We start from the raw sequence: 72,089 nt of genomic DNA, 5'->3' as shown, positions 1-72,089 counted from the left end.
CGCCTCCCTCGGGCTCTGCACCTCACTCAGTGCTCTGCTCCTACTCGCCCGATTTCTAATTCACCGCACCTGCACTCATTTCACTCGCTCATCACTTCCTGCACTTATATAGTGCCTTTTTAACCTTAATGGTATTCAAAGAGCTTTATGCTGTGACTCATTCACACACACATTCATACACCTTATGCTAGCCTGCCATTGGGAGCAACTTGGGGTTCAGTGTCTTGCCCAAGGACACTTCGGCATGTGGAGTCGTGTGGGCCAGGATTCAAACCACCAACCCTGCCAACCCACTCTACCAACTGAGCAACTTCTTCAGTTTGTGAAGCTTCTCTTTTGTGTGATATCACCTGTGCTATTGATCTCACTGTGTAAACCCTGTAAATCCTGTGAATCCCATTAAACGCTCTCGCACTATGCCGTTTTGCTAAGCACCCTCAAATGAAACTTAGAGCGCCCTCAATTGCAGACCAGGGCAAACTACTGCCCGCAGGTCAATTGATCATGAACGTTTTTTATTAGATCTTTAATTTATCTGGCTTTTGGACCTGTTGTGCATCCCACAAGCTTTTAATATGCTCAGGGTTGCTAGATACTATATGTAACACCCCAATCAGAGATTTATACTGGCACAAATTGGAAATATTTCACCTTATGTCATACTTAATTTATGCAATCTGGCAACCATACATGCAATTGCACACGTTTTCTCTTCGCAAAAACAAACAAACAACAACTTAGCACTCAATAGTGCATGGAGGGGACACGCGAATAAAACCAAGTGATTGAGGAATATATTTATTCTTTGTGTTATTTGTAAAATGCTGAATTCTAATGTTGATCTTGTTATGGTTGAGAAATAATTACACAGAAACACATCGATCATGCATGTATTAACATCATCAACATTCCATTACAACATTTTTCGAAAACATTATAATTCACAAATTAAGATATCGTCATGGATGACTGCCCTTGAAAAGTGAAGCTGAAGATGAGTCTGTACTTTACTTTTCTTTGAGGGTTTGTAAAAACTCATAGTACAATATCTACTCTAATGTTGCTCTAGAATCAATGTGGAGTGTGTTTTAATACAAGGTGTAAACCGGGTCAGAAGAATATCTTACCAGAAGAGCCCATCTCACGCAGGCTACTGTAGAGACAGACAACAAAAGAAAATTAAACAGAAAATTAAATATGAAAGGGAGTGGGACAGAGTGAGTAGAGAGAGCTAGGGGGCAGAGGGTGGTAGATTGTAGGTCTATATAATGTATATCGAGTTCATAAAACTACTTATTGATGGTCAGATTAATGTTGTAACTAGTACCTAAGTTTTGGTCAGACAGAACATCAATCTGACAGTCAATAAGTACTTTTATTAACTCTTGATATGAAATATATATCTGCTAGTGCTCGAGGTCTGCAGTCTCCCCCTACTCACAAGATGACCCATCAAATGTAACAGTGATTATTTTAAACAAGCTTTTAAGTTTAGTGCAACAGAATGATCAAATTCCAGCCCACTATACATTTTGTTAAAATTAAAACAGCAGACTTTAACGCTGACTGGTGCCAGAAAAAACACAGTCAGTCAGTTGTTGGAATCCTATTAACTAGACACTACTGGCATGTAACACAAACGCATTGTCATCAGGAATTGCACTCTAAAATGGGATTTTTTTCACCTTTTAAAATATGATATAACACTTGGTTATAGATGAGTGAAATTGAGACAAACCTCTGACCCTTTCTGCTGATGTAGTGTTGGGGAGTTGACTCCATAAGTTTCATAAAAAAGCAATTTCACGTACCATAATGTACGTTCCATTTAAAAACAATGGTCCAAATGAATATATATATTTTACATTACGTCTCCATAATATGCCTATTAATAGTTATTGAAGTGAATCGAGCAAGAAAATATGTGTGATTTGTTTTTCCATCAGCATGGAAGCCATCTAGACTAAAGTAAGCTTCTCACATCCAACTAACTTTAGTGTTTGGATTTGGGTAGGAGAAACTGACCAGCAGTTATAGAAAAACTTCAGCTTCATCACGGAACAACACAATAAGCAGTGGATTGAGTAAGCTACAGAATATACTAGTGAAACTGAAACTATAATTTTATAATTCCATTGATTTTCCACTTATGCCTGACAAGCAATTTTGGGGGTGAAAATATGTCGCTTGGGAAGGTACTGCCAACTAATGGCATGGCCCTGAATTTTGAAACTATCCTGATGGAAAGTAAATGGAGTAGATAGAGTCGGGAAAGAGAGTCGACACCGAAGACCTTGAAATCAAACTCTCATAATGTCAGCCTCTGTTTGCTTAAAGTATTGAGCACTTGCTCATTGACCTTGTGAATAAACCATTCCCCGCCTGATGGAACATTTGTAAATGAGACTGCAATCAGGTGGTAGCTGCTTTGCTCAAACAAAGTTACATGTGGATCGTGTAAGGCAAAAGCAGTGGAAAGGAAGTCTCAAAATTCAAATGAATTAAAGGGAATCGACACAAATTGATGAATGTAAATAAATTCATTTTTTTGTATCTCTTGTACCACAAATGCACACTCAATGCTTCACAAGACCAATTTGTGTTTGATTTTGAACATCTCTCTTTGGTTGCACACACAAAGTTATGTATTAGTACAAAAAGGAACACTTGTATTCACAGATCTGTCTCTATTTGTACAAATTCCAACACATTTATTTAATGATAAATTTCACAGCTACAAGTTGAGATGTATTTTTTATTTTTTTGGACTTGAAATACACGTTTGTTAAGTTAGTTAGATAGTTGTTTGTTTGTGAGTCGGCCAAGGTAAAAACAGCTAAACAAAGTCTCAAAATGTAAATGAATCCAACAGAATCAACACAAATAGACAACAATGAATGTATGCAATGAATGAACATCTTCCTTTGGTTGCATACACAAACTGTGATAGATTTATACATATGGGGAAATGTGTGTTCACAGAAATGTCTCTATTTGTACAAATCCCAGCACATTAATTTAATTTTGAATTTCACAGACAAGTTGAAAGGCATTTGTCTGTGGATTGTAAGATACATGTGCAACAATTATCAAATTGATGGATAAGTATGAACACATTTGTTAATCATTTTGAGTCTAATTTTTGAGTCTAGTTGAGTCCAGGAGTGGTGGTGGTGTGGTGGTCTAAGCACCATAACTGGTAATCTGGTAACCATGCTGGTTCGAGCCCCACAGCCACCACCATTTTGTCCTTGAGCAAGGCACTTAACTCCAGGTTGCTCCGGGGGGATTGTCCCTGTAATACACTGTAAGGGCTCTGTAAGTCGCTTTGGATAAATGCGTCTGCCAAATGCATAAATATAAAATATATAAAATATAATATAAATATATAATATAATTTCATCCCATAGCTGACAACATTTCTGTAACAACTGCAGTGATAATTTTTTACAACTGTAGATTTGACAGCACTTCACAAAACTAAGCAATTTATATAAATACATTTGACTGAAAAAGACGCAATCAAATGCTTACCTAAATGGTGCGATCCATGTTTTCCAAAGCAGTATTTCAACGTATTTCTGATCAAGTTGATTGGCAGGCCGGATTTGGCACGTGGGCAGCCGGTTTACTAGCCCTACTGTACACTATATAAAGTTCCTAGATCACATACAATTTTCCATGTTTTCTGGAGTTTTTTGTCAACTGAAATGTCTTGGAAAGATGTTTTTTTTTTCCTATGTTTCGTCAGTGGAACTTTAACCCTTAAATTCATGGGTGTTTGGCCAAACATTTTTGCATGCTCGGGTCTTTAGATACCCGGCACTATTTCTATCACAACTGGATCTACAAAATGCTAAATGTTTAAAGCATTTTCAAGACAATTAGAAAGTAGTGGATTAGAATGTTTTCTGTTTTATTTTTCATATTTCAAAGAGATGATGCAACAAATATAGAACAGGATTCATTACTTCCACATTGAAACTGGCTGTCAAACACATATTGAGCTACACATAACACATATTTCACACATCTGTTTTTTTCTTAGGCACTTTTTGAGAAATAGACGCAAAAATTACATAATTTCAGTAGTACACCCAAATGACAAAAGACAAATCATACTGTTCAGGTGTTACACTTACTATAGTCTACTTCCACATTGCTTCTTCGTCAAATAGCAAAGTCAACTGTAAATCAAGTCAATCATGGACACATCAGTGCCAACCTTAGTAAGAAATATAATATGTATGTGAAATTAATGAGGTACAGGGGGTGGAATGAGGTTCCAGTTCACTAAAGACCCGAGGTATACATTAAAGGATTAAACAACAGTAAAACTGGTTGTAGAGACAGTACAATACCTCAAAGTGTTGATTTAATTCCTGTAAAAAATTTTATATGGTGCTACTTGAATAAGGTCCATTCAACAAATAAATTTGTTAAAACAAACTAAAATAATTTCTTATTCATGCACCTTTTTTGGATGTCTTCGATTAAACTGTAGCAATGAAATACTTTATGGTTGAGTGTTACTGTTATTAGTGATAACTATGGCCATGGTAACAAGCATAATAAACATACAATATGTCATCATTTAAATTAATCTTGATTAAAGTTGTTCATGCATTTCATGTGTAGATCATCTCTTTTTCATCTACTCAAAATTAAAAAGAGTAGGAGATGAGAATACTAACTTTCAATATTATTGCTTTACTCATACACTGTGAATGATTGAATGATTGTGATTGATTTTGTTAACTGTCACTGTGAACATTAGCCCTTATGATCCAAACACATACAACTCACTTCTTAAAGGTGCACTCTGTAATTTTTCTCTAATTCCCGTAAAGAAAATCAATAGTACTCTTGAAAATTGTGTTATATTATGTGCACACACATAATATGAAGTCTGCAAACACATCAGTAGTAGGCTACATGTTAAAATTATATGAGCAGTCAAACACTATTTCTCTACCCCTCCTTATTGGACACTATCATTCGCAGAATAAATTAATTATGGCTGATTGCGAATAGTGTATTTCTACAATGGCACTGATAACAAAATTTTTACAGAGCTTACCTTTAATGGGGTCATATCATGTCAAATCAAATTTTGATTATATGATAAATAAAAAATGTACAAGCGGAAAAAATCCTTGCAATGAAGCACTGTTCAATGAAGCAGTGTTATTGTCCTTCTATTTCTTATGTTATGTTCTCTTTATTCATTTCCCCTTAGCGTCTTATTGTATTGAGAGAGTTCCATCCTCCCAGCTGTTCTGGTTCATTTGCAGGTCTTCCTCCTGTTTTATGCTGTTTAGCAGGTATTTAATCCCTGCCTTTACACCAGTTTTTAGGCCTGCTCCTAAAGCATAACCAGCCACCCCTGCGGTTCCCCCAGTTACAGCCATGAGGGCATCAGTGCCCAGATCCACAGTGCTGAGGATTGCTCTTTCTTTTGCAGTCTCATAGCAGTTGACTGAAGCATAATAAACAGCTGTGCCCAGATTATAGAGCGTAGAGACTGCAGGAATCCACTCCACCACAGTATACACTCGCTCCTCCTTTTCATTTGCACACTGAGGTACTGCATTTCTGCGCCAACGTACAGGCCCATTCCTGCAACTCTGTATCCAGCTCTCTGAGGAAGATGAAGGCACTACTCTGCTACCAGGCCTTATGATAACACTATAAGATCCAGAGCTGGAGCTGCCATCTTGGGTCACACCTGCGCAATGGAGACCCAAACTTCGACAAGCCTGCTGTGCCTCCTCAAGATGCAAAGTCCCAATCTGGTCTGCGGTCTGCCCTAGTAACTCGGTGCCCTTCACCCTTATCCAGCCCTTGCATTGCCCCCTAGGCCCACCTTTGCCATTATAACCATCAGCTCTCTCTCCCACCTCAGCTAGTTGGTGGATATTAAACATTACAGCCAGAAGGTGGCGCTGTGTCTCAGAGCTAAGCATGGAAGGAGGGAATGGGGTTTGGGTTGCATTTCTAAAGGTGTGATTGCCAATATGATTTTCTTCTTTCTCTTTGCCTCTCTTGATCAGCACCAGTATGTCCTGCAAAAGTTCACGTGTATCATCCTGGCCCAGCACTGTGTAGAGCTTCATTACCAATGCTTGTGCTTCAAATAAACATCCTGCTGACACCAACACAGGCACCATTGCCAACCCCAGTAGCTCCTGAGAAAATTCATTTCCTTTCCAACCCCCAGCAGCAAGCTCCGGACAGCTTGTATTGCTTTTAAGATGCAGCTGACCTTGTAGCAAGGCAGAGAGGTCTAAGACCAGCTGATGGGCTTGCTGGAGACCAGGTTCTTCATCTGAAACCACTGGTGATTCTACCTGCTCAGCCTCCTTGCTGATGAACATTATTCCAGGTTCATTTTGAGATTCTGACAAAAATGATTGGGATGAGAATGTTTTCTCAGTGACTGGCCGCAGACTTCTCTGAAGTCCAAAAAGGTGGTATTTTCCAAGTGGAGCTCTGGCAAATACCACATCTGTCAGCAAGAGGTGAACCAGAAGTAGCCATTTAAGATTTGAGTTCCATTTAGCCATACTGAAAAGCAGTGTTTCTGAACAAAAAAGAAGTGGAATGCATAAAGTTAGTAAAGTCTGCGTATGTAGTATCCAGATAATACATATATGCAGCTGTGAAATTTCTTAATTGGGATAGAAATGCCAATGGTGAATTAAATGAAATAAAATGTATAAATAATATTAGAAAAGAACAATAAATGTAATATTGGCTCAATAAAATATAACAGTAATTAGAAAAATGCAATTTCAAAGACAAAATAATTATATATCAAAAGTATTACATTACTTAAAATATCTGGGGTTGCTTCAATTAAAAATTTAGGTCTAGGGGGTTCAGCTTACAAAAATTAGTACATGAGATTCCTAAATAGCCTATAAATGTTATTGTGTGACTGTGTATATGTCCAACAAAGTCTCAGTAATTTGTACAAGTTAGCAAAATCATAAAATATCATACCACTTGGCTCATACATAAAAGTACTACTCTTAGACCAACCAGTTAATAAACAGAATTTTAAATGCTTCCTATCCAGCATTTTATTTTAAGTAAGGAAATGTCTGTGAACGGATTCAGTTACTGTACTCATTCCAAATGTATTTATGCAATACAAATGACTGATGAATGTCAACAGCCTGTAATAAGCAAACCACAATGAGTCACACAAAAAAAAGGTATTTTCATGGTTAGGTTTAGGGTTTGGGTAAGGTAAGGGGTTAGACTTTATGATTAGGTTCAGGTTTGAGTTGGATGTTAAACTGAGGGAAACTTTTAATGACATAGTTGGTTATTTAACTTTTCTGTATGGGAGTAAAAGTGGTACTTTTTATACAAGCCAAATCGTATTATTTCTTATGATTTCACCAACTCATACTATTGTTATTACTTCTCATTTGACCGGGTTAGTATGTGTTCTTTTTCAAAGTGTAACTGGACAAAAAGGAAGAAAGTGTGCAAAAAGAAAACATTACGAGCACATGAGCATTACAGTAATAACACTTAAGAGACATTTGCATAATTGTCCAGCCTTGGGAAGATAATTCATTGCCAATATACTCTTATATATTCTCATGCATTACTTCTGTAAAAATACATAATTTCACAAACATGCATTTTCTTTTTGATTTTGTTTAAATTTATCTAAAAGTTACAGAGGAAACAATGTCTTAAATTGAAATAAGGTTCTTACCTTCTAACAATCCAGATTGTACCTCTGTGTTAGGATCCAACCTTCACAAAAACATATACACCCCCCTCGTTTTTTGTAGCCCTCGATTTCTTTCTGTCACTCTCACTGGCCCCATTGCCCAGTGATGAATGTGGCATCACGTGGAGAGGGTTGATGTGTTCTATGGACGTTTTGTTTATTTACCCTCATGTCCCCTCTCTTCTTATTATTATCTCTCTTTTTTCTCTCAGAAACCACAGAGAGGGGAGAATGCTTTGTGTTTGACCCAGATAAATTGCAGTGTGTGTGTGTGTGTGTGTGTGTGTGTGTGTGTGTGTGAGAGAGAGAGAGAGAGAGAGAGAGAGAGAGAGAGAGAGAGAGAGAGAGAGAGAGAGAGAGAAAATAAAATTGTGCACCTGTTCATGTGTATTTAGCAAAGTGCTGATACAAAATCAAAAGGACTTTATCATTTGCTTACAGGTCATTACCCTAGCACAAAGATCCAATCGGTTGAGTAGTGTTAAATATTACACTACTGCACAGACCCCACATTTAAATACATACTATTTTCATTATATCTGTTCAGAAAAAAATTACAAAAGAAACCCCCTGATGGCTGTTTAACATACTATATTTAAAGTAGGGACCAAATGTCTGAGACAACTAATGAAAATACTTCTCTAGTAATTTATAATAGCATCATAACAATTTGAGTAAATAGTTTAACTGAAAAAGTAAACCTAATATTTGGTTTGTCCCCATTTTGTTTTAATGACTGCATGCACTTGAGCTGGCATGGACTCCACAAATCCCAATGTGATCTGAGAATGATCCAAAGAACATCTTGTGTCTTTCAATGAAGTAAGAAAATGGTCGGTGTCACAAATTTGCTTACATTTGATTAGTTACGTAGATAGTGCTGAATTTGACATTTTCTACTTTCTACATTTTACATCATAAGTTTTCTTTGTTTTACATTCAACTAATAAAAATAAAGAAAAAAGACAGAGAGAAATAATACCACAACATTAAAAAAGTAAAATTTATATTTCTTATTTTACTGGTAATATGTTCAGTGTGCAAAATTTGCCATCAGAGGGCATTGCAGCATTTCGTGCGAGCCAGAATATCTCCAGGTTCAATGGGCCAATGGTGGATTTTGATTCTGTTTGTATTAGCATAAAAATAAAACATATTTTGTATAAAAGTATAACATTTTGTCTATAAAAGTAAGGAATAATCTTAAAGATTTTAACTTTTTTTTTTTTTTTTTGTGACTCAATGTTTGCAGCACTAGTCACAGTCAGTCTCGACGCATTAATCATTGTCAATTCCAAAAATCTGACTTAGAATACGCAAATGTCACAGCATGTGACCAGATAAAACACTGACAATAGATGACGTTGACCGGTGGATGTCAGTACAAGTGGTAATCATTTGTGAAATCCTGCCACGCATTAAATTATAAAAGTCTCAAAAAGGCTTCTATAGTGGAATGACCTTCAGCTCTCTTGAGAAACTGGAATCTCCCACAAGAAAAAAAGCTTCTATGCACATTCATCACTCGCTCATAACCTTAAAACACTGTATGATGAATTACATTTTGACGAATTAACTGGATGTAACTCAAAATATTCACACACACACACACACGTTTACTTATGAATATGAGGACATACTGTACAATAAACTCTTGTTTTTATATAAAGCTAATAATTATTATTATAGACTAGCCCTTAGCCTAACCTAAATATTTAATATCACAGTTGGAACTGGATGAAGCTCAGCATAGATGCCATTTAAGAAAAGCTTCATCTGGCATAGATGATGCAGGAAAACAAGGAGCAGGAATGTGATCCAAGACCAGAACTCTAAAATGTGTGTGTGTGTGTGTGTGTGTGTGTGTGTGTGTGTGTGTGTGTGTGTGTGTGTGTCAATTCTACTTTATCCAATTAATTATTATATTATGATATTTTCTTATCAGATGCTTAAAGGTGTGTTCTCACCCAAAACTGATTGGATCACTTCAAAAGATTTGGATTAAATGACTGGAGTTTTATGGTTTAATTTTATGCTACTTTCTGCAGCTTTAAAATTTTGGTCACCATTCACTTGCATTGTATGGACATACAAAACTGTATAGAATTCTAGATTGTAGATTCTTCTAAAAATCTTTGTTTGTGTTCTGCAGAAGAAAGAAAACACTGGGATGGCATGAGGGTGAGTAAATGATGTGAGAATTTTATTCTATCCCTTTAAAGTTTCATCTGGACACTAGTGAACTGGTTTCCAAATTATGTATGAATTACAAAATGTACTGCACACACATGGACTAACACAGTATGCTGTGTTTTCTGATTAAATGGTGCTTATTAAATATTGTGAAAGGCTCTGGTGTCAAAGTCATCAGTGCTCACTGAGAAAGGGAGGAAAGGGTGGGAGGAGTGAGATACAAGCAGAAATATGTAGAGGTGTGATTCTCATTTTCACATGCAGACTTATTGGCCCAAAACACAAAGGGTCTCTTACACATTTCAGTCACATGTGACACACTTGCCATGACCACACACAGAGCCATATAAAGTATTAATAAATACATAGGGGAACAAACATATCACCAATTAGGTGGAGCTTTGGGTGATTTTTGTATGTATGTGTGGATAAATGAAATTATGCTGCTGAATATCTCATCAATATACATTTGTGATTATGAATGCCCATGAGTAGTAAAAGTTGTTAGATGGCTGTGGAGGTAATCTGATTTAGTCATAATTGGTTTATAATGATTGGATCACAAAAATTATAAGGAGTAGCCTTGGGATGGTGCATTCACAGGGCAAGGATCATAATTACTAAATCAACATGATGAGCAAATATCTCTCATAAACACAAAAGAAAAAAAAATGTTTTTGTAAGTGTAAAACGTCTAGGTTACAGATGTAACCTCCGTTCTCTGATGGAGGGAACGAGACGTTGTGTCGAAGAAGTGACACTAGAGGTCTCTCTTGAGCACCGAATATACCTCTGGTCTATGAAAAAAGGCAGACAGAATTTGCATGTCCCGCCCCCGGACATACAGGTATAAAGGCGGAGAAATACGTCTGTTTCATTCAGGATTTTTCTGAGGAGCCGGAAATGGTCCGGCCACAACAGTGGCTTGGCTCAGCGACGTGGCCGGGAGGACACAACATCTCGTTCCCTCCATCAGGGAATGGAGGTTACATCCGTAACCTAGATGTTCCCCGTCTGCTGCTCACTTTGACGTTGTGTCGAAGAAGCGACACTAGGGGTCAAATTTAAATCACGCCATGCGCTGAACCATGTACGTGTACTGCTGACACAGGAGCGGGCAGGTACTTGACGTGCCAAAACGACCAGCTGTATCAGACTGCACGTACCCTTCCCCAATGCCCCATGAAGTTGTCAGAATCCTTATAGTTACCCTAGAGGGGAACAAGGCGACGCTTGTCAACCAGGGAACGGGCCGAGCCTAGCCTAAGAGTACTCAAGTAGTGAGTAACTTGTTACTTTCACAAATGACATAATGGACGTTAACTCCCTACATTCTATGGTTGGGCACAAGTCCTTGGGCACTCGGACATGACAGCAATGATCGATCATGAAAACGACGATTGTTTGTGATCATGCATAATGTGACTTTTCAGGGACAATTACCTGACAACTAAACACAAACGTGTCAAAGAGAGAGCTTATTTTTAATTTTGAGATTGATTACGTTGTGGTTTTTAGGGGTGCATTAATTGTCAGAGACGTCTCATAGCAACCAAAAAAAGACGTTTTATTATCCTTTAAATGTTATAACTTTGACTCATTAATGGACATTATTTAATAAAAGTGAATGTTTGTCACTGACTGTAAACCTCTCTACCCTGTATGCCGAAATGTTTGCGTGACATAACACACACCTGCATCTCAACGAAATAGGAGTTGAAGATTTCCAAGTTTCCAAGTTAGACGTCTGACATAAAGTGTCATTCTGTTAACACATTCCACAGTTGAAAGATGGTTATTCAGACTCTCCGAGTTGAATGGAATGCTTCATGAATCATTACAGCAACAACAATATGGAGCATCGTGGATTTCCCCACAGGAGCGAACACATGGGGAAGCACGTGCTTGCACACACAGCATGTAGGTGAGTGTTTCAAACAGCTAGACAGATTGCAGCTAAATGGAACAGAATGACGTGACCGAACTTCAACTTAACCCACATATTAAAAATGCGAAGGTTAAGGCGTCTCCTGTTAAACCAACCTTGAATTGAAAATAGACAGTTCAGACAATCACTAAAAAACTGGTGCATGCTTACTAAGATTACTACGGTATCCTGAAGGAAGAACAGACAGACGTGCGTAGCACATAATTACAAAATATGATGCATTATATTTTGATTACAGAATGTTTTGTACATTTTATAACAGGTTATTTTATAACAGCTTATAATAATGTATAGACAACACACTGGAACAACAAGACGCAATGTAGCAGCCATAGACGTTTGTCAGACATATTATATATACAATTATGCACATGTCATTGCCCCTCGAGTACTCAATGCGTAATTAGTGTACTCGAGTAGACAAAATGACCAAAATGCCCATCCCTAATACATTCCATTACATAATACACATTTAACATGTATTACAGAATTATTATTCTTATTATTAATGGAAATTCTGTCATTGCAAACACAAAGAGGTTACCCCATGTGACTCTACCCTCCATAGCAACCGGGCCAATTTGGTTGCATAGAAGACCTGGCTGGAGTCACTCAGCACACCCTGGATTCTAACTCGCGACTCCATGGGTGGAAGTCAGCATCTAACTAGCTGAGCTACCCAGGCCCCACACATAAAGGAATCATAAAAGTAATCCATACTCCAGTAGTTAAATCCATATCTTCAGAAGTACCCGGATGACCTACTATTTCCAGTGAGATTCTGAAGTGCAGATCGGCTGCAATTTACTATCCCATAATCCCTCAGGAGCTGAGGCGACATCAAGTTCAAACCGCTGGATTTAAATGAATGCTGGTAAATCACAAATCGGATGGCTCTTCTCAACTGCAAGTGCTATATACACCAAGATAATTGTTCCCTGTGCTTAAATGGTGCTTGTTTAACAAACCTGAGTGGACAGTTTCGTGGTTGTTGTTCTTAGGTCATTTATTCAGGTCACGAGACAATGCCCATGTACCCGGATGAAGTGTGTCTAAACATGCATACCTAAAAGAACATACTATTTTGCTGGCAGATAAGTGCATCCATCATCAAATACAGTACATAATGTGACAGTATGCGGTTTTGGACGCAGAGATTGATTTAACCACTGCAGTCTTATGGATTTATTTTATGCTGACTTGTGTGATGTTTTTGTGCTTTAAAATGTTGGCACCCATTCACTTGCACTATATGCACCAAAAGAGCTGAGATATTCTTAATTTGAGTTCAGCAGAAGAAAGTCATACACATCTGATATAAGGGTGAGTAAATAATGAGAGAATTTGCATTTTTGGGTGAAATATCCCTTTAAGAGCTCTTGTCAGATCTGGATGAATTTATCAATAAGTACAGTGGTTTGGAATTTCTGTTAATTATTATGGTGAAAACGTGAATAATGTCCCACAGGGACATTACTGTAATGCTGAAATATAAACAAAATCAAGATCATGCTTTATTAATGCCTACTTTTGCCATTTCATAGCTTTAGTTGTTAGTTCAGTGTAGTTAAAGTTTTCAGTGTCAAAAGAATTTAGATCAGTAGTTCTGTACAGCATTAAAGCCACTCCCTAAACGCAGAGAACGCAGCCTGTGTTGGGCGCCACATGCAGAAATACTGTCTGTTTGCGCTACAGTTGTCAATTACACATTCGGCAGAGCAAAAGGCATTTACACTTAACGTGGATGTTTTCATGGATTTATATAGTTAATCAGCCCGAAGTAGTTGCAATAGTTTCCAGTTCCCCCGCGAGGGTGCAAGGTAAATGCGTAAATACTGCTCATGACATGCGGTATGCGGGACAAAGTGCACTGATATATGGCTGCACTGATTTAAAAGCGTACACTTAAAATTGTTGTCATAATAGCCCATATTTACAGAATCACCCTGAAAATGACCATCACCATGTCACAGAAAAGCCAGCTTTTTCATTAGAACCACAACTTACCTCAACATGCTGTGGTTGGAGCTGCAATTTGAATCTTGAAATATGAGATTCCGACTTGTAAATAACATTCATGTCTTTGTCGAACTTATAATTACTTTGTAGAACTTGTAAATACAACTCCGAATTCTATGAAAGCGCCAACTCGACAGTCGTGATATCATGTAAAAATAACCAATTTTGATGATTATGGCTTACAGCTTATGAAAACCCCAAATTCAGAATCTCAGAAAATTAGAATATTACATGAAATCAATAAAAAAAAAAGATTTTAAATACAGAAATGTCGGCCCTCTGAAAAGTATAATCATGCATATGTACTCAGTACTTGGTTTGGGCCCCTTTTGCATTAATTACTGCCTCAATGCGGCGTGGCATGGATGCTATCAGCCTGTGGCACTGCTGAGGTGTTATGGAAGACCAAGATGCTTCAATAGCGGCCTTCAGCTCTTCTGCATTGTTTGGTCTCATGTCTCTCATCTTTCTCTTAGCAATGCCCCATAGATTCTCTATGGGGTTCAGGTCAGGCGAGTTTGCTGGCCAATCAAGCACAGTAATACCATGGTTATTGAACCAGGTTTTGGTACTTTTGGCAGTGTGGGCAGGTGCCAAGTCCTGCTGGAAAATGAAGTCAGCATCTCCATAAAGCTTGTCTGCTGAAGGAAGCATGAAGTGCTCTAAAATGTCCCGGTAGACGGCTGCGTTGACTCTGGACTTAATAAAGCACAGTGGACCAACACCAGCCAATGACATGGCCCCCAAACCAACACAGACTGTGGAAACTTCACACTGGACTTCAAGCATCTTGGATTGTGTGACTCTCCTCTCTTTCTCCAGACTCTGGGACCTTGGTTTCCAAATGAGATGCAAAATTTGCTCTCATCAGAAAAGAGGACTTTGGACCACTGAGCAACAGACCAGTTCTTTTTTTCTTTAGCCCAGGTAAGACGTTTGACATTTGAACCCCATGTCCAGGACCCGTCTGTGTGTGATGGCTCTTGATGCAGTAACTCCAGCCTCAGTCCACTCCTTGTGAAGCTCCCCCACACATTTGAATGGCCTTTTCCTGACAATCCTCTCCAGGCTACGGTCATCCCTGCTGCTTATGCACCTTTTTCTTCCACACTTTTCCCTTCCACTTAACTTTCTATTAATGTGCTTTGATACAGCACTTTGAGGACATCCAACTTCTTTTGCAATTACCTTTTGAGGCTTTCCCTCCTTGTGGAGGGTGTCAATGATGGTTTTCTGCACAACTGTCAGGTCAGCAGTCTTCCCCATGATTGTGAATTCAACTGAACCAGACTGAGAGACCATTTAAAGGCTCAGGAACCCTTTGCAGGTGTTTAGCTGATTAGAGTGTGACACTTTGAGCCTACAATACTGAACCTTTTCACAATATTCTAATTTTCTGAGATTCTGAATTTGGGGTTTTCATAAGCTGTAAGCCATAATCATCAAAATTATATCAAAAGGCTTGAAATATCTTACTTTGCTTGTAATGAGTCTATATAATATATTAGTTTCACCTTTTAAGTTGAATTACTGAAATTAATGAACTTTTGCACGATATTCTAATTTTTAGAGTTTCAACTGTAGCTTTGGAAGATCGAGGACACGGGATGCAACAACGACATTGTCACCTGAAGCATTTTCATTGTTTTTAACATTTTGCTAGAACAAATATAGGTGAATTAATGAATTAATGTTGTAATAATATTCTGCTGTTATCAAAAAAAATATACATTTTAGCATTTTTAGTGTGGAAGGTGGGACCTGTCCATAAAGTTGTCTATTTTTGGAGCTGTGGTGTGTCGAATTTTCTACCTTGATACTATTTTTCCTTTGGTCAAGCACCTACGCTGAGCTTTTTTGGGATAGGATGTGTGTGCTTTGGTTCACTTTTTAGCATTTTAAGTGTTGCCATAGAAACATAACTTCAGAGGTTTGTGGATGGGAACAACTTTGAGTAGAATCTTTGAGTTGCAATCTCATAATTACAGTAATTTCAACACAACGTACATGCAGCATAAATCCATGAGTGTATGTGTCCAATTACAGGGAGGTTACTAAGACTAAATTAGTAGTATTGTCACGATTCCCTTGTTGTCTGCCCTGGGTTTCACTTGTCATTGTTAAATGTACTACACTTCCCAGAACCCACCTGCCATCACCACTGCCATTTTGTTCATTGTTCTCACCTGTGTCTAATTCAGTCATCACTCCCTGATTAAGCCCTGCTTTTTGTTCACTCCTTGTCGTTCGTTGAATGTTGTCAAGCCTGATCTGTGTTTCCCTGCCTGAGTTCTTAGTTTATGTTTGTTTCCCCATCGAGGGTTTTTCCTTTGTGTTTGTTTTGTATTTTGTTAATAATAAAGAAGCCTGCATTTAGATCCTCTCTCCTCGCTGCCTCATTCCTAACAGAACGACCGACCAACTATGGATCTAGCAGGGTTCCTCATGGAGGAAACACAGATCAGGCTTGACAACATTCAACGAATGACAAGGAGTGAACAAAAAGCAGGGCTTAAATAACCAGGGAGTGATGACTGAATTAGACACAGGTGAGAACAATGAACAAAATGGCAGTGGTGATGGCAGGTGGATTCTGGGAAGTGTAGTACATTTAACAATGACAAGTGAAACCCAGGGCAGACAACAAGGGAATCGTGACAAGTGTCCTACTGGTCATGTGATCCCAAAATGGCAGCCCCCATGAGGGGAACCTCAACATATAGGATAAAACAGCTTTTATAAGGTTACTGATGTGACTGGAGTCTTCATCTCATGTGAGAGCTCATAGTTTTTGTAAGACATGTTTCAAAAATGTTATTAATTTCTTTGGTATTAAAACGTTTTAATGGGGAAACACTTCTGAGTGCATCTTTAAACGTTATTTGCCAATACATTTTTACATTGTATTGAATTTTTTATTTGTCAGGGAGATCCAGGGATACACTTATTTGATAAAGCATCCTATACCTGCCTGGAAGAGTGATGAGAATACTGTGTATACATTTAGGCTGCTGTATTTTTTTTGGTCTTTCTTTAGTCCAACCTCAATAAGTGATAAACTCCTGTAACAAGACATTTAGTGCACAATTTGTGTGTATATTTGTCACAGTAAGATTCAGGGACAGTGAAATATCCTCTATGCAATTCACCTTTAATGGGGACAAAAATTCTGATTAATATTTCCTCTGCAACTGCTGACACTTTCAATAACTGCTGACCATGAAGCATTGACAATGAAGGTCTCTATTCAAAATATGTGGCATTTGAAAGGATAGACAAAGCATTCACATTCTCTCAAATATGCGCTAGTGCGACTGTTGGTTTGTGTGAGTGTGTAGGTGGAAGAGGGATGTCGCAACTTATAAGAAAGCAGTGAATAATATAAGAATATAAGAAACTTATGATGATAATGATGAAGATGATTTCCGCAAGCAGAACAAAGTCTGCATGTCTGTTGCAATTATTTGTATTCTCTTTCACATGAATCTGAACACAGTAAAACTGTAAATGAAGTCAGAACTACAATGTTATTCACTAAATATTAAACAAATATATCAGTCATATTTCTGTAATATGCATGGAGATTAGATTAGAATGTAAGAAAAATAGCCTGTGTGTATGTGTGAGTTTATGAGAGCTTGTTTGCGTAAGCGATGGATGGAAGGTGTCATTCACTACTGAGAAGCATTGACACAACTGTAGTGAGTGTGGGTGTACTCCAAACTGTCCAAATGTTTCATGTCCGCTTCAGCAAGCACACACACACTTGCTTACAAATGCAAGAACAAGTCTTACTTAAGTAAATTATCCAGATCTTCTACTGCTATTGACGAGTCATAATGTGGTTGTCAGTTGTTTTCATGATAATGGTATTATTTATTCATAATTCAAGGAATTATTCATCCTCAATGCAAGCAACCCAGATTTAATCACCTCAAAGTCTAATTTAATTTAGTATTGTAGCTGCTTGTATACAGTAAACCCATTAGACGCAATAGTGAGTTCACTGGGCTTAAAATATTGTCAGAGAAAAAAAGGTATTGATTAATGAGGACACCAGTGCTTTGGTCTATCATTAAGAGCTGTCCTGCTTTCTGAGGAATTAAAATAGAGAAATAAGAATAATTAAAAAAATGAATTAGCCTCCAATATGTTCAGAGCTGAGTTAAATTAATCTGGTAGACTTTTGTACAGCAGTAAACAAAATGTGAGGAATCAAATTAAGTGTAATAAAGCAATTAAACTAGATTAGCAAGAGAAATATGCGCTTGTCTGTGTATGAGAGAAAAAGAGAGCACTGATGATGAGGAAAGAAAGAATATTACTAAATATTTATCCGGAGAAGACTTCACTGTTGAAAAGCACTGCTTGCGACCAGTGTTGGGTAAGATATGAAAAAAAGTAATCCATTACAAATTTCGAATTACCTCTAAAAATTGTAATCATCACATCACTAATTACAGTGCATTCAGAAAGTATTCAGTCACCTTAATTTTGTTTTTCTCATTTTGTTATTTTGCAGCCTTATGCTAAAATGCTTTAAAAAAATTCACATCAATCTACACACCATACCCCATAAAAATAAAGCAAAAACCAGATTTTTGATAACTTTGCAAATGTATTAAAAAGAAAAAAATGAAATATCACATTGATATAAGTATTCAAACCCTTAACTCAATACTTAGTTGAAGCACCTTTGGCAGCGATTACAGCCTCAAGTATTTTTGGGTATGATGCAAGCTTTGCACACCTGGAATTGGGGACTTTCTACCATTCTTTTCTGCAGATCCTCTCAAGCTCTGTCAGGTTGGATGGGGACTGTCAGTGGACAAACATTTTCAGGTCTCTCCAGAGATTTTTGATTGGGCTCAAGTCCGGGCTATGGCTGGGCCACTCAAGGACATTCACAGAGTTGTTCCTAAGCCACTCTTGTGTTGTTTTGGTGTCCTTAGGGTCCTGTTGGAAGGTGAACCTTTGGTCCAGTCTGAGGTCCTGAGCTCTCTGGGTCAGGTTTTCAATAAGGATATCTCTGTATTTTGCTGCGTTCAGCTTTCCTTCAACCTGACCAGTCCCTGCCACTGAAAAACACCGCCACTGCATGATGCTACCACCACCACGCTTCACCGTTGGGATGGTACACCAGATATGACCCTTGGAATTGAGGCCAAACAGTTCAATCATCGCTTCATCAGACCAGAGACTCTTGTTTCTCACAGTCTGAGAGTCCTTTAGGTGCTTTTTCATGTGTCTTGCACTGAGGAGAGGCTTCCGTCTGGCCACTCTGCTATAAAGCCTAGATCTGTGGAGTGTTGCAGTGGTGGTTGTCCTTCTGCAAGTTTCTCCCATCTTCATACATGATCTCTGGAGCTCAACCAGAATGACCATTGGGTTCTTGGTCACCTCGCTTACCATGGCCCTTCTCCTCTGGTTGTTCCAAACTTCTTCCATTGAAGAATTATTGAGGCCACTGTGCTCTTGGGAACCTTCAGTGCAGCCAACAATTTTTGTAGCCTTCCCCAGATCTGTGCCTCAACACAATCCTGTCTCTGAGCTCTGCAGGCATATTGTTTGACCTCAAGGCTTGGTTTTTGCTCTGATATGCGTTTTCAGCTGTGAGACCTTATATAGACAGGTGTGTGCCTTTCTGAATAATAATGTTAATGTGATATGTTAATGTGTGTGTTTTTTCTTTTTAATAAATTTGCAGTTATCACAAATCTGTTTTTTGCATTTTAGCATAAGGCTGCAACTTAAAATGTGAAGGTGTCTGAATACTTTCTAAATGTACGGTACTTTACATTTTACTTTCTAAAACACACTTCACAGAGGTTTTTTTTTTTTTCTAAACCAATTCAAAATAATGTCTATATTTCCTTTTTTGTAGTTGTATACCCTTCGGCTGTCACAGTAACACAAACAGACTGTGGCATGGGGGTCGTGGTCATGTGTCGGTCTGCGGGAGAGAGAGAGTGGTAAGCCTCGTCACCTGGTTCACAATTATCCCTAACACCTGTCTCTCGTATAGTGATGTGGAGGGAGACCAAAAGGGTAGCCAGAGCATCAATGCGAGAGAGAGAGAGTGAGAGAGAGAGAGAGAGAGAGAGAGAAACAAAGAGCTGTCTGACACCTTTGTGTGTTTGTCTTTTTGTTTCAGTTCTGTATTAAATATTATTTATATTGTCAAGCCGGTTCTCGCCTCCTCCTTTCCATTAACCCCTTTACTCAGACATACAGGTACATAAAGATATGAATTCATATTATAAATGTATTGTACACAAACAATATTCTTTTAGAAATATGTAATAAATAATGACATTAAAAGTAATTACCGTAATTGAAAGTTAGTAACTGTAATCTGATTACAAGAATGTAAAATGTAATGAGTTATAGTAATCTTTGACTAAAATAGTAAGATTGCGGTAACTATGACTATGGTATCAGATCCCTCTCAACACTGCTTTATGACTTGTATTTGGTGATGATGGCAAACACCAGTAGTTTTTTCGACTGACATTGCTGACTGTGAATAGGCACTTTTACATATCTGAGGGACAGGGGGTGCCTTTCCAAACTCTAAAGGCTCAGAGAGAGAAAGAGATAGTTGCATGATAAGACAGATGTCACACACAAATAGACCTAGCAGATAGATAAAAGTGTCTGATGTGACATTAAATGGGAACAACTAAATCATTGGGGTTTTCTGAAGGACTATATCCAATTTCAGAGACTGCATATGTTAAAGTTATCTAAGCATTAACAATCCGGCACTTACAGATGTTATTCATGATATCACCCTTTCTAAAGCTTACTGTCAGCTTCATCCTGGTGAAGGACATATCAGTAATGAGATTAATTGAAGGGAATGACCAGCATGGATGACTCATAATCCTACTGGGTAATGAGCATTGAATCCTCAATCACGTACATATGTGCTTCTAAATTAAAAGTGATAAACCGCACAGACCCTTTAAATTATTTTCCAGAATAGGCTATAGTGCAAAACCTTGACACTTCTTTAGACATGAAATAATCAGCAGAGTGCATCTACGTGATTAAAAAAAGTACATTGTGTGACTCTTTAGGCTATCATACTAGATTATACAAATTCTGCACAGGCCGATGTGGACAGGTTTAGAATTAATTTGATTTGTGATGAAGCTCAAGAGACAAAGGCGAGGTGTGAGTTCAGTAGAAATGTAAATGGATGCATAAATACGTCAAGGCAATAGTGTTAATGACTTTGCGTCAATAGAACATGTCATCGTCATTATTGGGTTCGTTTTGGGGTGCCAGCTTGTCCGAGCTTGTGTGACTGCAGCGCGCGAACGCTACAAATAAAGGACGCGGGCACCTGCAAATCTTTACACCGCTCGGTAAAGAGAGAACAACCTGAACACATCATCCTCCTTCTCCTCACCAGACAAACTGAACAAACACCAGGTCATCCCAGTTCAGTTAAAGGTATTATATTTTTTATAAATCATATATATATATGTATATTGCAAGTTGTTTAGTTAATTGACATTGTAAATTCGGCACTTTTATTTCAGTATGCTAATAACAAGTGTTTTAACGTAATGGAAGGAAGGAAAGAAAGAAACATTTCTTTGTTAGCCTACAGCTCATAAATAGTCTCATTCAATGTGTGAAGAGCAGATCGCGGCTTTGAGGATGTTTCGCGGCTGGTTGCTGGTGCTGCTCTCGCTCTCGTGTGCTGGACACTCTTGCTGTGCGCTCGACTTTAACTCATTCAAAGTAAGTACGGTAAACACTTTTGTGAGGATTTTATACGTTTGTTTTGAGTGGAAAGGCGAGTATAAGATTAAAAATTGCGCAATTTTTAAAATACATCAGGCACGTGTGGCATCTGCCCCATATATTCGATTACAATAAGATTACATTTGTTAACAACATTAATTTACATGAACTAACAATGAACAATAGCAACATTTATGGCATTTAATTAAAGCTTTCATCCAATACTTGCCAAATAGTGAGCATTTTAACATACCTTTTTAACTATTATGTTATAAATGCCTAAATAAATGTTATTTATACTTGTATTAAGCATAATTTTATGTTTATAAACATAAAATTCACTCATTCATGTTTTATGTGACACTGTAGCAAAATAGATAATAAAAGTGAGATTAATAGCTGGGATTATGTCATTTTGCTGAAGTCCACGTTGTTTATATTAATTACTGGAATAAAATGCAATTACACTCACTGAGCACTTTATTAGGAACACCTGTACACCTGCTTATTCATCTGATTATCTTATCAGCCAATCGTGTGGCAGTAGTGCAGTGCATAAAATCACGCAGATACAGTTCAGAGGCTTCAGTTCATCTTCATTTTCACATTAACCATCAGAATGGAGAAAAAATGTGATCTTAGTGGTTTTGACCGTGGCATGATTGTTAGTTCCAGACAGGCTGGTTTGAGTATTTCTGTAACTGATGATCTTCTTGGATTTTCACTCTCAACATCACCGTGCAGCTGGGTTCAACTACAGTATCGCCTTCCAAAACGGTCACAAATCTAGGGGTAACCATCGATAACAAGCTAAATTTCACAGACGACATCTCAAAGACTGCAAGATCATGTAGATTTACACTCTACAATATCAGGAAAATAAGACCTTTCCTCTCTGAACATGCCACACAACTGCATGTTCAGTCACTTGTTATAACTAGACTGGACTACTGTAACTCTCTCATTGCAGGCCTTCCTGCATGTGCAATTAGACCTCTGCAATTATCCAGAATGCAGCAGCACGTCTGGTTTTTAATGAACCAAAGAGAGTGCATGTTACACCATACTTTGTCTCTCACTGGCTGCCGGTTGATGCGCGTATTAAATTCAAGGCTCTGATTCTGGCATACAAAACAGTTACTGGGTCTGCTCCAGCATACCTAAAAACATTTCTGCAGAACTACACTCCCGCTAGAAGCCTGCAGTTGGCTAAGGAATGTCGCCTTGTTGTACCAACACAAAGAGGCAACAAAACACTTTCCCTGACTTTCGGTTTCATCATAGTACGTTGGTGGAATAACCTTCACAACTCCCTCTGTGAAGCTGACTAACTGAATACTATTCTGATGATAGTGACACTTTGTAGTATGGCACTTTTCGTACCAATGTCTCCTTAAGACGATTCACTTATGTTTTCCTCTTTTGTAAGTCGCTTTGGATAAAAGCATCTGCCAAATGAATAAATGTTAATGTAATAGTCTCTACAGTTTATTCAGAATGGTGGCAAAAACAAAAAACATCCAGTGAGTGGCAATTCTGTGGATGGAAACTTCTGTTTGATAAGAGAGATAAACAGAGAATGGACAGAAATGCTACAGTAACTCAGATAACCACTCTGTACAATTGTAGTGACCAGAATAGAATCTCATAATGCACAACACGTCGAACCTTGAGGTGGATGAGCTACAACAGCTGAACACCACTTCAGGCATTTTTTTTTAGGACTATAACATTCCTAATATAGTGTTCAGTGAGTGTATTTATGTATTTACTTATGAGGAGTGTAGCCTATGCTTCCTCTTTAACATTATGCTTTTATGCTTCTTTATGGGCGGGAAAAGGCCAATCAGGTGGGCACCTGAAAATGTATGAGGACCAAGTGAATAAGGAAGACTGATGATAGGATTGGGGAGAGAGATGGACTTAATGAGTCCATTACAACCATGTTGAATCCATTAATGTGGGATCTGACTGTTAAATATGAGCTCAAACTGTGGTTCAGTCATGTGTTTACTCTGTATCATTTTACCATTCTCATGCTTTTTCCTCATTACTACCATCAAAATACCCTTTCACACACATCAGTATGCGTCACTGACATAACTGAGAATCTTCTTTATTACAAGCAGTATCACACACACATTGCAATAGCAATGTTAGTTAAAACGTTTTTTTTAATAGCCTATAGCCTCTGAAATTTGAAGTTCAAGTTCAAGTTTTATTTGTCATTCACTCTTGCTTGATTTTATGGTTATTTTGTTTGCATCACAGCATAATTTTTCCGAGCTTCTCCCTGACCACTCATAAAATATAAAAACTTGAAGACTCCAGACTGTGATGAATGATCATTAAAGTTCTAAAGTGATCATCAAAGGCTGGAGTCATCAAGACATTCTGTGACTGAGTCATTCACATTAGTGAGTCAGACATATCTTTGCAGAGGACTTGAACAATCCTTTTTGTTGAGGTTTACAGGATAATAGCGACTCCCAATCTGAGCACTTCGAGAAACGGTATGGTGATATTGATTATGACAGTTTCATCGGCCTGATGGGCAGGAGGAGCACAGGTGAGACAAAGAGAAAAAAGAGACTAAAGTGGACAGAAAGATTATTGTTGCTTCAATATATTAAAAAACACAAGATTTAGATTTAGATTTTACAAACAGATTTTAGATTTATATAGGCCTACTTTAAAACCTTTTTTTTAGAATGTCAAGTGTATGTAACATTGGTTTTATTATTGTTTTTTATTTCACAGGAACAAATCGTGTCACAAATGCACAATTCAGACGTAAAAGACTATTATTATTATCTTGTTGCAATATGTTATTCTAATTAAAGTGGCAAAGCAGAATCTGATGAGAGTTTTCTCCCTTCTGTATAGCTAATATGAATGACATCTTTGTTGGACTGTTAGGACGGAGAAATGCTGTGTCTGGTAAGTGTGTGTCTAATAGTGTTTATTAAGTGTGTGATAATAGAGTAAAGGGATAGTTAAAAAAGTTGGTAAAATGTCAAAATAATCTTATCATTTATACTCACTTTCATTCCATCCCAGATTTTTGTGATTTTCTTTCTTGTGCAGAACAAAAATGAGGATTTTTAGAATATCTCAGCTCTGTTGTTCCATACAATGAAAGTGAATGGTGACCAGAACTTTGAAACTCCAAAAATCACATAAAGCAGAATAAAAATAATCCATATAACTCCAGTGGTTAAATCCATATCTTCAGATGAGATTCAATCACTTTGGGTGAGAAACGAATAAATATTTAAACCCCTTTGTACTATAAATCTCTACCGTCACTTTAAGAATGTGAAAGTCAAAGTAGAGATTTATAGTAAAAAGGACTTAAATATTGATCTGTGTCTCACCCACTCCTATTATATCGGTTATGAAGACATGGATTTAACCACTGGAGTCATATGGATTACTTTTATGATGCCTTTTAGTTATTTTTGAAGCTTCAAATTTCTGGTCACCATGCACTTGCATTGAATGGACCAACAGAGCTGAAGTAGTCTTTTAAAAATCTTTGTTTTTGTTCTGTAGAAGAAAGAAAGTAACAAAAATCTGGAATGTCATGAGGGTGAGTAAATGATGAGAGAATGTTCATTTTTGGGTGAACTATCCCTTTAATGGCTGGTGGTCTATATTTATGAGCCTTTCTAAGATGTTGCATTAATGTTTTCAATTCTGTTTATTTATTATCAATACTTTTTATGAGGTAAATGTTCAATGAATTCTATCCTTAAGTCTCAATATACAAACTAATACATATGGCATATTTGCAGAGAACAGAGAGCCTGCTTCTCGGGCCATACCAAACACTGCATTGAATATACTGACCTCTAGTGGACAGTATAGAGAACTGTAGTTTATCAAAGTCCATACATAGACCTATAGAAGCTAGAACAATGCCATCAATAGGCTTACATTGTTTGTTTGTGTCTATTTGATCAGCTATTCCTGCTTGGAGAGGACAGAGAAGAGTCAACTTTTTCTTAAAGGACAGGAGGCAGAGGTGAGTACTTGTAGGTTTGGTAAGAGTACAAATAAATGGTAAAGCACCACCCATTCTTACAAAAGCACTGTGACCAACCTCTCTATAACTTACTGCACTTTGTGCGAAATTTCATATAGGCTTACTACTGAATGACTTAATTGATTCAGTTGTGGTTGGCAATAAACGGTAGGGTAATTAGTGGTGTTTTATAGAAATATGCCTGATTCAATACAAGTTAAGCTCAGTCGACAGTATTTGTGACACAATGTTTATTTCCCAAAAATTAAATTGCGGCTAAAATTAAAATTAATGTATTATTTGAGCTGTAAAGTTTTTAAAATAATTTTTACGGTTATTTTAGGGCTTTAGGTTTTACAGTGTTATGTCATAATGGCAATTAAGATTGGATATAACTTTACACAGAAAATGTTTGTAAGTAACTTTATCACACTTAAATCATGTAAACAGAAATATTGTTCACGTTTTGGGGTTACACTTTTGAAACAGAGTATTTGAATGTTTATGGATTGGCCATTCACTTCCACTGTAAGAGCGTTACTGAAACATAGAATTTTGCTTTGTTTTAAATAAAAGGAAGGACAAGTCTAAATACATTTTTATGGTAATCAACATTATGCCTTTAATGTTGTCGATTGAGCTTAACTTATATTGAACCCTGAATATTCCTTTAATATGGTAAGGAATTGAATTGCTGACCATGGTGACCAGATAAACAGGCAAATCATTAAAATCGTTTTATATATTTTTTTTCCTGAGTTTTCTGTATGAGTTTACTGAAGTGTTTGTTTTGTTGTTGTTTTGTCATGTAGGTTTTGCTGTGCTGTATGAAGCCTAATCTTATCAGCCAAGAACTCATCCACCATGGCATTATGCCATTCAGATCAAATAATAACGATCTTTGTCACAAAAACCCATGACTGAGCGGTGTGAACTGAATATTTATTGTCGCAGTGCATTCATTCTAGTATATTTTGCCTTTGTATGTGAGATGTGCATTCTTACATCAAAGATTTCCAAGTACAGAATGCACCAATCAGATAAATTATGTTTTGAGAGGTTACTGGGACACGAGGAAGGAAAATTGTCCTGTTAAAAGAATATAGTATTTGTTTTGAATCGACAGATGTTGTAAACCCACCCTTTAATATTAATATTTAATTTCTTCAATGATTTTAGGTAGGTGTACATCACAAACACATTTGACATGGTATTCATATAGGAGACCACAAAAAATTATTGTTAAAATGTATTGGATTTAATATGCTGGTTATCGTCCCCATTGATTTATTTGTCATACATTTGCCTCACACATTTCTTTGTAAATAAAAGATTGTTGTGGAAATTCTGTACAAGATTCTCTTTGTACATGTAATAAATTACTGAACAGAGAGAATAAGTAAGCAACACAAGTACCTTTGGATTAAAGACAAGGGCATGAAATCAGAAATGCAGATCCACTTCAACATGATTGGAAATCACATTTGCATCATCCTGCTGGTTTTGATGTTCCCATTAGTGATAGTTCTGCTTCATTTCAGAAATATCAGGCTCTCTCTTCATGTAACACCCGAAGTGCAAAAGCAATGGAAAGGCCATTAATAATAACTGGGCACTGGAGCATAAGAAAACACACACATTCCCCCAAGTCAGACCACCCGTTATTGGCATTCTTAGTCAATACTCTTTGCAAAACACCTAGTGGAAAAAGATAATCACTATATTGTCATATTAAATAATATACATTATACCCTGCTAATGACAATAGCTCCCCTGAAAAAATATAGTTTAATTTGAAGTAGATTTCACATGAATCCTTTTGCCTCAAGTAAGCAAATGTCAGATGTAAATATTCTAAGGAAAATCTAACTCATTTTAGCTGAGAGGCATCAGCAGTCCTGATCCTGATACAATGTCTACAAATATAGTGACTTTACTCCTCTTAAGTGGTTTCACTGTTTGAGATCCAATTCATTGAAATGAGCAAAATTTAAACTTCAAAAATGTTTTCTGAGGAAGATCTTTATACTAGGAGGTATTAAACACATTCAAACATGTCTTACTAAACTGCTCTTTAAAATAACGTACTAACTCAAGAGCATATATGACTTGCTTTTCCTCATATTTGAAGTGTGTAGTGTTTTCCTTCCTTGCGCTAGAGTGCTCCTTTCCACAATAAAACAAAATACTGCAGACATTTCCATTGCTCTTGCACTTTTAGATAAATATTCACAGCAAGTGCGACGAACATTGGAATTCACACAATTCATACATTTTTAAAGACACTTTAATAAGAAAAGCAATCATATTTCAATTCATTTTCATTCCCTTATGAATTTTAAAAAGTATTTAGGTAGCAAAATAAGGATAATTTCACCAAGAATATATTTGTTGACCAAGCATCTACAGTATGCATTCGCTTGCTTAATCTTATGAAATCTTATATCTTATGTGCCTTCAACATCATTCTGTTCAAAAACTGCTTCAAAAGTTACATTGTGCTTGGAGTTGTCACAGGGCAACAGTGGTTTGGATTTAAATAAATTTTCACTCAAATTCAAATAAACATTCAAATAAATTCAAACTTTATTTGAATTCCTTCATTAATGTGCCATGCATTTATATCAGAGACTATTGGCACAAACAATAAACAAGTGTTGGTAAAGATGGAATTAATGTGGCTTTCTCTGATGAACAACTGATGAAGCCTCTTCTCATGGTTAAAAGGGGTTTAAATCCCAACTTTCATCTTAAAATCTCTGCCTGTTGTGGTTTAAACATTCTTAGCAATGGAATCATTTTCTACATGGACCATAGTGGAATAGAGATTGAATAATACACTTAATTAATGGTCCAATAGACTAAAAACCTGCACAATTACACAGATGAACTGCATATGCAAACAAAAATATTTGAGAAATAAGAGAATATCCACACAGTTAATCTCAACACACAATGTTATGGCACACACAGACTGTGTAGACGTTGCTACACTAAAGATATTAATAAAAATCGGTGTGCAAGAGTGAACTGGGGCAACCCTGACATGCTATTCTGAATTAAAAGCTTCACAGTCATATTCCAGTTATAGTGTTCTGTGGTCTGAAGAATCCAACAACTCAAATGATATAGGCCTCAGAGTGTGTAACACTATGGAACTCATTTCCAAGACCACAATTCCCATTAGGTTAAAAGAACAGCACATACTTTAGCCATCTGATCTACCTTGCTTTAATTCTCTTTCCCAAGAGTTCATGAACAACTATTGTACAAGCCAACAGGGTATTCAAGTTTAGCTAATCTGCATTCTTGAAGCTTTCTTGACTTTCTGAGAAGGGTTGGCATATTGATGCTAAGGGACTATTCCTTGTTTAGCTAGGATAACATCAAAATTACTAGATTCAAGTGAATTCTACACCTTACATTTGGCAAATGTTGTAGGTGCTGTGAAACACAGCTGGAGCTCGAGTGTGTTTGCTGAATTTGACTGCAAACCTCTACAGACACATATTATTTAGGGGGAGCAAATTAAAAGAAATCAAGGCCTATTTTTGGGAACAGAATATGACACTGCTGCTTAAGATTACACAGTACCTCAACACTGTGGAGAGCAAACCATTTTTCCTTAAAAAAAAAAAAAAAAAAACACCAAAAATTGCAAACTAACAGGAGGTGTAAGGGTATTACAGGCAGCCATGGAGTGGAAGTCTTGCTTGTGGCAAAAAAATACAATAATTTCCCCATGTTATTATACCGTTAAGGCAGGCTCTGTCAACCTTCATTTAATACAATTCTGTAATATTGTACAAATATCTAGACATTCACATACAAATGCATTAAGAGGAACACCCTTCCACACAGTACTATCTCATTAAACCACACATAGATGCATACATTTCTGTGGCACAATAAAGGCCTTTCAAGACAAAATAATAAAAAAAAAAAGTTCTTTTGGAAGAACTTTTCAAATGTTGTTATTTAAAAAAAATAGGAAACAAAAAGCTGCTATAACTTTTCATCATTTTCAGGGGCTTTGTCTTCCTCTTCCTGTGCTTCTACCACCTGCTCTTGATCTGAGTCTCCAATCTCCAGTTTGTCTGGAACTGGGGGATTGAAGTCTTGTATGACTTTGGGTTCAGGGGGCTGATAGCGGTATTTGTAGCCAAAGGCACGCAAGTGGTAAGTGTAGTATTCCAGCAGGTACATGAGTGATGCATCCACATAGTGGAAAGAAACAGCCAAATCTGAACAACAGTGGGGCCCCTGAGACAAAGACAGAAAAAAAGAGAGAATGTGATCTTTAAGCTTTGTTTTATTAATGCCATCATGCAGTGCCTAATAGTAATAAGGTGCCTCCCTAGATTAACTTGGATCCAGGCTAAAACAAACTCACAATACTTTGCAACAAAGAGATGGGGATTTGTGACATTTGACTTGCAGGATTAAAGGCAAATTTCCTTTTGTGGCATGATCTACATGTATTTGAACAGGATGTGTGTGAAGGGTGACATTAAAACACCCTCTGGGTGACCCTCAAAATTGCTTGACTTGTCAGACAGAACACAGTCAAATGATTGTCAATGGAGAACCACCTTTGGCAATACTATTATCAGAATGTGTTAAAAGTGACTAAAGGCGCGGTCACGCATACCTTTGCACAGCGAAATACAGGCATATCTATGGCAATACATGAGATCATGAATTTCGCACAATGGACTTATAGGTTGTGCAGAATTACCTCTTGTGGATTTCAAGTAACAAAATGTAAATCTCCAGAGCATCAAGACATTGTCTATTAAACACGTCAACACATTTTAAAATGTTCTAATTAAAACTGGCAATCTGGATTAATCTTCACTACCTTTGTTAAGTGTACCCATGGGTGGAAAATGCATGCATATCCCATGATATTCAGCTAATAAAGTCCTGAAGGCCTACCACCTTTCTAATGTAATAGTACATTTGAAAGTGAAGATTAACACAAAGCTTGGTCTAAATAAAAATAAACTGTACAGAAAATTGCACTGTGGGGGCAGTGCTTCACAACTCATGAATATTAGTTATGTTATGCACAGTAAAAGATTCTTTTAAATTACCTGTTTTGATCAACCAGTCATTCTTAATAACCGATTCAAGTGCCCAAATAAATATTTCACATAATATGGTAATTTAATTTCTACATCTGCCACTATCAGTCTTGGGATTTTGTTAGTCAGTAAATTAATAAATAGATTAGTACTTTGATTAAACACATGACTGGTTGATCTAGTGGTAACTTTTTTTCCCTTTAGTTTTTACAGGTTTTGGATTAAAATTCACCCAAATATAACTTTAATTTTAATAAAACAAGATTGCATCTGTACATCAGTGGATGGGTGTTTAAAAATAAAATGCAATAATAGATGCAAGAGGGGAGATGAGAGTAGCGGAAATTCAGACAGCGACAACCACAAACTCTATGCTCAGAAAAAAAAGGAACCCAGAAAAAAAAACGAATATGCACCTAGGGGCCCATGAACGAGATGACACAGCTCATGAACAACCCTCTCCCATCGCACAACTCAGCCAAGAAACGCTCAGTTTATACACTATAGGGAGGAAACACATTGCACACCGGTGCGCCCCATCAACAATCAGCTCACCAAACACCTGAGAGTGATTAAGAGAGAGGGAGAGAAAAAGAAAAGGACAACACACACACACACACACACACACACACACACACACACACACACACACACACACACACACACACACACACACACACACACACACACACACACACACACACACACACAGAAACAATACAGCTGAGAAGGCCATCACAACGGGGGACACGGAAAAGAGCGTGAGCTGCGGCAAAACTGCTTACACTAAAAGACACTGATAACAGCTCTAACAAACACTTACCATAACATTCAAAATAACCAATTCCAGCACCAGATCTTATTTATATTTAAGGTTTTAGTATTTTTGTAACTGCTGATCTCCTGAGATTTTCACACACAACAGTCTCTAAGATTAATCAGAATAGAGCCAAAAATAAAAAAAAACATCCAGTGAGTGGCAGTTCTGTGGACTGAAATGCCTTGTTGATGAGAGAGGTCAACAGAGAATGGTCAGACTGGTTTGAACAGACAATGTCTACTGTAATTCGGATAACTGTTTTGTACAATTGTGTTGAGAAGAATAGCATCTCAGAATGCTATTCTGAGATGCGGGTTGGCACTGTTTTGCCGGTACAAGGGGGGACATACACAATATTTGGCAAGTGATTTAATGTTGTGGCTGATCGTGTAAATGAACTTTATTTGCATCAATTGCACAAAATAAAGTGGCGCCATCTGGCGAAACACATGAGCTGTAATAATAGACATATTATATTAAAAAAGAAATAATCCAAAACTTATTTTAACGAAATATAAACAACAAAATGACGTCATCGTGAGCAACAACTTGCTACAAATAAATAAGTAAATCCTTTAGCTAAGTTGTCAATGATGATGCCTTAAAATACTAATAGGTTTTTGAACAGAGCTATGATCTTGAAAAACATTTTCAAAAAACTTTCGACAAGTTTGTGCTCACCTGCACAATGGGGTAATAACAGTAATTCCAATACCAGAAGTTCTTTGGAAATGTGCCAGCGAGATGGGACTCAGGTACAAAAGGATGGAACGTTTCTCTTTGTATGGTGTCTCTGGAATCTCCTGCCAAAACGCCCATCTTCTCCATACACTGGCCCATGGCTAGGTCCTCCACAGAGGAAGTGTGCGTGCACACTTTGGTTCGAAACCCTTCTACAAACCTCACCAGGGCCTCTTTACTGAGCACATAGCCAGCACCGCCACTCATGTAGCCCTGTTTCACGTAGGGCTTAAACCTCCGTCCAAAATACACTGGGTCATCTGGTGAGTGACTGGACAGAACCCACCGCAGGTTGTCTACAATCACATAAGTATCATCATCTGCTTTGAGGAACCAGTCTGCCTCATCCCCGTGTTTCTCCATAACATAGTGGAATGCTCGAATGGTTTTCCAGTACAACTGATCCCGACCTTCTTTGGTGTTCAGTCCAACTGTGGGAAAATCTGAGTCATCCACAGAGCTTATGAAGACCACAATATTGCAGTGCCGACTCCATGTGGCTTTTACATGCCGAGCTTTCTTCTCAAGGTTATTCGGACCAGTCATAACCCAACATAGAATACGTACACGCTTATAGAGAGCATCAGCTATTGTTCCATCCTCACCTAAACAAGACAAAGATACAAATGCAAAGAATAAGGGCCTTTCACACTGAATGCGTTATTACATTTAAAAAAAAGAAAGAAAACCAGAAAAACTAGATTCAGAGCAACGAATGGAATGGTGGTGGCTTAAAGAGCATTTTTAATAATGGAACCGTTTTTGACAAACAGCACCTTAAAAATGTTGAAATTCAGCGCAAGGTGTGGCACAAAGAAGTCTGTCTATAAAAATAATTAAAAAAAAAAACAGCGCAAATGGACGCAAAAACGTGTTCTGTGTGAATGGCTCCATAGTTGTATGAGATAAATGTGTTTGTGAATAAAATTTAGTGTTGTGATATGACCTACAGTTTATCACATACGGGACAGTTTACTGATAAACAGATAGCAATAAAACAGAGTCTCTAAAACCTCTCTGTACACTTTAACAAGGACACAAGAACACAAATTTGACGCATACACAAAAAAAGGCCAAAGTCCATCTTTTCTCCAGGATACGGTTAACAGAAAAATACGCAAACATGCACAAACAGAGTCATATTATGAACTGATAGGCCAAAGGAATTGATAGTGAAGTGCTGTTTTACCTGCACACATAAAGGGCCTGGCACACAAATGAATGACATAAAGCTAAAATGGAAAATGTTCTTGGTTCAATGTCCATGGGAACAAGTAATATAAACCGTGGGACTTCATGGGTACAGAACTTCAGTTTTTCCGCTCTTGCAAAGGTACATTCAACTGTAAATAACTAGAAATTTCTGCTTTGCTCATTACAATTGCCATGTGTTTATTTACCATATGTCCATTCATTCTATGGATTCTATAGTGTGTTACCTGTATGGTGCGGATGGTTGAGGTTGAAGAGAGCTGATCTCTCCTTCTTCCAGTTCTTGCCTTCCTCTTCCAACATCTCCTGCAGGCTTTTTTCGCGGGCCTCGGGCTCACGAGACGTGAAGTTCCGTGCAAACCCAAACTGACGCAGGAACAGGTACAGACTGCACATGCCTACCAGAAAGCCCACGTAGAACGCAGAGCGCGCGCCAATAGCTTTCATGGCGAGTCTGTCTCGAGAAACTCCTACCTCAAAGCAACTAAGCAAAAACAGAAACAAGGAGGACTTACTATTACAAGCAGAGGATGGCACAGTATTGATCAAATCCTGTAATTGTTTTTAAATATAATTAATCCAATAAAGTTATTCTGATATTAAGTGCATTCAGTCTGTGTGACAGTCATTCCATAATCCTTTAAAGATTTAAATGACAAACGGCCCCTGAATGAGCCAACAAAGCAGTACAGCAGCCCTGATATGTCATCATACCAGGACACAAATACTACTGACAGATGTGTGTGTGAACTGTCAAATTTAATTTATCTTCATGGTCGTTATTTTTTTATAAAAACCCAATAGGCAAATATTTTATTAGGAAATGGAATATAAGCTTTAGCAAATACTGTCCAACATCATGTGACACACAAATGTATGTTCATATTTTTGTTTAAAAAGGAGTGTTTATTTTTTATTATGAGTCAGTACTGTAGCTTAGGTGGCACGCAAAATTTCAGCCTTCAGATGCTGACAAGCCACGCCTGAGGAGAGCCACTAATTTGTGTCTTGTCTTCTTTTCTCCTTATTTCTCAGGTTTTTTCAATGTAAAAGTTGTAAAATACAAAATGTATCTTGTCAAAACATATTAAGCTTCATCTACTTTGGTTTTCATGTCAAATAATTTGTTAGTTTAAAAGATGTGTTTGAGTTCCCCCTGTTTAATGAGTGTAAATGTCGTTCAATGCAAGTGAATGGGCTAAAATGGTGCCCGCTCCTAGCCATTGTATTTTGAGATTATTTTCAGCTCAGTTTTTGTTTATAAAATGGCCCCACATTATGTCTTGTAATATGTTATTTATTTAAATAATGTTTGATTTAAGTTTTCAGTGATTATTTCAGTGCAAATGTTCTGATTTATTTCAGATTGCAATTGGTGTAAATGTTACATATACATGTTAATATAAATAATAGTTTTAATGATAAACTTAAAAGACAAACACACACATGACGGACATATCTCCCTCTCGTCGCACCACTGTCTGTCATCAGCCTTTATCCCTCTCAGAGGCTTAATCTGCCTGATAAGGGACAGAGTGTGTATGATCACGACCCGGCCCCAACCTCCACCCTGCCACATTCCTCCCTCGTTCTCTCAGGCTGGGGAGCCCCAGTACTTTGTACCCAAAAATACACTAACATTTAAACGAGAGGGAAAAGGCCAACGCAGAGCGGCAGTGAGAGAGAGAGAGGAGAGAGAGAGAGACATGAAAAAAAATAAAACCTACTCGCCGATTCTCCGAAACACCGTCGCATGGTCCTCGAGCACTCCTCCACCCTCTCAGGCGGACGACAGCCGCTTCTCCCGGGCGGACCGGAGTCAGACTCACGACTGCCGGTGGTCAGAACACCCCTCCGCGTTCTCGGCGACTCGTGGGGACACTCCTCCGCCCCTGGCAGCGACCCTACCGCTCCAGGCGGTCTTGCTCTGACCCCTCCGCGTTTCTAGGGGATGGCAGGGCTCTCCTCCGCCCCTGGCAGCGGCTCCATCGCTCCAGGCGGTCGGGGAGTCCAGTCCCCACTCGCCTCGCGGACGGCGGCCATTCATCGCGTCTGGGCGGTCGGTCTACTCCCTGCCCCGGTGGATGGCAGCGGCGCTCCCCTGGGTGGACAGCAGTGTCGAGGACTCTGCAACGGGCATCCCTCCTCCTTCCCGGGCTTTGGCACCAGTGTAAAGGGAATCAAGAGAGGAGGCGAGAACCGGCTTGACAATATAAATGATCGTTTTAATGATAAACTTAAAAGACAAACACACACACATGACGGACATGTCCGTTAACTATCTCCCTCTCGTCGCACCACCGTCTGTCATTGGCCTTTATCCCTCTCTGAGGCTTAATTTGCCTGATAAGGGACCAGGTGTGTATGATCACGACCCTCCACCCTGCCACAACTGGCTATGGTGTTTGAGCCCCGCCTTAGGCGCAAAGCTGCCAGCTATAAAAGCAGGTGCACAAACACAATTCCTCAGAAATTTCCTCCAAGACAGCAATTCATCTCTCATCTAGAAGCCCTCTACTGCTTCGCCGTCGACTACACGAGTCAGTGGGGCATGAGTCTCAAGATGCTGCGCTCACGAATCGCCCTCGTTCTGAGGGACGATTCAGCCTCCCGCACCCTCCCACCTGCCTCTTATGTGATACCCGAGGGATCACATGAGGAGGCACGGCAGGGCCTCGAGAGGCACATTATATCATGTATGAACATACAAAGATTGTAAAAAAAAATAATAAAGTACAGCACTCGCACGAGATGCTCACACTTTTTCAATAAAGGGCTTTCCCACTTCAAAGCCCACATATTTTGCACAACCACTTCCCAGTGGTGAGCAGTGTATTATATCTTGCAATGAATTACAAAGATTGAAAAAACATTACGCACAAGACACTCACACTTTTTTAATAAAGGGCTTTCCCACTTCAAAGCTTCACATTATGCTACCACTTCCCAATTGTGAGCGCTGCATTATATCATGTTATGAACATATCAAATTGCTCTCTGCCCCATTACGCGGACACATGGCGCGCTCTTACTGGCATTCTGTCTGGGTGCAAAAATCCCCCAAAAATGATCGAGCATGGTTATACAATCCAATTTGTACGTCGGCTGCCACATTTCAATGGTGTCCTGTCTTCCAGGGTTCCGTCCAAAGAAGTGCCAGGGTTACGAGCCGAAATACAAAATCTTCTCACAAAGAACGCGATAGAGGTTGTTTCACATGAATTAATAAGCCTGCATTTGTCCCTCTGTGCGAACGTGTGGCAAGTCCTCACGGGCATGTCAGAGCTGGTGTTTACAATGATCAAGCACAATCTAACCACAGATTGCGTACACAGACTGCGACACACACAGCGGGATTTATAGCCGTAAATTCCTTGTTCTGGAGAAGGACGGCAGGCTTCGGCCCATTCTAGTCCTTAGGTTCTTGAATCGCGTGCTTGTGACGTGCCCATTCAAATGTTAGCTCAGAAACAGATCTTATCGCGCATCCATCCTCAGGACTGATTTGCATCAATAGATCTGAAGGACGTGTACTTTATGAACCAATCGCACTGCAGCTTTTTAGATTTGCGTTCTAGGAAACTGCGTATCAATTTAAAGTCCTTCATTTCAATCTGTCTCTGGCTCCCCACACGTTCACGAAATGTATCGATACTGTGCTCTCCCCATTGAAAATGAACGGAGTGTGTGTTTTGAATTACCTCAGCGATTGGTTATTACTAGCCAATCAGAGGCACTACTGAGTGAACACAGAGACTTGCTGCTTTGCCATATGGAAAATCTGGTGTAAAGTCAAATGGTGTAAAGCACACTTTTCCTCAGCCAGTAAATCTAATTTTTAGGAGTTCATGCGTGCACACCTCATAAACGAGAGCATATAGACCATTCTTTGGTGTCGGTTTCAGTTCAAACCGAAAAAAACATTACCAATGAAGTAATTTCATTTTCATGTGCATCGCAGTAACTCACCACGGTCTGATTGCTCTAGCTCCATAGACAATGCCAGCCTTCTACCAACAGGGTGTTATGCTGGGTGAAGTTTTCAGAAAGTGCTGACCACAAATGCATCCAACACCGGTTGGGGAACGGTGTGTAATAGACGCTCTACTTTGAACACCTGGAAACAGGTGCGAAACGGCTGTGACATGTCAACCACCTAGAGCTACTAGCTGTCTTTCTAGCTTTGAGAGCTTTTCATTCCGATATTGTGAATCACCACATTCTGATTCGTTGGGACAACACATCAGTAGTGGCGTATATACTGCATGTAGCCATGACACGCTGGCCCACGTATAGCAGGCGAAACACAAGTATGTGCTTCCACAGGAGCACCTCCACTCGGTCATCAGCAAAGTCAGAGTGGACATGGAAACAGTTCTGTTAATTGTGCCGAAATAGCCCAATCAGTCATGGTTTCTGGAAATTATAGAGCTGTTATACAGCTCTATCGCTGAGGAGAGATCTCCTCTCTCAGGCGCAAAGCACAATCTGGCATCCCCAGCCAAAGCTGTGGAACCTGCATGTGTGGCCCCTGAACAGAGCGCGCCCACAAGTTCAGACGGTCTGATCAGCTCTTTGTGTGCTATGGAGGTAGCACGAAAGGAATTGCCGTCTCCAAGCGAAGACTTTCTCACTGGATTGTTGATGTGATTGCCCTGGCTTATGAGTCGCAGGGTAATATTTGTCCAATTGGTGTTAAAGTACACTCAACTAGAGGCATGGACGAACGGTGTGTCTATGAAAGACATATGTTTTGCAGCAGGATGGTCTTCTCAAAACACAATCGCAAGGTTTTTCAACCTAGACGTAAAGTCTCTCTTTTCACAAGTCTGTCACTTTCTGATTAAAGCACTTGATATTTTGTTTGCCAAACATAATTATGCCCCTCCCCTTAAGTACGGGCTCCCCATCATTTTACACAACCACCTGCATTCAGGCTGTTGTAATTTACCATAAGTCACAAGCACTATCATTATAAATAAACTCCCTTCCCGCCTGGGTTTGTGAAGGTGTTAATTCATACTATATGACTATAGTTCATATATTCATTCTGAGTGCTTCCCTCCTGGCCCAACATGAGGGACAATCACTTGCGGTATACTCGTGTCGGTCGCCGCCCAACAGGACTGTGGTGTCATGTTTCCTCTGGAAGGTTTTGTCGTGTAATGCGGTGTGATGGGATTCTGTTCCCCATATGTGTTAGCATGCAACGTCAAGTGTACGGAGTTGTAATAGAATGTCTCGTAAATATAATAATAATATTTTTTGCTTATATATTCAGACATTATGTATGCTGGCTGCACTACAAGACTCAGAGTTCTTCTGAGGGCGAGCGATGCGCTCTTTGTCCATTAGTCAGAAAATTCGGAGGAATGATGTTTGCCCACCTGCTTTTATAGCAGACAGCTTTGCGCTTTAAAAAGGTGGGGCTCAAACACCATAGCCAATATTAGAACATTGGCATTATTGTAGAGAGGTTTCAACTAGGTCCTGTGGAAGGGCCTCATATGCATTAGGATGCAATGTCTCGTTCCCTTCCTAGGCGGTGGGCCGAGTCCGTCTATCTCGTTTAGTTTTTGATTTGATAGTTACCCAGCAGCTGTCTGGCTCATTTGTTTTATTTGTCTGTATGAATAATTCACAAAAAGATTACCGATTGTTTCCAACGCCAATTGTTGCACATTAAAGTATAAAAATAGATTTAATTTCGCTAGCTGATCACAAACGTTGGCCGGAGTGAGATCCAATCAACGCTTGTGTTGTTACCTTGTTGAATTGATTTGGCCAATCACGTTATTCGTTGAACCGGCGTCGCGTGACTCGCGTCAGTCTGAAGCCAAATGAGTCTACACAACCCAACCTGGAGAGACCGGCGTGTCTCAGCAAGACAACGTCAAGGTAAGATTTGTTTTACAATGATTATACACCCCTATATCTTAATGCTTTTCATATAAGTTGTATTTAAGACTGCAAGCTATACTTCGTCGTGAATATATGCGTTGTCGTTGATGAGAACAGTAGCCAGGAAAGAATGTTGGTAGTGGAGCAGTAAAGCTAGGTCTAACGGTATGTTGCTTAGGCTAATCCAAATCATTTGGTACATACACAATGAACTAAGCAAAGATTATTCAAATACGGGATAATTACGGGTAAATATTTAAACGGGAAGACAGTAGGAAATAACTTGACAGGTATGTCAAGGTTGGATTGGTTTATAGCAAGCTACCTAGGCTACAAGTAAGCTAGACTAATTATCAGCTAAAAAGAGTGCAAAGCAAAACAAAGAAATTATTTCAAATCAACTTTATAGTGGTAGTCATGGAGTTATATAAGCCATTTATGGTTGATTGTCACAGTTTATACAATGACACAATTCTGTGCATGGTATGCACATATGGTGGAAAAATATTGTATTTAAAGATGGCTGTTTTTGAGCTATTTAACAAAATTATTTGTAGTCAGAACTGCAGTAGTCTTGTCAAGCTCGTTTAAGATGGTTAGCATCTTAATACAAAAGTCAAGATGAAAAATGTGATTTAAAATTATCTACTAATGTGTGCTTTCTGTGTTTATTTATCTGAATATAATTCAGTTGTTTATCTAACACACAGACACGGACAGGACAACATCATATCCAGACATGGGCAGTATTTCAATTAAATGTATTTTAAATACGTATTTAATTACTTTAGTGTATTTTGTAATTTGTATTTTGCAGGTGTGGAAAAAAATAAAATGTAGTTTGTAACAAAATATTTTGAGGGAGTGTATTTAGAGTATTTCAAATACTTAAATACTTAAGAAAAATCACCATAGTAAAAGATTTTGCCACATTTTCGGTCTGATGTTGTTGGCAAAGGCAATGTCCAGGTTAGATGCACGAAAATCACGTGACACCCTGTAGCCCGGGCTCCCTCCAAGAAGTGAATGAGTTTTGAACACTGGAGAAGACGTGGCGCTGCTCGTCTTAAAAGCGGCTTTAAGGTAAAGTGTTTTGTGAAAAATATACAGTCTACACACACACACACATATTGCACACTGAACGGCATTATAGAGAAAATAATTGTGCCTTATGAGATCAATGCACTGTTGTCATTCATAAAAGGACATCATAGGCCCTACCTATATGAAACAGCGCGTCTGTCGTAACTCCACTGAAATCTCCATGCTAAGCAAGCGTTCACAATATAACATCCATCTGCAGTTTTTACACGTTTTTAAACTTATTACATATGAGAAATATTGTATAAATATTAAATATAAAATAATCATCAATCTTATTGTTTTTCAGTAATTGCAGACGCAGCGCGATTCTACTATGGAAAAGGCATACGCGGTCAGGGCAGTTAGAGTCTCGTGTGTAAAACAAACCCACACATATTATGATTAATCTGATTAATCATATATATTATGATTAAAATTTTATTTTTATTTTGTTACTGAAAATTCTCGGTCTGTTATTTTTTTCCCCTGGGGTACTAGCCTATCCCCAACATTTTCTGCAGTAACGTTAGTTCTCCACTGATCTGAGCTAATGAGCTGAATACCTAGTGAGGTAGGGGTCTCGGAGAATAATATATATACCACTCTCAAAATCTATTTTAAAGGTCAGGCTATAGGCCTACTGTAGTAGGCATAAAGGCATTAATTTAATGTACATTCAGTAAAGCAATATGGTGTGCATTTTCCTGTATTAATTATGAAGAAGTAATTGATTTAAAGTGAATAGATTTCATTCTGGCTAAATGTTTTATTAATAGAGCTTATTCTTTGGTGTGTAGTAATTTGAGTTATGGCTGTAAATTGCAACTGATAATCTAACAATAATATTTTTTACCATTTAGTTTGAAATGCAAGACATCCGAGATGAGTGAAGATCACAACCCATCAGAACTGTGCCAGGATGATACAGCAACAGATGAAGGTACCACAGGGATAAAGTGTGCCATATTGGATGGGACATTCTTCAAAATAGTATCTCAAATTCCAAGTGGAAAGATAGAAGCTGAGTGTCAGCTGTGCACAACCAAAAAAGCAATCATATGTGGCTCGCATCAAGCAACATCAAACTTTAAGACACATTTGAGACGAAAGCATCCTGAGAAATTAAGGGAATTTGACGATTACAAAAAGGAATGTACCAGTGGACAACAAAAGAGAGCCAAAACATCGTTGACACAGACTACTCTGTTTGGTCACGTTGGCCTATCAGTACCACAAAGTAAAATTGACTCCCTTGTGACATCCTTTATTGTCAAAGGAATGTACCCATTAGCCACAGTTGAACAGAAAGAATTTACAGACTTAGTGCAGGGACTTTGCCCAAGTGCTGGTGTCATGTCCAGAAGAACTCTCCGAAGACGAATTGATGATGAATTTACTGCAAAGACAACAAACCTGAAGGAGACACTTAAAAACTTAAAGCATGTTTGTACAACTGCTGATATCTGGTCAACAAAAAAGACCAGTTATATGGGTGTAACTGTACACTGGATACATAGAGATACACTTAAAAGAGAATCAGCTGCTCTTGCGTGCAGACGCTTTCCCAGCCCTCATACATACAGCCGTATAGCAGAGCTTTTGGAGGAAATTCACACAGAGTATGGACTGACTACAGAAATGATTGTGGCTACAGTTACTGATAATGCCTCCAACTTCGTAAAGGCGTTTGAAGAGTTCAATATCTGTGTAGTATCGGATGGACAAGATGAAATTGAAGAGCAGGAACGTGATCTGTCCTACGTCATCATAGATCCCGAAGAAGAAGAAACGTCAGGGTGTTCTATCATTTTACCACCTCACATCAGGTGTGCCACACACACACTGAGTTTGGTCTCAACAACTGATGCTAAGCAATCAATCAAAGAGAATCCAACTCTCTCTAGACTTAATCACTCAACCATGGCAAAGTGCTCAGCCCTATGGACTGCATCTGGCAGACCAAAGAGTGCTGAGATGCTAAGCCAACTGATTGACCAGCAACTCAAGACACCCTGCATTTGCAGGTGGAATTCTCTGTATGACTGCTTGAGTCAGTTGGCATGTCTTCGTGAGAAGCTTCCTGAGATCATGACTGCCTTGCAACTTCCATTATTCAGAGAAGAGGAACTTGACTTCATTGAGGAATATTGCAGAGTGTTGAAGCCTATTGCCATTTCGATAGATCTTTTACCGACTCTCTTTGCTGTCCAAGCTAAATTGCAAGACCTGCAAGCTTCAAACCTGTGGTACTGCTCACACATTTTGCAAGCTACCTTAGCTGGCTTTGAGAGGAGGTTCAGCAACTTCCTGCAGCTGAAGACGGATGTAAACGAAGCCATCCTTGCTACAGTAACACATCCATTTTTCAAGATGAGGTGGTTGCCTTTGAGACTAACATGTGAGAAGAAGAGGATACATCAACTCATTCTGCACGCAGCTGAAGAGCTTGGTCTTCTGTCAGAGTGTGATGCTGCAGCAACAAGCTCAAGCACCACTGAGGAGAATGAAGATGAATTCTTTGTCTTTTCTGATCAAGGTAAGGAGAAAATGTATCCACTTCAGAAGGCTTGTAGCAAACAGCAATTTCAGGTGTTAATCATTAAATGAGAAGTTATTCATATGTCATATTGTTACCTTGTGTATGAAAGTATATGAATAACAATGTTTGTTTTTTCTGATTCTATTGTCTTCACTCTCAACAGGAATCGACAACCAGATGGACAGAGAGGTCTTACCAAGCCACAGCAAAGCAGAGTTAGAGACCCTTCACTTCCTGGAGGACCCCAGAAAGGACCTGGCTTCACTGGACTCAGTATCCACTAATCAAGCTGCTCTTCGTGAGATTCAACACCACTCTGCCATCATCAGCCCCAGTTGAGCGTCTCTTTTCTTTTGCAGGCATGGTCTACAGCCCTCATAGAAGGGGATTAACTCCTGAATTATTGGAGAAGTTGGTTGTACTTAAAAACAACTAGCCTAAATGACAATGGTTTAGTTTTCTCTTTTGTAGCATAGTTGTGTTATTGCTACTATTTCTGTTATTGACCTTTCAGGCCCTGTAGAGATTTAGTGAAATGCCCATACTTTTTTATTTTGCTACTTCGCCATTTTGAATTTACACATTTCTCATATTTGTGTTATTGATCTTTCAGTAAAAAAAAAAGACTTAAGATTATTGTGGGAGTATTTTGGTATTTTCAAAATACTAATTACTTGTATTTTATTTAAATACATTTTTCACATCAATATTTTGTATTTTATTTTGTTACATTTCATGAGCCAGTATTTGTATTTTGTAACAAAATAGTTTTTGATGTATTTGTGCCCACCTCTGATCATATCTCTCCACAACCAAATGACTACAGAGGTGATCGTTGACAATCATCACATCAACAGCACCATGAATGGAGCAGGTCAAGATCACGGAGTTGCTTAGTATCCACATCACAGATGACCCATCTTGATCTATCGACACCACCAACAGAACCTGGCCAAGAAAGTCCAAAAACCTCTGCACTTCCTCCCACAGTTGAGGAAGGCTCATCTCCCACAAATCCATCCTCTTAACTTTCTATAGGGGAATCATAGAGAGCCTCTTCCTTCCACCCCCACCCTCCAATAACCTAAGGGCAGCTGATTGACTCTTGCACAAATACACTGGTAGTTTACACTATGATGCTGCTACATTGGTTTATTTTTTTATTTTTAAATTTGCTATGAACATTTGACCCCACTTACACACATATTGCACTGCCTTTTGCTACTTGTCATGTCATCCACTTGCACAGAAATACTATATTAATTAGGGATGAGTCACGATTTTCGAATATTCTATTAGTTGATTTTATTATAGAATATTGAATAGGATGTCTTGGGATGATTGTCTTTAAAAAATCCCCATGTTTTAGTTGTGGTTATAAGTTGCAATCCTAAATTCACATAATATTTTTATACATTTTATAAATATATTCTTAATATTTGTTGTTTTTGTTTCTATGTTTGAGCTTATATATCTCAATATTAATAACAGTCTGGTTAATTTCTTGAGTCTTGAAATGTAAACTCTCAAGGGTTGGCTTTCTAAATATATGATGGTTATGTGTATATTCAGAATGACTTCTGAGCAGCAACCTTTTAATTTTGGGGATGTCATGAATGCATCACTTGCCAAAATTGGAGCTGACTAGTAAGGGGTTAAACGTATATAAATGAAACGTTTTATATAAAAATTATACATTTGATACAAACCTTCACTGTTGTTAACTGCATTTTCTATGTTCTTACTTGCTCTTCTTATGTGTTCTTTTTGGTGAAGAGCATGTAGCATTCTCTGTGAAATCCAACATTAGCCGGCACATCTTGGACGTCTTCGGAATTTAAGTTAAATGCCAATACGGCTTTTTCAGCTACTGTACTCTCTGTGGTTTGCAGGTTCACCCATAAATTTGTACATTGAACAATCTTTGCCCAACTTGTCTGGGAAAGGGGGGTTACAGGGCTTTTTACATTTGAGGCTAAATGGATAAAACACCTCATTTTTACCTCAGTATTACTGAACTACAGAACTAAATTTACATTTTTAATGATTTACAGCAAAATTGTAATTTCAAGAACGCAGCTTCCTGGTCATCTGTGTTCATTATTTACATTGGTTGTCAAGGAAACGGGAGGTTTTCTAACGTTATGATTAGTACTCCTGCTTATTTGCCGGTTTAAAAAAGTAAGAGTTTGTAAGGACATTTTGCGTCAAATGTGCAAACAACAAAGTTGGAAACAATGTCTGTAGTACTTATACGATTTTATTACATGACCTCAGCAAAAAAACACTTACACAGCTGTGAGGTAAGTATTAAATTCATAATTTCGAGGTCCGGCCCACCGCCTATCCTCTCAGGGAACCAAGGTTACATACAGGTGAAACTCGAAAAATTAGAATATCGTGCAAAAGTTCATTAATTTCAGTAATTCAACTTAAAAGGTGAAACTAATATATTATATAGACTCATTACAAGCAAAGTAAGATATTTCAAGCCTTTATTTGATATAATTTTGATGATTATGGCTTACAGCTTATGAAAACCACAAATTCAGAATCTCAGAAAATTAGAATATTACATGAAATCAATAAAAAAAGGATTTTAAATACAGAAATGTCGGCCCTCTGAAAAGTATAATCATGCATATGTACTCAGTACTTGGTTTGGGCCCCTTTTGCATTAATTACTGCCTCAATGCGGCGTGGCATGGATGCTATCAGCCTGTGGCACTGCTGAGGTGTTATGGAAGACCAAGATGCTTCAATAGCGGCCTTCAGCTCTTCTGCATTGTTTGGTCTCATGTCTCTCATCTTTCTCTTGGCAATGCCCCATAGATTCTCTATGGGGTTCAGGTCAGGCGAGTTTGCTGGCCAATCAAGCACAGTAATACCATGGTTATTGAACCAGGTTTTGGTACTTTTGGCAGTGTGGGCAGGTGCCAAGTCCTGCTGGAAAATGAAGTCAGCATCTCCATAAAGCTTGTCTGCTGAAGGAAGCATGAAGTGCTCTAAAATATCCCGGTAGACGGCTGCGTTGACTCTGGACTTAATAAAGCACAGTGGACCAACACCAGCCGATGACATGGCCCCCAAACCAACACAGACTGTGGAAACTTCACACTAGGGCCGCAACGACGCGTCGACGTCATCGATTACGTCGACTATGAAAATACGTCGACACGAATGAAATGCGTCGACGCGTCACATTCATTATTTACGTTTAAATATCGAGTAATGGCGGCTTCTGCTCCAGCTCATGGTGAAAATGACAATCTGGCTTTATCACATAAAGCCAGACCACGATCATCCAAAGTATGGGAATACTTTAAACTACAGCCGAACAGAAAGGTGCTTTGTTAACTATGCAAAGCGGAAATGTCATACCATGGCAGCACAACTGCTATGAACGAGCATCTTAAAAGGAAACATCCTGTGACTCTGCGAACTCAAAACGACGAGCCAGCTGGGTAAGTAGTAGGCTTTATTACAGTGAGTTTTTGGAGTTGTTGTTGCGGTCATACCTTCTTTTTCAGCTATTACAGCTTGTGTGCTAGTTAATAGTGTTAATTGCTAACGGTGCAGATGTAATTTATTGGCCCATTCAGCGACAATAAAATGGACTTTCATTTATAACTTCAACTTAAATCTGTCAACGAAGCCTTCAGTGCATTTAAATTGCCCGTTTTTAAAAGTTGTGTATGCACATGTAGACTAGAGACATGCACTCCGCGGGACCCAACACAACAGAGTGCGGCGCGGATCTGATGGCCGAAGTGCGCTGGGCGGTAATGCACTCGTGTGTGTGCTGGTTCGTGGAGAATAAAACGATTCGCGGGACTCCCGCAAAATAGAAATCTATAAATTGAACATCTCAAAACAAATAAATTGTCATTCATCTGTTGCACAAAAGCAACAAGAACAACTAAAACAAAATAGATAGACCCTGGCCTGTAAATCGTTTCTATGTATAACATGTTTGCAGCGTTTAACAATGTAGCCAATCACAGACATATGTGTTGATTTCTTGAACGTAATGGCCAATCAGAAGCATTTAAGATGGAATCTCCTCACCGCTCAAAATGGACTTTTTGTTCAGTGCTGAATTCTGCATACTGGCAAATCGATATAATGAAAGATTCATTGTGCAGTCAGTTTCATTGATAATAACAGAGATGTCCACTTTTTAGGAATTATTAAGGGAGAAATCCGTCCACGCATGTCTCTAATGTAGACTTTAAAACAAACAATAACGTTATATTTACATATTAACAGTAGCCTAGGCTGTAATCTAGTGTATTTATTTATTTATTTATTGTTTATTTGAATAGGGACAGATACAAAAAAAAATTCAGAAAATGAATTAATAAAAGTTTGAAATACTAATGTAGAAGTTGTACTTATTATTTATTGGAAAGTTTGCCAATGGATAAATCGGCTAATCCCAAAAATATGCATTAGATTAATCGGAAAAATAATCGTTAGATTAGTCGACTAATCGAAGAAATAATCGATAGATTAATCAACAACAAAAATAATCGTTAGATGCAGCCCTACTTCACACTGGACTTCAAGCATCTTGGATTGTGTGACTCTCCTCTCTTTCTCCAGACTCTGGGACCTTGGTTTCCAAATGAGATGCAAAATTTGCCTACATGAAATCAATAAAAAAAAAAGATTTTAAATACAGAAATGTCGGCCCTCTGAAAAGTATAATCATGCATATGTACTCAGTACTTGGTTTGGGCCCCTTTTGCATTAATTACTGCCTCAATGCGGCGTGGCATGGATGCTATCAGCCTGTGGCACTGCTGAGGTGTTATGGAAGACCAAGATGCTTCAATAGCGGCCTTCAGCTCTTCTGCATTGTTTGGTCTCATGTCTCTCATCTTTCTCTTGGCAATGCCCCATAGATTCTCTATGGGGTTCAGGTCAGGCGAGTTTGCTGGCCAATCAAGCACAGTAATACCATGGTTATTGAACCAGGTTTTGGTACTTTTGGCAGTGTGGGCAGGTGCCAAGTCCTGCTGGAAAATGAAGTCAGCATCTCCATAAAGCTTGTCTGCTGAAGGAAGCATGAAGTGCTCTAAAATATCCCGGTAGACGGCTGCGTTGACTCTGGACTTAATAAAGCACAGTGGACCAACACCAGCCGATGACATGGCTCCCCAAACCAACACAGACTGTGGAAACTTCACACTGGACTTCAAGCATCTTGGATTGTGTGCCTCTCCATTCTTCCTCCAGACTCTGGGACCTTGGTTTCCAAATGAGATGCAAAATTTGCTCTCATCAGAAAAGAGGACTTTGGACCACTGAGCAACAGACCAGTTCTTTTTTTCTTTAGCCCAGGTAAGACGTTTGACATTTGAAGCCCATGTCCAGAAACCGTCTGTGTGTGGTGGCTCTTGATGCAGTAACTCCAGCCTCAGTCCACTCCTTGTGAAGCTCCCCCACACATTTGAATGGCCTTTTCCTGACAATCCTCTCCAGGCTACGGTCATCCCTGCTGCTTGTGCACCTTTTTCTTCCACACTTTTCCCTTTCACTTAACTTTCTATTAATGTGCTTTGATACAGCACTTTGAGAACATCCAACTTCTTTTGCAATTACCTTTTGAGGCTTTCCCTCCTTGTGGAGGGTGTCAATGATGGTTTTCTGCACAACTGTCAGGTCAGCAGTCTTCCCCATGATTGTGAATTCAACTGAACCAGACTGAGAGACCATTTAAAGGCTCAGGAACCCTTTGCAGGTGTTTAGTTGATTAGAGTGTGACACTTTGAGCCTACAATACTGAACCTTTTCACAATATTCTAATTTTCTGAGATTCTGAATTTGGGGTTTTCATAAGCTGTAAGCCATAATCATCAAAATTATATCAAATAAAGGCTTGAAATATCTTACTTTGCTTGTAATGAGTCTATATAATATATTAGTTTCACCTTTTAAGTTGAATTACTGAAATTAATGAACTTTTGCACGATATTCTAATTTTTCGAGTTTCACCTGTAGACGTTTTACATACTTAAACCTGCACAGTTATATGTCTGTATTGTTCACATAAGAGACCCTAAAAATGGCTAACTTTGTGGGTTGTCGTTTAATATTAAAGCATTTGAGTGAATTATAGAGGTAGAATATATAATCAAAATTATTATTATTATTGCTTAATAATATAAATATTATTATTGCTTAATTATATATATATATATATATATATGTGTGTGTGTGTGTGTCTATATGTGATTACAAATGCGACGATTGTTCACATACCGTTAAGTTGTAAAGAAAGTGATATTACAGAGTGAAAAATCTTTTGAATATGCATTTATTATTAAGAATACATATTTTCATATTAAGAGGGAAAAAATTAATTAAATGAGTTTAATAAAGACGCTGACAAGTCACGCCTGCGAAAAGCCACTAAATTGTGACTTCTCTTCTTTTCTCCTGATTTCTCGGGCAAACATTAATCTGTCACTCAGGTCCTATATGGCTAGGACCTGTAACACTTGCAATTCATCATACAACCAGTTTCAATTTCCCAAGAAATTACTGTCTTGATCGTTCCTTGCTGATTTAAGATAATAACGTAAAAATGAAAATAAATCTATTAACGTCAATCAAAACAAAAGGACACTTTTTTTCTTGTTCTTCCTCAATCTTACCAGACACTTGATTTCCGCCTTAAGAGAAGTGTGGAAAAACTGCAGGGTTTGATTCCGAGGCCATTTCAGTCCAACTCAGACAGCTAGCATGAAACTAAAGCAAAGAGTTTTCCATTTAAATCCAAATTCCAGACAGACAAGCCTGGTACATCGGCGCCCAAATCATTTCCTGACTTATTTCTTAAGCGCATGCAAATTCCGTTTGATACAGTCAACCGGAAACAAGGAAGTGCATTTGATTGGATGGATCGTCTATCACTCTTGGCCAGAGTAACTAAAACGCGCGCTATGATTGGACCGCATCGATCTTGTTCCGCACACATTCCGTCAAAGCCATGAGCGAGGAAAGAGAATCATGCCAAGTAGACTTTGTCCACCATACGTACATGTCTCATTACATTCCGCATTCTGTTACATGTTTGCATACAATCTGGCACAATTTTACACTGACACAGTAATATGCTAATTGTTCAAGGAATCAGATTTGGTCAATGTTGTAACGAAGTCTGATGCCCAAGCGAGGCAGTTAAGCAGTGTTTGAACCTTGGAATCAAAGATTTTATGTATTAATGGACCTTTTCACACGTCAGCGAAGCGGAAGTCGTCATAGTTGGCAAAACTTGAATGGTGGTGAATGAGGTACCACAGAACATTTAACTTGACAATGATCACACTTTCACCACTTTGTAACAGAGGACACATTTTCTGTCACTCCCTCATCAGCTATGTTAGAAGCATCTTCGCAGCTATGGTAACTGATTTTTTTTTTTTTACACAAAATATTTTTTCAATTGGAAATATATAAAAGTTTGCAACATTTACGTTGTTAAAGAATGCGGAAACGCGTCATAACATGTCTATGAAAGGGTTCATTGTGAACCAAAGCGTGTCCTCCGAACATTTATGTTTTCCATAAGCATTTCTAAATTAATAAATTTTCAGCAGGGTGCTGAGATTAAATGCTTCTCCAGTATACAGAAATGTACAAATGTGCATATCGTACGTATTCGACGTTTTAAATCTTAAACTGCTGTAAGCAATTTCGGATAGCAAAAGGGTTTCCCAGAAACTCGCCTTATCCATTGGACAAATGCGTAGTCCCGCCCTCAGCGCATGCCATTGAGGGCAGCCTCAAATTGGTCTGATTGGCTAACACGCACGGACCGCTTTCAGTATTTTTAATTTCTCGTATATGACACACATTTCGGCAATTTCTGTAAGGTTGTAGGCGTTGTATATATAATAAAATCGCTAAAAGCAGATTTACCACTCCCATCTTTTCACAAAGAGGACAATTGTGCTTACATTAAAATATAAACAAACAATTAAGATGTTGCAGCAACATTATTTACAATCAACCAAAGTGTAACCATTCAGAAAGTTTACAAAAAAATATCCCTTTTCTCTTTTGGAAATGTAGTGGATTCCTATCAGTTGGGCAACAGTTTAGAAACAAGGTACAAGTAAAGTATACTCCTTATAAATTGATCTTGATGGGATCAGAAATAAGTTCTTTAAAGTCTTGTTAAAAACATGACTGAAGATTACAATGCCTACAGTCCAGGGGCCTGTACCATGAAGCCGGTTTAGGTGGCTAGCCAGCTATGTTCCAGTTTAGCTTCCGCCAACCCTGGGTTTTAGGTACTATGAAAGTAGCTCGGCTTTAATCGGTGTTCGTTGCCATGGTATCTTACGCTGCACGGCTAACCTGCTCCGGGGCAGGTTATGTTCTGAATTCAAGATCTCAGACTGAAGTTTGACCAATCAGCTGTGAGCAAAGAAACATATAGGTGACGCAACTAATTCCCAGCGTCTGTTCTCTGCTGCAATGGCTTCACCTTTTCTCCCAAATCCTGTGGACATCTCCGCGCAAATTGTTAGACGAGCACTTCGTAGAGAAAGCGTTTTTAGGGACAGACAAAATCCATTTGACTTTTCCGCGGAAGGAATGTCTTATCTTTGTGAACTTCTTGAGCCGCACATAACAAATGTGACTCGTCGAAGCCATGCCCTTACTGTACCGCAAATGGTATGTATTGCGTTGCGTTTTTTGGCAAGTGGTACATACTTGTATGCGGTCGGTGATGCAGAGAATCTAGAGAAAAACACGGTCTGTCGGACCATTCGCAAGGTGGTCCTCGCTCTGCAGGGGTACATAAATAGCTTCATTGTGTTCCCTGGACATTTATCGACCATGTCCATAAAAGAGGGATTTTATAAAATTGCCGGTAAGATATCTTGATTGGGTGACATCATATGAACAAATTTAACCTTTCACGTTCGTTTTTTTCTTCTGCAAAAAGCACATTTCATACTTAGAAATATATAATGCAATAGTCTACAGTAGCTGTTAAGAATGATTTTAAATATATATTTTTAATTCCTATGATAGGATTCCCTAGGAGCAATAGACTGCACACATGTTGCAATCTCCACAGCTCTAGGAGAACATGAGGCAGATTATGTGAACAGAAAGTCCTTTCACAGCCTTAATGTTCAGGTATTTGAAAAATGTAAAGTTATTTTTATTTGCATTGAGATCAATCTTTAAATAAGTAACTAACAGATAGGACAATTATTTACTGTACATTTCATCTGCAGATGACTTCATGATCACAAGTTTGGATACCAAATGGCCTGGCTCAGTGCATGACTCACGAATTTTCCGTGAGTCTATTTTGTGTCAGCGCTTTGAGGAAGGCAAGTTAAAATTGGTACAGTACACTTTAAAGTTTTAATTTGAAAAGCTTACACAATTTTTCCCTTTTCTGTTCTATGACAGGGCTTTTTGATGGCAGGAGATCGAGGTTATGCATGCCAGAGGTTTTTGCTAACCCCCTATCCTGACCCTCAGACAGGGCCACAAAACCGCTTCGATGTGGCCCTCAGTAAAACCAGGGTCAAGATCGAGATGACCTTTGGCATCCTAAAGGCACGTTTCAACTGCCTTAGGCGTTTAAGAGTGTCACCAGAGCGGGCATCACAGATAGTGGCTGCATGTGCCATTCTGCACAATATAGCCACTATCAGAAAGGAGCGAGTACCACCACAAAACCAGCTTCTCCCTGATGAAATTGACCCCATCACAATTGACCACCCAGCTGGCGCAGCTGTCAGAGATGCAATCACAACACAATATTTTACTTAATAAAAGCACACTGACACTGCTGATAGGTCTCAAACTGTTTTATTGGTCATGTGGCTAGGGAGGAAAGAGAGAAAGAAAAATGACATTAATAAACATTCATAGTGTTCATACAGGGTAACTTGGTTAAAAAAAAAAAAAAAAGTTCACATACTGAGATCTGTTTTTTCCAGCTGTTTGATCTCCAATTTAATTTTTTTAATTTGGAGCCTCCTCAGCTCACAGTCCAGCTCCTTCAGTGAACAGTCTAGTTCTAGACTCCTTTTGTAAAGGGCCCTGACTGAGTCTGTTTCCACCTGAAACAATTCCACCACAAACAATCATTACACGTTTTCTGGAGGTTGATCAAATCACAAAAGTGGCATGACTTTCTACAAACATAGGACTGACTGTAATTAAGGGTTTAAAGCATTACCTTGTTCACATTCCTTCTGAAGCCCATTGAGGTAGAGGCTTCAGTTTCTGGGGCAGGTTGTGAAAAATCCTAAAATAAAAGAGATGTGTAAGAGCCAGTCATTTAATTATGACATTCAAATGTGTGCTATAATAAAAAGCCCAGTGCATTCACCTCAGCAACTGTCTCTGAAGACACAGACAGAGTGTCTTCATCATTTGGTTCACCCTATAAATTGAAGGCCAATTTAAATCAAAATTGTTATAAAGCAGGTTATGTTCATTGTGTTCTGTCTGGTGTACTGACCTCTGTGCAGGAGACTGTGTGCATGTGTGCTGGCTTCAACAGGGACACTGTATTTCCCTCTACTGTGCAGAACATAGAGTCAGCCATATTTAACTTTTTTTTTTAAAACATTAGTAATGCATTGCACACACATACCCAGTGTCACTTGCTTAGAGCCAGCACCAGGGTCAGACTGTACAGCACTTGCAATCCCATCGATAATCGGCCGCCCCTTGTTGTTACTCAGTGCCAACTCCTCCGCCAGTGTATTCTGGAGGAGGTGGCCCTCCCCCAGTTTTCCTTATGTCACACTTTTTTCTGTTTGCTGCAAACAAGTGTTTGTGATTAAATGTTCACAAAAGTAATAAAAGGTTTTGGTAAATACTCACCACTTTGAATTATATTTTTATATTTTGTTTTGATCTGCTGCCAAGAACGTTTGGAGTTGGGGTTGCATCTAAAAATCAATGAATATCAATCTTTCTTAGGATGTAATAGCCTATACATTCACACTTTACATACATCTACACACACACACACTTATGTATGCATGTATATATCAGCACGAATACACATTTTAATTTTAGCATTTAATAAATTTTTAATATGATTATCCTACATAAATTTACATTAATTGTTTAACTTAGCCTATGCATTAACGCAATCAACAATCTTCCTCCAAGATTGTTCTCTTGCTTTGGCAGCAGATACAGTGTTACTGCGTGCTTGAAAAACACTATTCATATTTCTGAATAATAATCTGTTGCTCCTGCGCGGAAAAATATATAGCTCTCGCTCTATCCATATCGAACGCGATTGGTTGTTCAGTGTCGACGTCATTCTTTTATGTGCACGCGCGTGTGGAGTAATCATAGCTTAAGGATCAAAGCCTGAGTTGACAGAGAAAGTTGATGAGCTGCGTCATGGTACCAATAAAGCCTGATTGCATCGGTTTGGTTTTGTCGACTCAAAACCAATCCTGTAACCCCGAGTTAGTTCAACTACCATCATGGTACAGGCCCCAGGGCTAGGCTCACTATTTGCCATCATATGGAATTGTGTTTGCAAGAGAAATTAGTCTCCAAAGTGGCCAAAATGTTCCATCCATCCATCCATCCATCCATCGTCAACCGCTTATCCTGTGTACAGGGTCGCGGGGGGCTGGAGCCTATCCCAGCTAACATTGGGCGAAAGGCGGGGGACACCCTGGACAGGTCGCCAGTCCATCGCAGGGCCCAAAATGTTCTGCTAACAAAAAAAATGCACAGCAGAAAAGATGTTCACTGGAAATCCAAATTAAATAATTTAAAATGCCAGAAAGTAAATGGTGTCAAATCATTTATTTCCTATCACTGCTTTAATTTACATTAGGATGACAGGTGATAGTACTGCCATACTATGCCTGCCTTAAATCACTCCTATCATTGGAGGCAAGTCTGTTTCATATCCTGTGTAAAATGGACATAGGTAACATTTTACAATATGTTCCATTTGTTAACATAAGTTAATGGTTTCATTCACTAACAAAGAACAATATATTATTTACAGCATTTATTAATCTTTATTATTGTTATGCAATTATTAATTTTTAGTTCATAGTACATTAATGTGTGTTCTAATTAACATTAACCAAAAGATTAATAAATGCTGTAAAAGTTGTTCATTGTTAGTTCATGTTAACAAATAGAGCCTTATTGTAAAGTGTTTGAACATAAAAAGCACCGTTTTCCTTTCACACCCACACACGTTTATGTTTAGGGAGTAGCGACAGGTTCCCCAACATATCTGAAACATGAATATTAAATATCTACACCAAATGAAAGTAATTTTTATATTCGTTAAGAAAAATAAAATGGAAATAGTCAGGACATAAACAACTCACAGGTGTTCAAAGGATAATCAATGTTCTTGGCAAAGGGTTGAACCACTCTGAGAGTTCTCATGACTGAAACGTCCAAGAAAGCAGTTTGGTGGGGATGCAACATTAACCAAAATAACAATAACTAAAAGAATACAATCAGGGGCCCAACAGCTCTTAGCGCAGAGTTAAAAAAAAAAAAAAAAACACAATGGCTGTCTCTTTGTCCCAAGTCAAAAGCAAGAGAGGGCTCAAAAGTCTGTTTCATCAGAATCACTGTTTCCTGTGGATTGGGTGTCTTCCTGTTTCTCTCCCCACACAAATCTGTAGTTATTCTCCAACTCTTGCTGTCTCTTCTGCTCTTTATGTACCTCCTCTGTGCCTCCCGTCTACACACAAAGAGAGTGAACAAAAGGAACATGCCATTTACATGCTGGATCAATGTTAAATCATGTAAAGTCTACTATCTATGATAACAATTAATGCAGCATGTTTTCAAAGACTTTGGCAGCATGACAATCTATATGACATCACATCCTTGAATGTATTTGATCAAGAATCAGTTTTAGTTGGGTGTTAAGAGCGGAGGGTGAAATGGATCTTATGTCAGAAATTATTCTCTGATTTATTCTTAGTTTAGTTTATATAAATCACTGTTAATTTTACTGCAGAGCTCATATTGTATGGAATTTGGCATGCCCAATTCCCACTACTTTCTAGGTCCTCATGGTGGTGCGGTTTCTTACCACAATCCGGTTGTCGGATGACAAGTCTCAGTTGCCTCCGCTTATGAGATAGTCCATCCACGCATCTTATCACGTGGCTCGTTATGCATGACACCGCGGAGACTCACAGCATATGGAAGCTCATGCTATTCTCTGCGATCCACGCAAAAATTACCATGTGCCCCATTGACAGAATGAAGCACTAATCGCGACCACAAGGAGGTTACCCAATGGGATTGTACCCTCCCTTACAACCAGGCCAATTTGGGAGACCTGGCTGGAGTCACACCTTTTTACTTGTAGTGACATTCCTGGACATCTATGGCAGAAAAACAAGTCTCTCTCTCTCTCTCTCTCTCTCTCTCTCTCTCTCTGTGTGTGTATTTCTTTTTCAGGTTACAATCGATCACTTGTATAGTGCATGTACATATTTATATACCAAAAGGTTGATGAGAAGCTCTCTAAATGATTTTGTATCCTCCTCAGAGAGCCACTGGTCTCCTGCTTCCTCTGCTGTTTTATGGGTTAATATCTTCACTTCGATCTTTCCTGAAAAACAAACCCAAAATCCTTAGTTATCATCAGCACAAAATAATCTAAGCTAAAGTAAAGAATCAAATGATAATTTTTTATTTAACCCTCCCACATACACACAGTTGTTAGAAGAAATAAGTTGTGATAGAAATTATGCATACAGAGATGATAAAGAAGGCTGTGGGATGTGAGAAGGACAAGTGAAGTGCTGTCATACTCGTAAGTCTCCAAATTCTATTAATGTAAACATAATTTCCACTCCAACACCAGAAAAACTGGGGCAACAGCCTCCACCATGTACTGACAAAAATGGGTGTACTCTAAATTTCTTCAGACAAGCTATTTTAAACACGATGCCTTTCAGTGCCATTCTTAAGACTCACAAAGACTAGGGGCCTGAGTAACTCGGCAAGTAAAGATGCTGACTACCACACCTGAGTGACTCCAGTCAGGCTTCCTAAGCAAACAATTGGCCCGGTTGCTAGATTGGGTAGAGTCACGTTGGGTTAACCTCCTCGTGGTCACTATAATGTGGTTCTCGCTATCGGTGGGGCACATGGCAAGTTGTGCATGGACATTGCAGAATAGCGTGAAGCCTCCACACATGCTAGGTCTCTGTGGTAATGGACTGAACAAGCAACATGATAAGATGCACGGATTGACAGTCTAAGACGTGGAGGCACTGAGATTCGAAATTTGCCACCCGGATTGAGGCGAGTCACTTATGCCACCACAAGGACCTAGAGCGCATTAGGAATTGGGCATGCCAAAGTGGGGAGAAGAAGAGGGAAAAAAAATAAATAAATAAAAAAAAATCACAAATTTCCAAACAGCCATTCGAATTCCAGCACCAAGGAGAAAAACAAAATCATTAGCTGGAAAGAGAAGACTAAAGGTTCCTAGAACGTTCAAAATACAACTTTTTGAGATGGTTCAACCCCCCCCCAATTTATTTTTAATTCATGCCATTATTTACTCACCCTCATGTGGTTCCAAAACCTCCAACTTTGTTTCTTCCATGGAACAGAGATATTAGGCAGTGTAAACCCTTGTCACCATTTGCTTTCATTGTATGACAAAAAAGATTCAATGAAAGTGAATGATGACTGAGGCTAACACTAGAAAGGAAGGGTTTGGAACAACATGAGGTGGAGAAATTATGACAGAATTTTCATTTTTGGGTGAACCTTTAAGTTTAAAAGTGCCCTAATCTTGAAGACCACAAGAGTGGAACAGAGTCAGAAATAGAGAAATGGCAATTTATAATTGTTATTTAGAGAAAATGAACCAGTGCATAGCCCACGTGGATGAATAGTTTAAGATTTAAGAATGCAAGATTAGATCTTCACTCAATTCACAAAGACACACACAGGGTGATAAGAACACTTAAAATGTTGGTGTGTGTTCTGGCCTACCTTCGGCCTTGATGCCAGCTCTCTCTAGCTGTTCTTTGACCACTTCCTGAATCTGCTGCCACTGGGGGTCACCCTCGCCCAGTTCCTTCACCTTCACACCCCCCTCATCATAGTTGCCCCCGGCAACCGCTCCTGTAGCCACACCTCCGCCCACATTATACTTGGTCACCCTGACTTTAACCTGCTCGCCACCGCTGCCCGCTTGGGCAATGAGAGATGGGGGGAGGGATATAGCGGAAAATTTTACCCTCCCAGTTTATCAATTTTCCTGTATCATTCTCTCTCTAGCAATATCAATGGCTCAGCCCAGACAGAGGTACACAACAGCATGACAGTGCATAGTATTAGTGGTGACGATGATTTTATCATGAATATAAACTATCCATTGGCCCCAAAAAGTATTTGGACAGTTGGCCACATTTAAAGTTGTAGCACTGCCATTGCATTAGATACAAAATATCAAATCTAGTGGCATTTCTTTAAAAAAATTTTTAATAATTCTCAGGCAAAATATTGCTAATTTGATATACTGTAAAGTGAAGACAAAAAGTAAATGGAAACTCAGTGGAACATGTCCATAGTTAAAGTGATGAAAGCGGTTTTAGCCATTCTGGAACTTCCATGAGACTGATGCGGTGTCCAAAATAGTTCACTCATTCACTATTTCCTATATAATGAATAGCAGAGAGTGCACTATATCAGCAAAAAGTGAATGAAATGATAGCGTGACCAGACATCCCGTTTTTCCTGGGACAGTCCTGTATTCAAGCACTTTTTCTAGTGCCCAGACTTATTCTGAAAAAAATGTATCTCAGTGATTTAGACACAGTGGCAAAATTAATGGTGCCAGAGAGGCTGGTTTGAGTATTTCTGTAATTGCTGATCTTCTGATGTTCCTAATAGAGTGCTCAATGAGTGTACACTGGGGGCCAAAAGTTTGGAATAATGTACAGATTTTGCTGTTTCGGAAAGAATTTGGTACTTGAATTCACCAAAGTGGCATTCACCTCATCACAAATTATAGTCAGGACATTACTGATGTAAAAAAACAGTGCCATCACTATCTGAAAAGTCATTTTTGATCTAATCTAGACAGGCCCCGTTTCCAGCACCCATCACTCCAACACCTTATCCTTGAGTAATAATGCAAATTGCTAATTTGGTCCTAGAAAATCACTTGCCATTATATCGAACACTGATGAAAGCTATTTGGTTCATTAAATGAAGCTTAACATTGTCTTTGTGTTTGTTTTTGAGTTATAACAGTATGCAATAGACTGGCATGTCTAAAGGTCAATATAATGTCAATAATGTCAAAAAAGAAACAGCTTTCTCTAAAAACTCAGTCAGTCAATCATTGTTTTAAGGAATGAAAGCTATACAATGCTTGAAATAGGCAGAAAAAAGAGATTTCATATAGTGTATGCTACTGTCTTCAAAGACAAAGGACAACTGGCTCTAACAAGGACAGAAAGAGATGTGGAAGGCCAGATGTTCAAGTAAACAAGAGGATAAGTACATCAGGGTCTCTAGTTTGAGAAATAGATGCCTCACATGTCCTCAACTGACAGCTTTAGTGAATTCTACCCGCTCAACACCAGTTTCATGTACAACAGTAAAGAGAAGACTCAGGGGTTTAGGACTTATGGGAAGAATTGCAAAGAAAAAGCCACTTTTGAAACAGAAAAACAAAAAGAAAATGTTAGAGTGGGCACAGAAATACAGACATTGGACAACAGTGTTATGGATTTTTACCCCATTGAGCTTTTGTGGGATAAGCTAGACTGTCACATCTATGGCAAGTGCTACAGGAAGCATGTGGTGAAATGTCACTGCAAGTGGAGGATTTTTTGATGAGAACTCTTTGAAGTAGTTTAAGAAGTTCTGAACATTTTGAGCCATGAATTAGATACGCCCATATTCCCAAATCACTGCCCTCCAACGATATCGTTGAGACGGACACGAAAGTGTAGAGCAGTGTTTCTTCTCACAGTTGTCAAACACAACAGTAGCTAATAGCGCCCTCAGCTGACAACTGTTATGAATCTAAACATGACAATAAACCTGAAAGTTCCACATCAACTACTACACTATTAGAAGATGCAAAACGATTGACAGGCAGAAGGCAAAGTCTTCTGATTACACAGCCTAGAGCCATCACAGAGTGAGACATCTCAGGGCACTTATTTCAGTGAAATCTTTCAAGGAGAAGGAACATTTTCTGCATACCATTCCATAAAAATCACTTACAGCACCAGTAATGGTGGTAATGGGAGCTGACTGGTTAAATGTAAGAAAAGATCATTCCAATAGGTCTAGCGAAATTTGTTTACAGAAGTCACTTATTTTTTTGTTATCAAATGCAATGACATTCATACATTTTAAATGTGGCTCAAATGTCCAGATTATTTTGGGCCCACTGTATGATACATTTACATGTCTAATACATACACATATATATAGTATGACATGCTCATAAGCTGGTTCTATGAATACCTGGGATGTAAAGATGAAAGTTACAAAGAATTTAATGGACCATCCATTCTACCATGTTTATTCATGCACTCACTCTTTTCACCCGTTCACTCAGTATCCATTCTCCATATTTACCTGGTGTTTTAGGAACCAAGTTTGGGCTGCCAGGTGAAGGGCCTCCCTCTTTCTTATGTGGAGTGTGTGTGTTTTTATACATTTCTGTATTTTCTTCCGTTTCTGGTTCACTTTCATGTCCTGTCTTGTCTTCAAGACGGTCCAGAAGTTTTCCGAGTGTGTTCTCTAGAGTTTGCGTAGCCTGAGAGTGATCATACTCTCCCTTAAGACCTTCGTTCTCTAACTCCTCCTGAGCCTGAAAAACAAAAAGCATTTACTTGAATGGAAATGTACTGTCAAATCTATTGCCTGATTTGTATAGGAGCTAGTTGTAACAACTGTGGAGCTCATACTTCCTCTATGATGTTGTCAAACTCTTTCTGCATCTCTTCTTTTATCTCTCCTATCTTAGAGGGGGGAACAGACAGATCTGCCACCTCATCCTCAAACTCCTGCAGTAATCTCTCATCCTCATCCCCTTCCTTTATCTCCACCTCCACTTCCCTCCCTGCTGTGCCCTCTTCTTTTTCCTCCTCCTCTCTCTTCTGAGATGATTTCTGGCTCTCATTTTCAAGCTCGGCATTCCTGTTCTGAACAGAGAACATAGAAATTAGCGGTTGACCGAAATGGGGTGTTTAATATTCAAAGACAATATCAAGAGCGAAGGGTGGCTGAAGACTGATATAAATACAACACAGAAACATATACATGATTATGGAAATTAAAAACTAAAAGATGCAAATGTAAGAGATGTGTTGAATGAATGCTAAAGAATAAAATAATAAAAATGTTATAGGTATGTAGGTATAAACATACATTTAGAGTAGTAACAAATGAATATGTATAGGGGTAAATTGTATGTCTCACACACACAAACACACACACACACACACGGCTGTGTGAACATTTGCATATTTATGCGAACAACATGCTACATTCCAAAAAGCCTTGAGTTTTTTTTCTTGCTATTAATTCATTCTAATTATTGATCTGTTGGTTTAAAAGGATGGTTCACCCAAAAATTACAATTCTTTCATTGTTTACTCACCCTCATGCCGTCCCAAATGTGTATGACTTTCTTTCTTCTGCTGAACACAAACAAAGATTTCAGCTCTGTTGGTCCTTACAATGCAAGTGAATGATGACCAGATCTTTCAAGCACCAAAAATCACACAGAGGCAGCATAAAAGTAATCCATAAGACCCAGTGGTTAAATCAATATCTTCACAAGAAATATGATAGTTGTGGGTGAGAAACAGATAAATATTTAAGTCCTTTTTTACTATAAATCTCCACTTTCACATTCTGAAAGTGAAACAAACAAAAAATGTATTTAAATATTGATCTGTTTCTCACCCAAAGTGATTGCATTGCTTCAGAAGACATATTAAACCACTGGAATCGTAAGGATTACTTTTATGCTGCCTTTATGGGATTTCTGGGGCCCGGTCTGGCCACCATTCACTTGTATTGTATGGACCAACAAAGCTGAAATATTATTCTAAAAATGAAGGTGAGTAAATGTTGAGAGAGCTTTAATTTTGGGGTGAATAATCCCTTTAATGTCATTTCATAAACCCGTTTTCAATGCATTAGCATCCTCATGTGTGCTGATATGTATACGGCAAAGGCTCCATGCATCATCACCCAAAGCTTACATTTTATTGGCCTGTGGGATTTCATCGCAAGAAAAAATAAAATACGCTTATTGTAAAAAAAACATTTTAAAACATAAAATTGCCCTTTGTTGTTTGAGGTGAAAGGGCTTTTTTCTTTGTAAGTGGACCTAAGGGAAATAATTCAATATGATGCACGACCCCTTCAAACTGAACAGTTATTGTACAGAATATTTACTCAAAATATTTGAAAACAGCAAAGGTGCATTATCCATTGACAAGGCTGTCAGAATATTTTGGAATTGGCATAGTTTATTGACTGATAATTTCAAAATTGTCATGGCTGATATATTGGTGTAGCACTAGAATATAAATCTAGAATATCTTTAATATAAAGAGGGCATTATTTTCTGCATTACAATTCTTCTGGTAGAGCAAAAATAGATGGATGTGCATCTGGAAAGAGACAGTCCTCATACTGTTACATGGCATGAAACTACACAAACATACAGCATGGGATGACAAATCAATGAATGGTGAGTGGTATGGTCTGCAACAGGAAATGAGTGTGTCTATAAAGCAAATGCCTGCAATACTCACCTTTTGATTACTCTCTTTGAGGTGTTGTACAAACTTCATCAGGTCTGCCGGATCAGTGATGATTTTGAAATTAAACTTTTCTTCCCCAAGTACTGAACAAAAGGAGAAATGTGTGCAAAAGTTCACATTGAAATTACATAGAAATTTACAGTGAAGTGTTTGACCAATGGTAATTGCGCAGATATACGTAACACACTCAACCTTTAGATTTGTATTATTATTATTATTATTATTTTTTTTTAGGTGAGAAACATTTAAACATTTAAATTAATTAATTACTTACTGTCATTCTTGTGCAATTTACTGTCCTGAGGCTCCTGAGGGCTCTGTAAGACAATTGTAAAACACAGTCATCATTAGTGCTCCTTCAACAGTTGACAGATAGTGACTCTTTACACAGCTGTCAAGGCCATGGTAAGTACATGTGGTATACATCACAATAGAGAATGGAGTGAGCAGGTGCTATAGATAAGACTGTACCTCGGTGTCGGGTGTGCTTGACTCTGTGCTGGCTGGTTTGGTAACACCCTCCCAGAAGTCCTTGTTCTCTGCCTCTTCACTCACCGATTCCCCCTCAGCCTCTATTAACACACAAATTCACACAGATGTAATACTGTTTAAATAGGCAGAGAGGACAGTGCTTTAAAGCAGCTGCTACTAAACTGACTGAGAAAGATACAAAAGTAATAATTATAGTATATATGGACAAGAACCTGGACAAAAAACAATGACAGCAATTACATCATTGCCTGGATACTAACCTTTGGTCTCTGACCCTGGAATTGTTGTCTCATCTGAAGGGACTGCAGTATCTTCATTCATTTTATCATCCTGCAATTCCTTGTGCTTGTCATCTTTTGACAGAATTTCATCTAGGTTCCTGAGCTCCTCTGAGATCTGCTCCACTTTAAGTTTAGTGTCAGCTGAGAGAGGGAGAGAGAGATACAGAGACAGATGTCAAAGTGTTAAAAATAATGTATCAATTAGAGGACAGAGTATGATTAAATGTAGGCTGACTGCTTCTCTGGAGACATCATCTCAAGGACATTACTTCCACAGTGAAAGACATCAAAGACATTTTCCATGAATAGTGAAGTGACAAAAGACAAAATTCAAGACTACTACAGTCTGATTAAACTCATTAAAGGGATAGATCATCAAAAAAAAAAAAAAAAAAAAAAGAGTCATAATTTACTCATTCTAATGTTGTTCAAAGCCTGAATGACTTCCTTTCTTCCGTGGAACACACAAAAAGATGTTGGGTCTCATTCCCTGATGCAGACTGAGGCCGTCATTCTGCGTAACCTAAACCTCCTTTTGTGTTCCACAGAGAGATAATTCTTTTTTAATTTGTTTGGAACAACATAAGGGAGAGTAAATGATGACAATTTTCTTTTGTGTGTGATTTATCCCTTTAAGGTCTTCTGAAATCAAAAAGCTTAGTGTTTTCAGAGTCCAAGGCCACATTCGCACTTATCCGTTTTTGTTTCAAAACTCACTTTTAAGTTTCAGTTTCAGTCATTGTTTTCTAAAGTATACGGTAATGAAGAGAGTTTTCAAAACCCTCCCTTTTCGGTGGAGGAAAATGCCGTTCTGGTACGGATGAGAGGTGTAAACGTGACACAATGAATGCCTTTTAAAATGAATACATATTAGTGTGTTCGTGGCCTAATACAACTGGCATAACATACAGTACTTTAATGTGCTGTAAAATCTTACAGCAGAACATAACAAGATTGTAAAATGTATATTTACTACATAAATCTCCATGACTTAAGATTTTATTAATTTCCATGACTTTTCCAGGTTTGGAAAACAAACAAATTCCCAGATTTTTACAGGTTCTTCATTATGCGACACCCTGCCTGAATGATTTAAGAAGAAAAAAAGCTAACTTCTCAATTATAATGCTTCTTTTGCACAAAAACATGGTTATAACCTTTTTCACAATGTAAATGAAGACACCACTCTTCTTACACTTACAGACTTGGGACTTCACATAGTCCATGTACTGCTGGGCATTTAGAGCAGGTTGGCACACAATGCCTTGTGGCTTTGCAGTGGAAGTTGGGCGCAGGAGCGGGTGCTGGCATGTGCGAGATGTATGCACTGTCAAGACGTAGTGACAGGACTGAGGTTCATCCACCCGTACAATAAAATCACTTGAGCCCTCCTCGCACACAAACTGTTAAAAAAAAAATAGCAATAAATAATCAGATCATCACTGCCACTGGATGTGGTCCCTTTAAAAAGTAGCACATGATGACAACAACTCACTCCTAAATGTCTTTTTCTTGTTCTATATGAAGTTATAGTTCTATAATAATTAAGATATTAATAATGGAATATAATGATTGATCTGAAAAGTAAACAATGTTTAACTTTCCCCATGGCCCGCAAAAAACAGGTGGATGTGCTCTTACTCTGACTTCTGTCTCTCTGGGGTTGCCGTTCAGGTCACATTTGGAGCCATTGACATATGACTGACTGTGATACCTTTTAAGCTTATGCTGCTTAGAGGCCTAAAGAGAGGATAAGATGAAACATTTTCCATATTAACAAACCTTAAAAAGTGTCAATAAGCAGAAAATAAATGTTTATTTTCACATCTTATAATTTTAATAACATATATATTTAATAGGGAATTAAGTATTAATTTATTCCTAATAGGGATGAATTATATATTGTGGACCATTTTGGTATTTGTTGATAATAGTGACTATGTTTTATTCATGGCATTGGATGTTATACTGTAGCATATTTAATTTTTAACTTTTGTTTTTAACCTTAGTACAAGTTGTGTGATTTATGCATAAAACATTTTTTATTACTTGACAAATATTTACAAAACCTCTATTAATTTTACTGATGTAATAAATATGTAGTTTATGACAGTTTATTTTAGATCCTATTAGCTGGTAGTTAAGATTAGGTGAGTTTATTGCTCTCCTGGAGGTGTAATACCTATTTGATCATTAAAAACCATTGGTTGTTACTCTGAGCACTACTCTCTAACCAGTCACCAGTCTTTTGAAGACTAACCAACCAACAATCCAGAAGTCCCTCCTCTATTTGAATTTTTTCTAATTCCAAGAATAGGCCTGTTATTATTTTGTATTTTTTTTTCATACAAATACTTAAAAGATGCTGTACATTATAGTGTCGTAGTAATTGAATTCAATCATAACACATAAAACACTTGTGTGTATTTTATTAACACGCAAAATAATAAGTTTATAATATCGGTGACATCAGTTATTATCAGGGTGTGATTTTCTTTTTGGGGGGGGTCATCAATGTAAATGTCATAATTGAAATTTTAAAGTAGAAATTTAGATGACAGTGTAATTCATATCAAAAGCAGTCTCAAATTCTTAAACTGTAGACTAAAACCACAGAAAATTATTATTTTAATTAATATTAATAATTTAATTAAAAACAATTAACTGTACTGAAAATTTACTTTAACAACTAAATTATCTTAAATAATTAACAGGAGGCATTAGGATAAGCTGTCATATACTTTGCTGCAGAGCTAACATTAACGAACAAATAACAAATTTGATCATCAGCCACATGTTGGTTATTTTTCTGGGCTTCCACGTTCCCGCACAATTGCGCAGGTATAAAGACTTCAGTGTTTTTTACCTTCTGTAGCCTCTTGTTTCGGAAGATATTTTCGGAAGGGTCATAAAAAAAAAATCATAAGTGTGAATGGATTGTCCAAATTTTTAATTCAAGTGTGTAATATAGGATTACAGGCTCACTAATGTCACTAGTTGTGTTGTATTTAGGTAGGTATTCCAATCAATTTCTTCAAATAATCCCAAATAGGCTGCAAATGTTTATGTTGAATATTTCTTGATAAATAATCAGCACAGCTATACATTTTGGCTAATTAAAAATAGTTCTAGGCAAAATCTGACTAAATTTTTATATAGTTGCATCACTAATCTTCTCTGAAGCGAGAAAGAACATAGAGAGAAAAGAGAAAATTTGTAAACAAGTACATACAGTACACTAAACTTATCTCTTACCTTGGCAGTTTCATTGGTCCAGTCAAACTCAGAATCATAATATCCCAAAAAGAGGACATCTCCCTTGATCTCTGAATCTAGAAGCAAAGACATTGTACTCCTTTAATTTCGCATAGTGATTTCGCAAGTGTACACAGGCAGTGCACCAAGCTACATATTGATTTCTCAATTACAAATGCCAAAGCAAAACCACTGTTTTAGGCAGTGGGGATGCGATCATATTTGTTAGTATTTTATCAAGTTTAACATTTCAGACTGTCCTCAAAAATTCAACGCTAAAGCCAGAACAAGATCACAGCCACACTATACAAATCCAAAGTTGTATGAAATCTTAAATGATATTTAACATTTCAGACTGCTTTTAGACATTGTAAGATGTCAATTTGACAATCTTATTAAAGATACATTACACGATTGATTTAACATACCTTCTAAGTGGTACTGCCTAATGTGCTGGCCGTAGCAGAACTCATATGTCCACCAGTCTTTGGTCTATAAACAGAAGACAAAAAAAGTTTCAAGTAGTGTTGCATCCTTGGCCCTACAAAATTCCAGGACACCTGATCAATGACTGAAAAATGCATCGCTGGCCATCATACAAGAAATAAAACATTATTTATGATTGATTTGTTTTTATATAGAAATTACCGTATATATAGCATATCATTCAATCAAACAAACAGCATCAATCCACTTAAAAACATTTTTTATTTTATTTTGTTTAAGTTTAATTGATCCGGGGCCTGGGTAGCTTAGTGGAACCCCTGGAGTTCGCTAGTTCGAATCCCAGGGTGTGCCGAGTGATTCCAGACAGGTTTCCTAAGCAACAAAATTGGCCCGGTTGCTAGGGAGGGTAAAGTCACATGGGGTCAACTCCTCAAGCAATCAAACAAGGCAAACAAGCCGCTTGATTAGATGTGCAGGATGACGGTCTCAGATGCGGAGGCAGCTGGGATTCGTCCTCTGCCACCCGGATTGAGGTGAATCTCTACGCGACCATGAGGACTTAAAAGCACATTGGGAATTGGGCATGCCGAATTGGGTGAAAAAAAGAAAAGAAAAGATTACTCGATTCAATCTGATGGAATTTTGTGATGGAATTTTTTTGTGTACAGGTTTAACATGTTATTTACTTATTCTAGCCCTAAGAGTTTATGGTTAACACTGAACATTTAAATGTTTTAAAATGTATAAATGTTTATGTATAAAGTAAAAAAAGAAGCCATTTGTACGTTTGAACCGAAGAAAATCAAATAAATATACATAAACATTCCATTAAAAATATATTTTCAAGATTTACAGAATGCATTTCGAGATTTATGAGTTTCAATTTCATAAGCAATTTCCATATAATTTAATTGAATAATCTTTAACCAAATTAAGTAAAAGATATTGCAAGTTTTACTAATGATCTAATAATCATTCTAAAGGATTGTAAATCATTCAAAGATGAACGTTAAGGATTACAAAATTCAATTTGATGGAAATTTGCTGTGAAATTGAAATGCGTAAATCTTAAAAATAGGCTTTTTTTTTACGTTTTGGGCATTACGAACCTAATATCTTACAGTAAAAGGAAGGAAATTCCTTTTTTGGACATGTTTTCCAGAATATAAAGCATTATAGAAAGTAGACTAAAGTTTAAAAATCACAAAACTGAAAAATGTCAATCATCCCAACAAACCCGTTCACTAAATTTAATTAAGATTTTCTTATTATTCATATGAGAATGCGTTTAATTATCCTCCTTGCAAAGTGTGCTTACAAACAAGGGTTTAACTGTGTGAAAAATAAAATATTGAAATACCTGGACATTTTGCATCACAGAGTGAATTAAATTTCAGGGCAAATGTCTAAAAATACGTAGTTCAATATTTGCAAATCACCGAAATTCAGGAACTAAAAGGACTAAGCAAATGGTAATTATTTATAAATTATTGACTCAAACACTGACACATCTCTGAGGGTGCTTTTAACAAATAACATTTTGTGATTCATATAATGCATTCACTAATTTCTAGGTCAATAGTTGTGTATGCCCAGTAGTGTCTAGGTCATTGTAATTCTGGAAGAGATGTCAACCTTAACCAAGCAGGTTGCAGTCTGCATGGGCATGAGAAGCTCAGGGACTCCTGGGCCGCTGTAGCCCTTCACGTCAGGCTCTGACATCGGGTCCTGATGGAAGCGCACTGCCTGAGCAGGCAACCGACACTCATACAGCTGCTTGTATTTGTTAGAAACCAACATCACATCTTCCAACTACAAATAAGAACAGAAAGAACATGAGCAAAACAGAAAGGACATTGGAAAAGGAGAACCAGTAAGTGAGAGAGCGGTTTGTCTACTGCAATGCTTTACAGCTCTGAAATAATTTGTGACCACTACAAAATTATCAGTTTCTCTGGATTTACTATTTCTAGGTATCTGTTTGAGTAAAATTAATATTTTGTTTTATTCTATAAACTAAAACTAAAAATACTGTCATGTAAAGCATTTATTTGCAATTCATAATAATTTTTAAACAATGCAGTACTAATGTTTTAAACCATTAATATGTGGTGGAATATCCCTGATTTTCAATCACAGCTTTCATGCATCTTGGCATGCTCTCTACCAGTCTTTCACATTACTGTTTGGTGACTTTATGGCACTGCTGGCACAAATATTCAAGCAGCACAGCTTTGTTTGATGGCTTGTGGCCATCAATTTTCCTCTTGATCACATTCCAGAGGTTTTCAATGGGGTTCAGGTCAAGAGATTGGGCTGGCCATGATAGGGTTTTGATCTGGTGGTGCTCCATCCACACCTTGATTGACCTGGCTGTGTGGTATGGAGCAAAGTTCTGCTGGAAAAAACAATCCTCAGAACTGAACCCCATTGAAAACCTCTCTGATGTGACCAAGAGGAAGATGGATGGTCACAAGCCATCAAACAAAGATGAGATGCTTGAATTTTTGTGCCAGTAGTGGCATAATGTCACCCAACAGCAATGTGAAAGACTGGTAGAGAGCATGCCAAGATGCATGAAAACTGTGACTGAAAATCAGGGTTATTCCACCAAATATTTATTTCTGAACACTTTTTAAGTTAAACCTTAGTATTGTGTTGTTTCAAAATGAATATGAACTTGTTTTCTTTGCATTATTCGAGGTCTGAAAACACTGCATCTTTTTTTTGTTATTTGACCAGTTATCATTCTCTGCAAATAAATGCTCTAAATGGCCATATTTTGAAACAAAAATCTATAAATCATAAAACACATACCTATAATTAGTAAATCCAGAGAAACTGATCATTTTGCATTGGACTCTTAATTTTTTCCAGAGCTGTATATGGTTACAATTATATGAAACCTTTGGAAATATAGCAGGGATTAGACGCATAACAATTTGCTTTGACGTGAGCTAGCTAATTCCTCGTAACTTGACCATCTTAACAATTCTGTGTAAGACCAGCAGAAGCTGAGTATATTAGCAAAAACTGTCGTGTTTACATACATATGCAGCTGTCTGTTTCTGTTTACAGTCAAGCTGCACATGAAGCTAACAGCTGACTGCATAGCAAACAAACAGTTCGCTGCAGTTCTGGCAAAAACAATCTTACCTGCCCCATAATAACAGGATCGGGCAGAATCTGTATTCCATATTTCATTTCATTTAATTCTTCTAAATTCAAAAAAGCCGATACGGACAGGAGACATGCTAAGAAAAAAACATACAATCCTCTTAAACACTTAATCAAGGAGGAAGCCATTGTTCTCTCATATCGAAAACTAGCGCTGTCAAATGACTTATTTGGTGAATGTCGATGTGCGCTAGGCAACTGGATTGGACAACGTTTTAAAAAGCTGAGATGTAGTTGGATAATATAAACGTCAGTTAAATTAAGAACGCGTTTTTATTGGATATTGGGCCATGAAACACACCCATCAGCCACGAAAATGACTTCCATTGGACCCGCCGAGTACACGCGAATGTGCTTGACACAATGTAATGTTATTGTTCAGCCTCACGGGGACGCTGTGGATTATTTAAAAGTGTTCAGTCGCACACAAATGGCGCATATTGTTTTGGTTTTCTGGATCTTCATTTTTGCATGCGGTGGATGAAAATTAGAGAAGGGGTATGGCATTTAGTGGTATTGCATATTACATTTTGGTGCCTCTAGCACATACCGCTGAAAGTTGTGCACATCCGGTGGCATATCCATTTGTGAGAGGCATGTGGCATATGCTGCTAGTTTTTGTGGCACATTTCCGGTTTTTAGTGACATGTTCCACTGTATTTTGTGGCATTTACGGTCGTTAGAGGCATGTGCCACTGAAATTTGTGGCACGTTTGGTCGACTGACACATGTCACTGTATTTTAAGGCATACTGTAGACGCTGTCAACGATATACGCTGGTTTAGTCAACGGTAGTGATCGCGTGCTGACATACTGTATAAAGCACCTTGCTTCCTGACATGAGCTTTTAGCAGGCTCCGCAACTAAATTGAATAGTTTTCAGCAAAAATGATTGTTTACACTGTAGGTTAGGTCTGTTTCGTGTTCCAATGTAACGTGTTATGCATGAAATGTATTTTTGTTTTCTTGTAAAAAATTTTAAAAAGCCATTTTAATTTAATAACACATGTTGGTCTTTTATTGCTTTGCTTAAACAACAGGCATTTTATTTTGAAAATGGTTACTGTGCTCTGAAGGCTTAAATATTTAAACTGCTAAACTTTTCATTATATTTTTGTGGTTAAGAGATGTCATTTTCTTCTGAGTCTATGTAGAGTGATAGCTACAACACTAAAATTTAAAGAGGGAAAAAGGACAATTGCCACCAAGAATTTACAATCGGGTTTGGCTTGGATCATTTGTAGACTAGCAATTTGGAATATGACAAGATTATACAGTAGCACCTTTTGTCCTTTGTCTGGAATACATATGAAAGGTACTTGCAGATGAAATCAAATGTGTCTAGGACATCTATGAACTGACACCTCACAATTCTGTGTAAACATAGGTCTAGAGATGCCATCTAAAACCAAAAGGCTGTTCATCATAATTTGAAAACAGGATGATAAATATACGAACAGCAAATAAATCGATGCATACATTATAATGTATACTTCCCTTCCTCTCACACTGTAAAAAATAGCA

General features: G+C 38.1%; 4 protein-coding genes across 7 annotated transcripts; 1 reads left to right on the top strand and 3 right to left on the bottom strand.

Annotated features, from left to right (window-relative positions):
• Positions 1–3,875: 3,875 nt before the first annotated feature.
• Positions 3,876–7,873, bottom strand: apof (apolipoprotein F). Its single transcript, XM_052130891.1, has 2 exons — positions 7,736–7,873; positions 3,876–6,583 (listed from the first exon to the last, which is right to left on the bottom strand). The coding sequence occupies exon 2, from the start codon at positions 6,564–6,566 to the stop codon at positions 5,244–5,246; it is 1,323 nt and encodes a 440-aa protein (XP_051986851.1). The 5' UTR covers positions 6,567–6,583; positions 7,736–7,873; the 3' UTR covers positions 3,876–5,243.
• A 13,424-nt stretch (positions 7,874–21,297) lies between these two features.
• On the top strand, positions 21,298–29,353 carry tac3b (tachykinin precursor 3b). Its single transcript, XM_052129624.1, has 7 exons — positions 21,298–21,374; positions 21,570–21,668; positions 24,147–24,240; positions 24,432–24,464; positions 24,558–24,611; positions 25,638–25,698; positions 26,511–29,353. The coding sequence occupies exons 2-7, from the start codon at positions 21,585–21,587 to the stop codon at positions 26,527–26,529; spliced, it is 345 nt and encodes a 114-aa protein (XP_051985584.1). The 5' UTR covers positions 21,298–21,374; positions 21,570–21,584; the 3' UTR covers positions 26,530–29,353.
• On the bottom strand, positions 26,956–49,973 carry LOC127646157 (glycoprotein-N-acetylgalactosamine 3-beta-galactosyltransferase 1-B). Its single transcript, XM_052129622.1, has 4 exons — positions 49,744–49,973; positions 33,786–34,042; positions 32,287–32,951; positions 26,956–29,961 (listed from the first exon to the last, which is right to left on the bottom strand). Exons 2-4 carry the CDS (start codon positions 34,003–34,005, stop codon positions 29,704–29,706), a joined length of 1,143 nt encoding a protein of 380 aa, XP_051985582.1. The 5' UTR covers positions 34,006–34,042; positions 49,744–49,973; the 3' UTR covers positions 26,956–29,703.
• Positions 49,974–52,896: 2,923 nt separating this feature from the next.
• os9 (OS9 endoplasmic reticulum lectin) lies at positions 52,897–70,720 on the bottom strand. 4 transcript variants are annotated; one of them, XM_052129616.1, is made up of 20 exons: positions 70,545–70,720; positions 69,024–69,200; positions 67,370–67,433; positions 66,942–67,018; positions 65,328–65,426; positions 64,888–65,089; positions 63,666–63,827; positions 63,385–63,485; positions 63,188–63,230; positions 62,905–62,996; positions 61,042–61,278; positions 60,710–60,944; positions 58,100–58,300; positions 56,590–56,699; positions 53,724–55,814; positions 53,589–53,650; positions 53,457–53,510; positions 53,279–53,372; positions 53,043–53,184; positions 52,897–52,945 (listed from the first exon to the last, which is right to left on the bottom strand). In XM_052129616.1, the coding sequence occupies exons 1-15, from the start codon at positions 70,692–70,694 to the stop codon at positions 55,677–55,679; spliced, it is 2,088 nt and encodes a 695-aa protein (XP_051985576.1). In that variant the 5' UTR covers positions 70,695–70,720; the 3' UTR covers positions 52,897–52,945; positions 53,043–53,184; positions 53,279–53,372; positions 53,457–53,510; positions 53,589–53,650; positions 53,724–55,676. The 4 variants fall into 4 exon arrangements, with proteins under 4 accessions (XP_051985576.1, XP_051985577.1, XP_051985579.1 ...); XM_052129617.1 differs by having other exon boundaries at positions 53,304–53,372; XM_052129619.1 differs by lacking the exon at positions 56,590–56,699.
• Between the last annotated feature and the right edge of the window lie 1,369 nt (positions 70,721–72,089).

Source organism: Xyrauchen texanus, chromosome 7, assembly GCF_025860055.1.
Source record: "Xyrauchen texanus isolate HMW12.3.18 chromosome 7, RBS_HiC_50CHRs, whole genome shotgun sequence".
In the NCBI taxonomy this organism is placed as follows: domain Eukaryota; kingdom Metazoa; phylum Chordata; class Actinopteri; order Cypriniformes; family Catostomidae; genus Xyrauchen; species Xyrauchen texanus.
The sequence above is the reverse complement of the archived record's forward strand: the minus strand, read 5'-3'. Positions and strand labels throughout refer to the sequence as shown.

What these genes read in the sequence shown, in the direction of transcription:
- tac3b (XM_052129624.1), top strand. Translation starts at nt 21,585, where the DNA reads ATGTTTCGCGGCTGGTTGCTGGTGCTGCTCTCGCTCTCGTGTGCTGGA. An exon ending in GATGGGCAGGAGGAGCACAG is followed by an intron (nt 24,241 to 24,431) that starts GTGAGACAAAGA and finishes TTTATTTCACAG; the next exon opens with GAACAAATCGTGTCACAAAT. An exon ending in CACAAATGCACAATTCAGAC is followed by an intron (nt 24,465 to 24,557) that starts GTAAAAGACTAT and finishes CCTTCTGTATAG; the next exon opens with CTAATATGAATGACATCTTT.
- LOC127646157 (XM_052129622.1), bottom strand. Translation starts at nt 34,005, where the DNA reads ATGAAAGCTATTGGCGCGCGCTCTGCGTTCTACGTGGGCTTTCTGGTA. An exon ending in CAACCATCCGCACCATACAG is followed by an intron (nt 32,952 to 33,785) that starts GTAACACACTAT and finishes TGTCTTGTTTAG; the next exon opens with GTGAGGATGGAACAATAGCT. An exon ending in GTTATTACCCCATTGTGCAG is followed by an intron (nt 29,962 to 32,286) that starts GTGAGCACAAAC and finishes TCTTTGTCTCAG; the next exon opens with GGGCCCCACTGTTGTTCAGA.
- apof (XM_052130891.1), bottom strand. Translation starts at nt 6,566, where the DNA reads ATGGCTAAATGGAACTCAAATCTTAAATGGCTACTTCTGGTTCACCTC.
- os9 (XM_052129616.1), bottom strand. Translation starts at nt 70,694, where the DNA reads ATGGCTTCCTCCTTGATTAAGTGTTTAAGAGGATTGTATGTTTTTTTC. An exon ending in CCAGAGAGACAGAAGTCAGA is followed by an intron (nt 65,090 to 65,327) that starts GTAAGAGCACAT and finishes TTTTTTTAACAG; the next exon opens with TTTGTGTGCGAGGAGGGCTC. An exon ending in CTTGGTTCCTAAAACACCAG is followed by an intron (nt 58,301 to 60,709) that starts GTAAATATGGAG and finishes TCATTGCCCAAG; the next exon opens with CGGGCAGCGGTGGCGAGCAG.